We start from the raw sequence: 60,948 nt of genomic DNA on the forward strand, positions 1-60,948 counted from the left end.
TAAAGCCAATCCACAAAAAAGTTCAGATTTTCTTCAATCTACTGAGAGTATAACCATATCATACAACCATGTCATTCAAATAAGCTGTAATATGCAAATGTGGACAAAACAAAAGTAAATTGTTCCACTTGTACATAGTTTTTCTTCAATTTGTTATGTTGATTGAGTTCATGACAACATATTTTACTCTTTACTCAAATCCAAACTGTAACTTTGTTCTACTATTAGCAGTGATTTTTCTAGGCTTAGTCATTTTAGTCATTGACTAATCACATTCTCAAGTGATTAAAGCTTTTTCCTGGATTTTGACCCATCTTAGTCAAAATGTTTATGTGTTTGTACAAAATCCGCAAAAGTGACTAAAGGTTTTGAAATCCTGGCAAAAACACTGTATTAGTCTAATAGTCTTGAAGAACTACTAAGACGAACAGCTAATAAATGGTCTAATATTACTAGTATATTCTTGAAGGGCAGTGAGGATATAATAACATACAATCCATATATACAGACATAGATATAATGGTCATTATTCAAACCACATTTAGAAATAGCCAATACAACTTTAAGATTATGAAGAATATTAACAGATTAAGGGGAATCTTCAAATATACCAGCAATCACGTGAGGGTCAAATTCCAACAAGGAATTGATGTTATCTTAGAAAATAGTGTCATGTCTGCATGATAAAATCTATAATTTATAAACTATAATCATTGTCAAGTGCAACACGTTTCACATGACTGATGAACGAGATTAATAAGAACTAAAAGTTCGAGTGCATTTTTCATCGAAGTATGTTGAAATGACAAAGATTACCTTGGCATTCTTCATGTAAGACTTTGTTGAAAATGCGACACTATCTTTCATTGTAACACTCGCCAGCTTCCCGTGTCCCATGGATTTTTTGTTATCGGCAGGCCGCATTTCAATAACTGTTTTTGACATTTTCCTTTTTCACTTTTTTGACGCCGTCTGGCGCTTCTAGTGCACTCTGTGAAATGAAAACAAACAGGTGAACGGTAATATGGTGGTTTCGACAACGTCGTAGTCAGGCAACTATAAACACAGCCCGGATGAATAGGTTTGTGGAGTGGTTGTCAAGGTGAATAAGGTACTTCCGTTTCCTTTTTGGTTGCGCAAGCGTATTGATAACTTCTGGTACCTCCAAATAAAAATCAACCGAAAATGCTCTCAGCTAGAGCAATTTCAAGTCTTTGCAGGCATATTAAAGGACTTGAACTCCGTTCAATTTCAAATATGATAAATCCTAAAACAGCTGACACAGGTATCCCTATTTGTTCCCAAAGTTTTACATGTTATCTATGCAATGATATTGAGAATGTACATCATCACTACATATACAAATGTGTATGTATGTTATTGACAGTACCACAGGGACTTGAGCCTAGTGGAGATCATGAGTAAGATACATTACACAGAAAAAAATTGAACAAAAATGTTGTTTTAACTATTTTATACACTGAATATATTTAACTACCCATGGCCATACACTTAATGATATAGTTCTATAACAAAACCACATATTTTATGTTTATCTTTCATGTTTTCATTGGATATTTTCAATTTTTGTTTATAGTCAAAATGCGAGGTTTTATCATTGGACGCTATTTTGTGGAAGTAACGTTCCGGCAAATTGACCTGCAAGATGTTTTTGTCTAGATATAACGTAATATCAAATAAAAATATTTAAGAATGATTGAAGTACAAAGTTAAAAGACGTGGCTGTAAAATAAATTTCTTACCAGATGCAGAAATTCCATTAAAAACATCCAAATTTGCTTTTAAATCAACACATGTAAGATTCCATAAACACCAGAATCGATAAATCCCGAGAAGCACATTTACAAATAGTGATCAGCAAATATTTAGGATTTTTAATGGCGCAACGAAATTTATTCACACATCATTTTGTCAAAGATAAAATATATTTGAAAATCATGTGGTGAGTATGAAAGTAGTATAATAAAATTAAAAAATGAAGGTTTTCATAATTTTTTGTGATCATTGCCTTTGGAATGAAAAAAAAACTTTTAACCTTTAAATGATAAAAATTCGTTCCACCATATGAATCTGCAAGTGCAGTCAACCGTAACATAACAAGATGTCAGCTTCTAGGCCAGATGACTTTGTGTTTTAATTCGGGAATATTATCTTCAAAACAAGGTTTGTTGGGATAAATTTGACTTCTTTTTCTTATAATTATATAGTTTTGTTGAAAGATATTCTTAATGTGTCTGAATTTAAGGTTGATTTTTACACCTTGAAATTAAGGTCCAATGATAAAACCTCGCATTTTGACTATAAACAAAAAATGAAAATATCCAATGAAAACATGAAAGATAAACATAAAATGTGTGGTTTTTTTTGTTATAGAACTACATTTAACCAAATGTAGGAATATGGAAACTTTATTTATAGTTGGTACAGATGATAAAAGACAACATAAGCTTAGAGATTATAATGATATGACATTTCATTTATTTGTAAAATTGTCGAACCATTTGGGGTTTGTCGTAGAATGCAGAGTTGTATCACTATCTCTACAACAGAAGTAGCTTTTTTTTTTTTTTTAAATCTCTGAGTAGTTCCAATTAAATAAAATTATTTCAGATACAGTTTTTTCCCACAGTCAGTTGTTCAACAAAATTCACTCCAACTAACTTTCTGTTAGTTCATTTTATAAATTTAAAAAGCTGATCCAAAGTCAGAACATAAAAATCTATTTTCTAGTTGTCTTGTTAATACTTAAGTATTACTAGTAATGTTTCATCATTTTTCTTGAAACACGTGTACAACATACCAAAGTTTGCTGTATTTATATGATTGGTAATTTTGAACTGGAAACTTTTTTATCATGCACAATTTTAGCGAAATCTAATGGCAAGTGGAATTTTCCTGACTTGTAGCCACCAGTAATGTAGTGGATCTTAATATTTTGATGTAGATAAACAAATTGTTATGGCTATAAAACAATTACATATGTTTCAACCTTTAAACAGTGTTAGAAGCTTAAAAAAAATGTTTTGTTTATATTTTAGATCTAAAATGGATTAAAATTTTACATTACTTTTTATACACCAAGCTCCTCAGAATAAGCTAGAAATTTATCTAGACATTGTGCAAGTTGTAAAATGTTTTAATTACCTTCAAAGACTTATGTGAAATTCACAAGTCTTGTTTTTAGTTCTCATAATATAATCTTGATATTTGTTTTAATTAATTTATTACTGATACTTTATTCTTGTTATTAACACCATTTAATTAACAATTAAATGAAAATTGAAATTAAATCATGAACTGATTTAATTAGAAATCAATTAATTATATAACTGTCATATTTGTTAAAGTTATTTTTCATAAATTTTTCATATTGGAATATTTGAATGATAATACATGTAATTGGAATAAAGACCAAGTGATTTCTCAGTCTTCTATTGGATTAGTGTTAAGACTGACAAACAAAAACTTGATTTTTGAAATACATGTATTTAAGATCAAGATTAGTGTCATACTTCTCAAAACTCTTAGTTGGTAAAGACAATGAACCAGCTGTTATATTCAAATATTTGTTGATTCAAGAAATAACCTTTAGATCACTCTGGTTGAATATGACCAAAAATATTTAAGATAATTGTAGTCTTTCATATTTATGGTAGTATCAAATCACAACAGATACCATTTAGAATGTGAGTAAACAAATATGAGAAGACCAATTTAAGCAGACCTGGTCAAAAATTATTTTAATGTACTGCCAAAGAAAGACTAGAAAGACTTGTGAGTAAACAAATATGAGAAGACCAATTTAAGCAGACCTTAAGTTCAAAAATTATTTTAATGTACTGCCAAAGAAAGACTTGATTACCCTGGATATATTGAGAACAATAAACTACAAACTCCCGATCTTAATTGCAGATTGAATAATATACCAAGATAACATAGATTATATCCATTATGTAGAATTGGTGACAAAAACCACTAACCGGTAAAGAATGGAATGCACCTACAGACAGAAATAAATATTTTGTTTAGAATTTCATTTCAAAGTGCAGTATAAAATTCAAGGCATAATCAATCCTACAAAACATTTGAACAGTGTATGCGAAATTGGTTGAGAGATTACCGGACCAGGCAACTGAAAAACCTAATATTTTTTACAAAAATGAAGGCATTTTTACTAGACATGTTCATTGGTCCTGTTGTATTTAATTTTCTCTGTCTCAGTAAAGTAGGATTGTAAATGAGGCCAAGTAGACTTAAATAGTAGATTCTCATCCAACCATCACAAAAATTATTGAGCGGTTGGGAGGATTTTTATTTTTTATCAGATATTTACTAGTCTAATATTAACAATTTGAAGAACAGATATGTTCAAAATCCATAGAAACTAGAATACTAGAAACTGATGCGAAAAAAATCCTGATTTTGAAATGCCTTCCTCAATTTTTAAAATTTTTGTCAATTTGTTTATTTTGATTGATCAGCTGGATTTTTTCTAATATTCATGCCCCGTGCAGGTCCGGGTGTTAGAAGAATAGGCCTGCAGCAGCGCTAAGCTTGTCGTATAAGGCGACTAAATAGTGCTCAGAAACCTAGCCACAGAGCAACTGGGATGTGTGCCCCAGGTGATGGAATGGGGTACCCCTGGCGTGTTACATGCTGGGGTTGTCAGGCTATAATACGGAAAACCTGACCGCAAACCATAGTGGTGCACTGTGTTGGGAAAGATGCCACGTTCCTCGCACGTTAAAGAACCCTGCTGTGGTATTCGATAGGAGTAGGAATCTGTGCGCTCCGCCACAGGAGGCTAAATTGCCCGACCTTACCCATCCCCCCTTTTTCCAGTGGCAATCAAAATTTGTCGACCCTATTATCCTTGTGACCCATCCTTTTTTTTTCATTTCATGTTCATTTTATCATCCATTTCATGTTCATTGTCTGAATATAGCTGAAATATTGCTGCTCGGACGTTAATTCCCAACAAACAAACAAACATCATTCTCTTTTTAATATTGCTTAATTGTTGTAACTTGTGGCATAGTGTGTTTTCCTGAACAATCTTTCAAATATGTTAATATGTTGAATAATATGTTTTTTCTGTATACATTTTGAATGTTTGCCAAAATATATGATACATATAGTAAATCTCATAGTTGAAATGCAACACATTACCAACAACCCCATGTGTTTGTAACTGTGTTTTTGTGAAGTCCATAGAAATTCATACACAACTTTTCGACCACAGTGTTTTGATTTTGATGAAAAACAAGAGGCTCCCAGGAGCCTGAACTGCTCACCTTGTTGAATTTTGCCTTTCAAAGGCAATAAATTAAACAAGAAGTTGTCCAACAATTTTGACTCAAGAAGTCTTTGGTAGGACTATCACAAGATCTTTTCAACAATTGAAAGTTTCTTTTAATTTATCATAGTTGTCAAGATATTGACTGAAAACTATTTAAAAAAAAGTCATTTTTCCCCTTTCAAAAGCAATAACTCTTACAAGGAGTCTGAAGACTTTTGTAGTCCTAATAATACGGATCATTTCAGCTATTGAAAGAATTTGAAGAACGGTTTTGGAGGTATCTTTAAAAAAACTACTGTCTGACCCTATGTTCTGATTTTAGTAATGGCAGCCATGTTTTTTTGACGAATCAAAAATCCCCACATCAATTCTATGCAGGATACCCCAAGGAACATTCATAACAAGTTTGGTTTCAATTGGTCAAGTAGTGTCAGAGAAGATTTTTGAAAGAAATAACATTAAAAATAGCAAAAATCGTTGAAAAAGGGCAATAACTCTAACATGGCTTAACAGATTAAAACCAAATTTTTGACCAGAGATAGATCTCATCATGCAGAACACTTTTACCCATGTCAGAATTCAGCTAAACCTAATGGTTTAGGAGATATATGTGAAAAACTACTTTCTGACCCCTATGTTTTATTTTTAGTAATGGTGGCCATGTTTTTTGGCGAATCAAAAATTCCCACATCAATTCTATGCAGGATACCCCAAGGAACATTCATACCAAGTTTGGTTCTAATTAGTCAAGTAGTTTTAGAGGAGAAGAGTTTTGTATAATTGTTAACGACGATGGACGCCAATTGATGGCAATAGTTCACATGGCCTTTGGGCAGGTGAGCAAAAAAATACATTCCTCAATTAAATTTGTTAATGAAGTGCATAGCTAATCTTCTAAAGAAATTATTTGGGAGTAGATGTTCTACAAATGTACCCAATAATATGTCACATTACCACAAAGGTCGACTTCATTGTTGTGATAATTAATCTACAAGTAAACAATATCAGGTGTTCAGACAGGCAATGGAATCTATTGTTCATGACGAAGGTACAAAGTTTAGTGATGCCAGGAACATTCCATCATCTTTATATTTATCTTGCATTTTCAAGACTTGACACTACTGGACCAAATAGTGACTGATATGACCACCCGCAGTCGTTTTTTTGACTGATACAGACACAAAATGTCTCATTCAACACTTTTTCTGTTTATGAAAATAACATTTTGTCTACCAAAACAGTAAAAAGTGTTACATTAGTCATTTTTTGTTAATCTAAACATAATAAAATGTTATGGTAGAAATTTTTTGACTATGTCAACAGTTTTTTTGTTGAGTTGGTTTAAAAAATGTCTACGTCAATGCTTTTTTGGTTGATTTAGACATAAAATGTCTACATTAACAATTTTTGCATTGAGGTAGACAAAACGTGTCAACCTCAACACAACAAAACGTTGTATTAGACATTTTGTGTCCTACTCAACACTACATTTCCTTTGATGTTTTAAGATTGTCTACTACAACACATATTTTGTGTTGAGTTCGACAAATTGTGTTTTAAATGGACATTTTAAGTGTTGGTATGGTCAAAATATGACATATAAAACAAAATGAGGGTTTAAGTAGACACAGTTTGTTTGCTTCAGTTTTGACTGTGCATGGACATTACAGTCATTATTTTAGCCAGCATTGTGAATTGGCGTCACAAGATTATCGGACATGTTTGTGAAATGGGACACCTTTGTAGAACCAGACATGCATCTGATAATTTCAAATATACTAATTATTATTCATACTGGTAATTGCTACTTGATTACATGGTGACTAATATTTCCACTTATAGAAAAGAACCAGGTTATTAACTGAATCAACAGTGTCAGTATTCAGTTGATTTTGTCTTTTTTTCCTGTCTGATTTCTGCTTCTACTACAATTGCAGTTCTCACAATATCTGAAACAGTAATGCAATAATATTTGTAAATATATGTGTTCTTCTGAATTTAAGGAGGTAGACTTTGGGTAAGGGACATAACTCTTAAAATCAGTGATATGTTTGTATTATATTCAGTGTCACCAAAGCCTATCAAGCTTTCATTTGATACAGAATAAAACCAGTCCAAGTTACTTTGATGCTTATATAAGATTGACGTAAAATACTGAATACAAACGTTCCATTGAGTTGTGTCCCTTATCCTAGGTCTACCTTCTTAAGGTCTGTTTAGCATTGTGCTTTGCTTTTTTTTTTTTTTTCAATTTAACACTTTGCCATATGCTAATGCACCGTGAGCTGTGCTATGCCTGTTAGTTATGTGCTATCTGAAAGTATTTGGATTCATCCAACTTTATATCCAGTTAGATCTATTTAAAATAGCAATTTGATAAGTAGTTACAAATATTAGTTATGGTTACCATTTTGTAGTATGTGTAACACTTATTTCATTTGACTTTTCAGGGTTTCTTAGTTTACCACTTGTGAGATATTATGGAAGACCTAAACAAACAATTAATTTTGACTTCTCAGGTATATAATTAAAGAGTAAGCCAATAGATACAGCATGTGATACAGAAGTGTTTGTTTTTACATGCAAATTATTTTATTTGATTATTTACACCACATGTTCTACACTATTTCCCAAACCATCTAAGGATATTATGTATCAATCATTTGCACACATTTAATGTGACATAGGTAATATAGTCTCTAATTTAGATTTTCCTGTTGGAATTTAGGCTTATAACTCAAAGCTTATACATGTATTATCAAGGTGTGTCCCAAAAAGCCAAGTTTCTACATTTGGCTTCAAATTTAAGTTGTGTTTGAGAGAATGTTAAAAGTTGATACACTTCAGTGCCAATGATCTGCATGGTTTTTGACGGACACATGTAGACTGGGCAATATTATGAAAATCTTTTCCTATTGCTTTACTGTGTTAAACAAATTTTAGTATCCCTTATTTATTATTTTAATTTTCCAAACTAAAAAAAATATAAGCTTTCTAAGAAAATGTGACGTTTTTCAGCAAGTCTATGATTTCTTTACAGGTGATTTGATACCTAAACCAAAGATAGATGGAAAGGAGTTGTTTTTTCCATTCAAAGATGTTGATGGAGTCCAAGAGTATGTTTGTTCTTACTTAAATAATGACTTTTTTTAAAAGAAATAAATGTACATGTTTTACGCATTTCACTTAGGAATTTCTGTGTGTGTGTGTGTGTGTTTTTTTTGGGGAGGGGATGGTTATCAATGTAATTAAAATTAGACCTATCAGTTGTTCCATTCAGTCAGTGCATGTACATGTAGGATCTAATAACACTTCATTCTACTTTCTGCTCTGATGCCATTTTCAGAATCCTTGGTTTTCCCCTTTGCATAATGCTTCAAAAAACCCTGAAAGATGAATTCTGATTGGCTAATCAAAGAGATCATCTGAACAGAAAGAAGAATAGAGTGTTGTTAGATCTTACATGCAGTGAATGAATGGAACAATTGATAGCTCTAATTTTAATTAAATTTGGGTGGGGGGGTTATATTCTTAAAGTACAATTTAAAATCTACCCACCCATTGTCACATAAAATAAATTTATATTTTTTTTTATTCCTATTGTCAATGATTATATTTTGATACCAGATAGTAGACATGTTCGTAATGATGAACAAAATATCATCTTATTTGTTAACTTGGCCAACATATGGAAACTAGATGTGACTTGCATAATTGATAGGATAAGAAGCACATTTTATTGTTTTCTTCCTTTCATCACTACAGAAGTTCTATGGTCGTGATCATGAACTCGTGGATCATTATGGTGTATCCATCTGCACCATGAAAACTGATTTATTCAACTGGTCATAGTTTTCCTTTCCTCGTTTGTCTACCCCGGACTTGACTTTTTATGAGCAACTTGGCGGGTGTTTCTAGAAAAGCAGAGGACGCTTACCTTACTGGTGCACCTGGTCCATGCTCCCAGTTTTTAGTGGAGTCTGAGTTGCTCATTTGCTTTTGTTACTTTGTATGTATGATTTTAGTTACTGTATGTTCTTTGTTGTGTATGTCTGTTTTCCATGTCGGGTTTTTGTCCCTGGATTACATTCTTTTTTTTACCGCTATAACCTTGGTTCCCTTGATTACTCTTTCATAACCCCATGCAGGTCTGGGTGTCAAAAGAATAGGCCTGCAGCAGCGCCAACCTTGTAGTAAAAGGCGACTAAATAGTGCTCTGCCTACAGAGCAACTGGGTCGTTGCCCCAGATGGTAGAATGGGGTATCCCTGGCATGCTACATGCTGAGGTTGTCAGGCCATAATATGGAAAACCTGACCGCAAACCATAACCATAATGATTTATATCACATGATTTACATTAAAATATATCTGGTATTTGTTGAACCATATACATATATAAAAGAATATTATTCATTAAAAAGTTTTTTCCTTATAAAAACCTATAATAACCACTCAACCCATATAAATAATGCTTGATAGTACTGACTTTTTTTTATTTTTAGTGCTGATGAAGTTGTGAAAAAGCTTTGTAGTTTGGAGTATTGTGATGGGGTAAGTTTTGATACCTTTAGGGTAGCTTGTTGAGTTTCTTCTGAATTCAAGACTTAAAATCATTGTAAATCTTTTCAGGTAAGCCCAAAATGTTATAAAAGATCATGACAAACTGTAAACTCGAAATGGGAAATAAGATTACTTGAAATGAGATTTAAAAGAAAAAAAAAGAAATACTATTTTTTTTATAATGAAACCCAAGCTAATTGAAAAACAAATCAAATTTAAAGTGAGTGGCTTTTAAAACTGGCATGTTATGATATACATATTTAAAAAAAAAAAGTAATAAATATACACAAGCATTACAATGTCAAATGTCTTTAGCATAACACATTATTAAATGTATAACATACAGGGGCTGCTCTGGCTTTCAAAATTATGTCGCCAAAAAAAATCGCCAGCTGCCAATTTTTTTCGCCAATTTTCAGAAATTAGAGCCAAAATGGGTGCCAAAATTTTTTTTTCTAATTTTTTAAAATATGACAGCATTATGTCCAGTGACGAGTTGTCTTCAAAATAGCCCCTTCATTCATGACATATATGTACACAAGATTCACTCCTGATGCATGTATAAAGCAGGTTTTTAGCTCTAGTCTAGCAAAATAAAGTACTACTCCAGATGCAGGTGTTTTATTTCTATCAAGGACTTTATATATTACTATGCTCTTATAGTTCCTGATTTTAAAACATGTTGACCTGTCCTTTATGGTCTAATTAAGTTTATTTTTTATTTTATAAATTTTCAACAAACTTTTTTTTTCAAGTGATAAAATTTCTAGCAAACTACCATGGACCATCAATTGTGTCCCTTTTCAATTACCTCTAATTCTCTTTATCTGAATATTATGACTTGAAGCTGCATTAACTGCCAAATTTGTTCAGTTTTGATTCTGCTGAATTTTGCTGATTCAATGAAATAAGTTTGTAGTAATGCAATTGAAGCAATGAATGTCGATATTTACAAAATATTGTGAAAACAATGTTTTTATTTAATGGAAAATTGATAGCTCTAATCATTTTTTCGCCATTACTTCTGAAGATTGCCAACAGGACATACACCTATGTTAAAAATACTTTAACCTTTTTTGTAAAAAATAACAATAACGGAAACACAAGTAAGCACATATCTTGTTTTCATTTCATTTCATCTACTTATTGATTAGTTTTCAAATAAATAATAATAAGTGGAGAATGATAATATTCTAAGAATCACAAATTTTATCAGCAAGTCAATATTTTCCTAAGTTCCTTGACATTATGTGTAGACAGTAGTTGCACAAGTTTAAAACATGATGTTTTTTTCCAATAATAAACTTCAATATATTTTTTCCTAATATCCTAATATTTTTCACACTCTAGTATAAAGTGGTATTCATCCTCAATAGTTTGTTTTTCACACATATTACAATATCTATATTGTCGATCTACATTATGAAATCTACCAGTTTCTATATTTAAATTATTTGCAGATATTCTGAGAATAGTCTTAAGTTCCATGGTAACTCTAATCAAAGTCCTTGAAACTGATGAAATCACAAGCATTTTAGAAATTTCTCAGACTCCAGTAATTTTCAAAGTTTTGTGGGGCTGATGCCTGATTTCTTGTATTTTAGAAAATACAGTATATTATAAAAAAAAAAAACTACTACAAATCAATTTTTGGGTTAATTTTTACAGTACATAAGGCAAGCAAGTCATAGAGAATGCTAATCTGAATTTTAATGTTACTTGGGATTGACGAGTTGGTGAGATAGTAAAGCTTTGAGTTGTCTCCTCTTAAGCATAAAACATTATGATTTTAGAATGTCAGAACATCCTTGTATCAGTACATATAAGTTGTATTCAAGATCAGTGTTTTGCACTATTTATTAGAAATCATAAATCATAACATGAGTCCTAAATTTCTATGCATTTTGAATCTATATGAATTAATTACCCACCTATATAAAATAGATGAATGTACTGTCATGCAGTCATTTGGCCTAAGATAAAAGAGGTATGGAGTGAATGTTCATTTGACAAAACACCCCATTATAATCAGATGTAATCATGATCATCATAATCATTAATTTTATTTAATCTTACAAAGTAATCAATTACATTGAAAGTAATCAGACCCATCTCTGTGTTCAATTAATGTAGAAACAAAGAACTTTCCATAAAGAGTATGAAATGATGAGGACAGTTGAAGAACTTTTAGGACCAGATGCCTACTTAGAAAAGAAAAGTAAGTTTGTTTTGGAATATCTAGAGATCAGTAAATCATAGACATTTTTTTTTTACAAATGCAGGATACATACAAAGTGAATGGGACAAAATGATCAGGTATGTTCACAGGCACTTGTCTCAGAAAAAATATATGGTATAGGGGTTGATTTTTTTCTGCTGGCCATACATATATGAACATGCCAGATGTGTACAATAGTTTATGTCAGATTATAACATATATCTCTGTAACTCATAATGGTTGGTACATGTATGCAGCTTCATTGATGGGTTGTAACATGTGTAATGTTTTTGGCTAGGTTGAACTTCAACTTCCAGTTTGTCAAAATATTTTGATAGATTTTTAATAAACTTATAACCATTTAAAGTTATTGCTTGATGGGTCTTACAACCTTCCCTCTTAAAAGTTAAATGGCTAAATCATGTGTGAACTTCCTGTGACTTGTAATGTTTTGTCTCTATTTCTAGGGTTAGTAAATTTATGTCACATAAAATTAGTTGACCCTTCATTGAAGCCAATGTAATAATTGTTATGCAGTTTCAGTTTGATGGGTTTTCCATGCTTATATAAGAAATTCCAAGTGAATTAGTTTTGTCATTTAGAAAAGGCACATTTAAATAAGAGAATAACTGTTGTATTTATAAACTAAAAGGTTGCATGTTAAGTTTACTCTGAACTGTGATGCATTAGTTGAGCCTGTGAATATTGAAGCATTGATGTCAAAGTTTCAATCAGCACAGATATAGCCGTTGTAATGAATTTCGGGAAAAAATTTGAAAATGACTATGAAAAATCTGTAGAATAATGTCTGCACTTGCATAAAAAAATCATGGGTTGAATTGCAACTTACGTACCCTGAAATTTATGTTGTCATCCAATGTGATTCGACCTTAAAATAAATGTTCCACCAGAAATAGATTTCATTAAGAAAAGGAAGTTTTATTAAATTTGGTAATATGATTACATTATCTTGACTAAGCTAAGCAGGTAGATGTATATATAATTTTTTTTTCTTTTGCAGTTGTGAGATTTACTTTGCATATAAGAAACATGGTCCCATACTGTCTGAGTCGACCGAGAGTAAGTATAGTAACTGTCACTATAACTTTGATAGACATTATATTTTGTAAAAGTACTTCGATTCATGAATATCAGTTTTTGTGGATTAGGGAAGATACACAAGTTGGTGGATTCTTGAATTCTTGGTTTTCAGGTTTTCAGTATACACATCGATTGGAATCGCTTCTTCATTTGGAACCAAATTTTGTGTTTTACTATTAAATTCTAACACATGCAGGGACACCATTTTGGAATAGAGGAAAACGTTCTGTTTTTGAGTCTAGTCTTAGACAATCAATGGTACATTTTTGAAATGTAGTTATTTGATATTTAACATTCCATTGTGGGGCTTGATTATTCTAGTTCTCTTAAAGTATAAACAAAATAAAATTTACAGCCTCAGTCTAACCTGCAAATTCAGATTTTATAAGTAGAGGACTTGGGCCAACTTTACTAGTATTTTGTTCATAGAAAAGTACTAATGAGGTAATGTTATAATTCAGCCCTTTAAATATGTCAGTAATTAATTAAATTATATTTGGTTGAAGGTGAAACACCCAATAATACGGTGTTCTCCCTAGGAAATTTCTATAGTATTCTGGTAAACAAGAAATTTTGATAGCATCACATTTCTAACATTATTTACAGGAAAATCAGTTCAGAGAGCATCACATTATCATGATGCTAAAAGGCTCGGTTGAAAACACTGTTATATTATAAGATGAAATTTAAAACAATATAAATTGTCCTTTGACAAAATAAAAGTTATAAATTATTAAAACAAAGAAATGGCATTATAATTATATTTTAACCACAAACTCAAAAGAAAAAATATGCCAGGGTCTAGCTCAAATAAAAACCTTTCTGTTATAATTAATGCAGGGTGCAACTGTCAAATCAGTTGGGTCACATTATATGTCAAAATTATCCTGATAAGCTACATAAGGTTAACAGTGGGTATTTCTTTGTTTTGTGGTTTTAACCAAAAAGTTACTTTTTCACCTAAAAGAACCATACCTAAATTCTTTTGCTTTTAAAAGATGTGCTTTCTTTAATCACAAAGTGTGAAAAAACATACATTGTAATGGTTGTAATGCTGCTTCGTTGAAAATTCTGTCTAGTATTCAATTAAGAGGGAATATAGCAAAAATTTCCTTTTGTAATTACACCAGTTTCTTTCTGATTTATGTACTTTCCTCTTTTTTTCTAGAGGTTCTAATGAAAATTGGCTCTACTTGTGGTCAGAATCTTGGGGATAATGGCTCTAAAATTTGTTAAAAGTTTGGGCATATTAATTTAAATTTTTAAATTCTTGATGGGATAAGTTTTATAACAGAGTTATGGTCCTTGGACTTTTTAAAATTAAATTATTTTTGGTGTGGTAGAGGACATTGTATTTCTATGGGAGATTTTCTTAGAATGGTTATTCTGTTAAGACTTACATGTGTATATGATTAGATCATATTCCTTACAGGACAAAAGAATGAAGTCTCTACTTGTGGAAAGAATTGCCAAGAGAAAGAGGTATCTTAAAGAGCTCAGGATCAAGGACTATGAGACATTTATTTGGTTATTAAAGGAATTGAAAATAAGATATATTCCAGCAAAAAAGACACTGTACATTTCAAAGCATCAGAAGAAAATAAATGAAAACCAAGTTATTGCAGATGAAATGAGAAAGAAAAAAGAGGAGGAAATTGAACTGGCTCTGGAAAGTGAGAAAGAGGAATACCTTAAATATAAACAGGAGGTTTTGGCTGAGATAGACAGAGAAATTGAAGAACATGGTTTAAATAAGGAAGACATTTTAGAAAATGTAGAACAAATACGGTATAAGAGAGAGAGTCCTCCAGACCGTGTCCGAACTAAATTTGCAAGTCTCAAAGATTGGACCTTACCGAAAATGCCTCCAGTTTATCATAAGTTAAAATAAAAGTATAAAAAAAAATACTGAAAATTTTGTTTTTAGTTCTTTCTTTTGGATAATAGATAGCCACCTTCTGCAAGTCAATGTTACGGTTTATCACTGGTCTTTCATCATGTTTATTTTTTTTAGTCTTCAACTTTGCCAATAGCCAGGGCTTTGGTGCAACAAATTTTGTTAATTCAGTTGGAAAATATTCTTTCACCTTAGTTGTGGACATTTTAAGATATTCTTTTCAAGTTTTGTAGCAACAGGATCAGGCTAAGTTAAAATTGCACAAGATATGGTCAAGTTGGTAAAGATATGGTAAAGTTAGTAAAGTTTTGTTTATTTATTTGAACAAAAATGGAAAAAAAAACTTTTTGTTTGTTCTTTTTTTGTAAGTCATCTCAATCTATATTTAAACCAGTATAACTCAACCATGTTTATTTAATGAATGTATTCAATTTCTGATTAGGTTATAGTGTATAAACTAATCAGAAATTGAATACATTCATTATATTTTAATTAAAAATAAAAAAAAAATGATATATCCATCACTATTATTAACACTGAGTAAACAGCACTTTAATTTTCCCGCCATGTAGAAATTCTAGTAAACAAATTGGCCGCCATTTTAAAATCAGCAGCAAGACGCTGTCATTTCATCACTGGGAAATGTTTAGTTATTTTCCAAAATTGAAGACACAATTATTAAAGCAGGAATTTGACATAAACCCGGCGGACATAAAGTTAGTTAATAATTTATTGTCACAAAAACTTTCCAACGTTACAATATGACTGAAAATGTTTCCGATGTTGACAAACAAAAAGTAGTTCTGTAAAAGGTGGGCGTGGCCTAAATTGCAAGTTAATTGAAACAATGTTGATTTTGTCAACAAACCAATCAAATGGCAGGATTCTCATCAAATTAAAATGTTTTTTTTATCCATTGTCTCAGAGTCAAATCAATTTTGGTGAGTCATTTGGTTTAGGATATTCATAGGATGTTCATATTTTTTCTTCCTTTTGTCAGCAGTATACATTTAATTTGACCCTTAATACATTTCTGTGCCTGTCCAAAGTCAGCAATTTCTGGCTTCTGTATGTTTTGTTTATTTTTCACTTTCATTTTTATTGGAAGTTGCTGGAGTCAATAAGGGCAAATATTTTGCTGTATCTGTGTATAATGATATTTTGGGGCTAGCTGCAGCCGCCCTGTGTTGTGAGGGTTTCCTTATTGTTCGACCCATTGGTTTTCCTTACCTGACATTTTTCATCAAGATGGAGTTGTTGTCTATCTGACATATTCACCATATCGATTATCCTTATACATTTACTATTTTACGAAAGTCTTTGTAAGAACATGGAAAAAATTAATCTAATCTGAAACATGTAAAAGCAGTGATATTGCATTAGTTCAATTACCTCGGTAATAATGCTGTTTCCCCAGGTAAAAGTTTCCAAATTCATCAAAAAACGTTTAAATTTATTCCAAATACAAAATAATTATTTTCAGTTTGGTTCACTAAGTGCTGAAAATAGTGTTTCTGATCAAAACTTAACTGTTTATATGACTTGCCCTTTTCTTGTTATCTGCTTTAATGACATATGTTATAAGCTTGTAGTCATTTACTTCATCATTTCAAATTTCCCAAATTAAAACAAAATTAAGCACAGTGTGACGTGATGGTTGGTACAGACGCATAGACCAGGGACTTTATATTATACTCCTTGTAAAGACGGGGCAACAATGGTCACTTTAGTTTACATCCAAAAATGAAAACACAGTTTGTATTTATAATACATTCCTTCATACAGTCATAGATAATAATTTCATAGCTTTTAGCCATAAAATCTATCAAAAACCAAGTAATTCCAGAATCGCCCAAAATTTACGATTCAAAAATGTGAAACATCCTCGTAGTTTCATCGCTAACATTCAACTCTCTTAAACCATATTTGAACTCGTTCAAAAAGACAGTTTAACCCTTATCAGTAAAAGTAACTAGCATACTGTAACCGCAGTGAAAAAATCAGGCGATGGTGTAAACTTATGATGCCATTGACCACAGACTTAATCAGCTGTCTTAATAACATCTGTCAGTAGACAGCTGGGAAAGCAATCATTAACTAGATTAGCCTTGCGCCATTAAACTTATATGTATAGAATACACAAATTAAACTGGTCAAAGTAAATTGTTTACAAAAAATATTACTACAGTTTACCAATAGAAGAGGATATGGTAGCTTAGGAAAATTCCACTATAAATTTCAAAGCCTGCTGAATATATTCTTCCTCAATACGGTTTTCCCTATTATAATTTGTACTTCAAGATACCTTCATTTGAACTGTTATCACGAAATATTTTGCAACAATTTTAACTAGAAGTTTTTAAAAGTCTAACATTTTTTTCTCAGTTCTGATGACACATGTGGCAAACCATTCTGTTAAAGTGGTGTTGTTCACAGGGGGGTTTGAGGAAGTAAGTCCAACCCATTAAATGACCAAAAATTGTTTTAATGATTTTCTGCACTTTCCCACCCATTACCATTAACTAAAAACAACTGGTCATGGATGCTAAAATGCAAAAAAATCGTTAAAACATTTCAGTTAAATTTTTGGCCGTTTAATGAATCTAAGTCGTGCCCTCAAGTCCCTATGGTGTTTTTATATCTCTTCTAGTCCTGCTGTGGACACGTATTGATAATGGTATTACGGTAAACCACCCTGTAACCTTTTGCTTTGGTGACTGCTAACTTAAGTTTATTTACGATAATTTATCGATCTTTTTTGAAATTTTAATGCATTCTTTCTATGGACACGCAGAGGTTTCTATAGTTTTTTGGCGGATTTTGCCCCACCCCTTTGAAAATGAGGGACTTAAATTTAGGTTACAGACCACCAATTCAACCAATGAGCATTTGGAACGTAGGCAAAAATAGTCCTACGCAGAAATTACCCCTGTTCCTCATAGTGCTGTGAAAAAAGTTCTCATATTTAAAAAATTGAAACAGTTTCTGAAAGGAAAAACATTTCTGTACATTTTATAGGTGCATTTTGCTTCTTGTGATGTGAAGCCTAATCTCCATAATGATTTTTAAATATACCCCTATCTTGTGAAAACACTTGGATTTCCCATGCTATTTATAGACCCTTCACTTCCGGTGACCAGTACTGCACTGCAAGTCTGCTAACCCCACATGCCATTCTGAAGATTGTGAGCTGACATATGTAGAATCATGCTGATATATAGTCATCTGCAGGTTAAAGTTAAGGTAAAGTCCAGAGAAGCCATTGAATATTGTGAAATTAGCATAGAAGCCTATGGGAAGTGGAATTAGTGGTTTTTAGCCTAAAGGGGGAAAATAAGTGTTACATGTATCATTAGTATCGACAGAAAAAGTTAATTGTTAATTCGATTTTGATGATTTAACTGTCATTTGTTCCTTTCCAAATCCTGTTATAGAATATTTTATGGGATGGACTTATCTTTAACCCTTTTGGAGTTACAAGGGTACAAATTGGGCAATACAAAACAAAAAAAAAACAAACAATCAAAAAATATGAAAAAAAATCATTGAATTCCTCATGAAAACCCCTGCCTGTATTTTCCAAACAGATTTAAGATATCTCTCACCGTTTTCGAGTTATACTAGTAATGGGCCACGTCTCCCAAAAAACGGAGTGTTTTTTATTTATTATTTTTCTTGTCCGATTAAAACATTTTTATTGAGTTCCTCGTGATATACTCCTGCCTTTATTTTTCAATCAGATTTCATACATCTTTTACGGTTTTCGAGTTACAAGACACACACACACACACACACACAATCAACTTTTTTTTTTATTTTAGGTCCGATTTAACTTTTTATTGGACTTCTTATGAAAATCCTTGCCTGCATTTTCAATCAGATTTAAGATATCTCTTATTTAGTTATAGGGATCGAATGCAAAGGTCTTTAATTAGCACCATGAAAAGCCGATGTTTTTTTACCTTTAATTAAATTTCAAATTTTGTGCTTTATTGTCTCCAAACTAGTTGAACTGTAAGTCCCTATGTCTGAGTATGTCAAAAACAATTATTGTATCCACACTCGCCCTAAGTGAACATAGCTCAACATTCTGTGGTATTGTCATGCTGCGCTCCGCGAAGCTCTATTTTTATTTTGACATTAATATCGATCCAAACGACATATCAATTTAGGGTTGTAGGGTCAGAGAAAATTTGTACTACTCCACTTCTTATTTTGAACAGAGATACTGTCACTTACTGTAAGTTAAATATAGTATTAGCTTCATACTTGATTGTTTAAGAAGGGGATACATTTCACATCAGAAGACATTTTTAATTACTTTTACTATCATAACACAATTGTTTTCTGTTGTTCAGCGTAAGCTGCAGGTATATACCCATACTGTTCAGTCCTTGGTATATACACCCAAATCCATTCAGAACTTTTCTGGTTCTTTAAGTCAGCATAAATTGCTTCTCCTTTCTGAATATACACATTGTGTTGGCCGTGAGATTGACCCTTATATTCATATTTCATTATATACTCTACCAGGTCATTTATGGCGAATTTGTTGTGATTGTAAATATGTTCAGTGGTTTTCGATTGGTGTGTATGATTCTGTTTTGAAAGGCCATTGACGCACTGATTATGCCGATTCATTACAGCAGTTTCGTAGTCTGGTGGCGCGACTGCAAGCCTCCTAGTTGACTGCACCATCACTTCACCTGTAGAATTAAACGATATATCTGATTCGACTTCATTTTCCCTTTTGTCATCGCTTGAAGCTATCCCTTCAACCATTTGCTTACGCTTTTTGAGAATTGTTGCTAGTTCTTCTGTTACATCCTTAAAAGGGTCTGTTTTTGTTACAGGTTGTGATTTCTCCCATATAATGTCTGTGTGTTGTAAAGTTTCGTCTGAACACCTGTTCTGGTCATGCGTTCTAAAGTCATGGTTATGCGCACTGTCAATAGTTTTCAGTTTTTCGCTGCACGACTGTTGGTCGGATTTTGTTTTCACTTTCACATCTGTTAAAGATTTTTCCAACGACTGGTTGCTTTCATCACTATACTTGAAAGACTCTGTAAATATTGAAGGATGCCCACTTGCTTGCGGTGTACTTAAAGTAGAACATGAAGGTGACTTAATGGGAGCTTTACTTAGATAATAATCCAGTGTGGTATCATTTAACGTTGAAGTTGACGCTTTATACCGTTCGTCTATAGTCGGTGTTAAATACATTGCTTCAGCACGGGTTTCTATTATTTCATTTTCCCAAGTATCTTTCTCATGACTGAAACGATTTGTCTGATGCTGAAAGTTACGGTTTGTGTTTTCGAAATTGTCTTTGTGTTTTATCGATGAAGGTTGAAACTGTTCATTTTCTGAAAACATACTGTCATGGTTTTCTGTATGGCTGTTTAATGGATAACGAGTTGTTTTCTCCAAGAATGACGAGCTAGGCTCCGAACTTGAGCTTACTGTAGCCGATGTGTCGGAGACGAAAGAGGAGTCGAACTGGTCATATCCATGACCATAATTGTAATGTTTGGTGTTCTGCTTCCGTTGTATGGAACCTCCATTTACTGAGGACAAAAAACATAAGAATATTTTTTTAAATGCACAATTTCTTACTCAAAACGAGTTTCAATTAGACTTCATTAAATACCTTAAAGAACACAAAATAAGGGAGTTGTCGAATAATTCTATAACTCGATTTAAGTACAACCACGGAAATATACAGAGTGTGATACTTTCAAAAAGACATTCAAAATTATCACTTAATTCCTGCCCACTTTGTGTATAAGGTATGATAAGTATGTAAAAAAGGGTCCTCAAACCCATATCTGCAACATGGGACAACATATCTAAACTGCAAGTGAGATAGGACAGTCTTATCCATACTAAAATACATCAACAAAGGGTAAAATATTGCATGAAGACCGTGTTGCATGTCGCAAATACTCTAATTAGAAATACACCTATACATACCTAGTTTACGTAGTGGTTCCACTGGACAAATATACGTCTTCGGCACAAAACCTTCAAGTCCATCGTATTTACGGACCCATGACCAGTCGGGGTCTTCTATGTTCAATACTTCCACAAGTTCTGCTCTTTCTACATCAACATCATTTTCATTTGATCCGTCAAAGTCAAAAAGCACAATGTACTGACCATGTGACGTCTTGTAGAATTGCTTTACTTCCATATTTGGGTATTGAATCGTCTTTTCTCCTGCGCGTCTCGGTTTGAACAAGGGTGACATGTTCCTGCTAATTTCCGAATCGATTTCACTGTTAGCTTCGGACAGGTCAGCGCTGTATTCGGAAAATCTACTACTTGAGATTGAATTGGTCCTAGACAAATCAGTGACACTGTTAGTAAACGTTTCCGGTTTAGGTTTTTTGTTTCCTATAAACTCGATAAAATTATTATTTTTATTCCTGTGTTTGGATGTCAGTCTGGTATCCTTATTCTCATCTTTACAACTTTCATTTTGTTTTTGTCTCCTGTTTTGATTGATAAGAGCTTCCAATCCAGCTAAGTCTACTGTGTCAATGCTATCACTCCCAGTAATACGTCCTCGACGAGCTGGTTCCCTACCTATAACGAATATTGTTGGAGAAAATCAAAGTTATGCATACTTTCGATTTAACAGTATCATACTTCTAAGCTAGTATTCAAAATAGAAAAAAATGTAACATTTCGAAACTAATCCAACTCAGTTTGTGCTCGAAAAAGTCCCTGTAATACTAAGTAAAAACCGCTTTCTATGGTTAGAAATGTTTAATATTTCTTCCGCTGTCTTGAAGTCATTCAACTTGATTTAAAATACATAACACGTGTACTTTTATTCTTAACTTTATCTTTTAATAGACAACAGTTGTATGAAATACATTAATCAAATTGCCATTACAAAGTAATACTCAATCTTCTATACACCTTTACAAATAAAAATTAAATGTAATCATAGTTAACTTTCAATACAATACCTTTGCTTCGCGCTCTGCTAGCATTCCCCAGTCTACTGGGACACAGAAAAGCCATTCAAGTTTACTGCAAGTGCAAACTAATTTTTCTCAATTTTAAAATGATTACGGATATCAATATAGGGACAACAAATCGCTCTTAACAGATGGACGGGTAGCTATAAAGAAATAATAAATACCGTACGGTATGAATTCCATTAAGTACTTCTCCTTTTACTGATCGGGCATGCAAATCCAGAGTCAATGTCTTTTCCATTTATTTTTTTGTCAGGTTGATGACTCAGTGGATCAAAGGCCGACCCATAAAGACTGAATTTTACCAAATGTAGAAAATCGATCATTATAACTTCGATTTTTTTTTATTTTAGGAGTGTGGTCGGTAAAGATTGGTTGCATAAAAAGTGAAATCCAGAGTTTATAGTATGGACAAGAGAAAGGGGTGCAGCAAAGAGAATGGGAACAGAAAAAATACATTGTATAAAAACCAGAAGCCATGTGCACCGAATGGGTTTGTTTTTAGAATTCGTTGCATAAACTATTTCGGGTAATTTTACTTGGTCTTCAAATGACAACTTGTCGTACTGCCTATGACAGCAATCTCCTTGTACATTTTATTTTTGGTGTTAGAGTAGTCTCCTCATTGTGTCTGTTGTAGTCTAGTGCCATAATGATCCTATATCCAAATATAGACTAGTTGCTTCTTTTTTAAAACATATCTGAACAATACCAATAACCTGCCAGATATTTAACGAGAGTATTCCTCTAACTTGAGGTATATCTGATTAACGGATGTTTCAAATCTTATTGATCATTATACCCCTTGAAATTCCGATTAAATAAGTTAAGATGCTTTACAAAAGCCATTTAAATTTGAAATAGGTTTTGTATTTTACGGTGTGACTTACAAAATGTAAACATTTATGACACTGATTTAAGTGGTTTAAAAGTCTGGTTATGAACCTTTTGTTTTTGGGACTTTAATAAGTTATAGGGTTCCATATATGTGTCACCTGGTTGAATTTAGGAGTGTGAACTATGCTACTTTGGCTTGACAGAACTATATATGTAAAAGAAAATGTTCAATTTACTGTACTAGCAAACGCTTAATCATCTGAGCCAGATTTCATAAAACATCGCAAATTGAGATTTTCCGCTAAAGCCTTCCTCAACTCAAATTTCGACCAATCAAATGACTTGAAATTGAAGATTTAAAGAAAAACATAGGACGAAATTCTCAAGTTGAGATTTTTATGAAACCCAGACCAGAAGCTATGACTACCATACAGAAGCCGAATTTTGTTGTAGATACTTGGATTTTTCGCCAATAAGACTTTAGGACTGGAGCTAATCCTACAAAAATCTTCCCTTAACGTTCATTTAGATATTTTTACTTGTAATAGTATTAAAAAAAAAACAACGTGCGACCAAATATCGGCCCTAACGTTGACATCGCCACAGTTGTCAGTCCTATCATCCACTGTACTCTACATCTAATTATGACGTCTGTCGTCGTAGCAACCACTTCAGAAATGGAGCCCGCGCAGGGTAGTCGATCGAAAGACTCTTTGTACGATTTTTTCGATGATGACGACACTGTCACCGATAAAAAGCAGAAAGCAGACGAAGTATCAAAAGAGCGAGAATCTCAATTTAATACAGACACGAACTATTCACAAGACACTAATACAAACTATGAATTAAAGAAGCAGAACCAAGAATCCATTGAAGGTAAAATGGCTGGTTATAAGGTTGACATGTGCTATCCAAGTCCTGAATTACAAACTAACTCAACAGTTGAACTGCAAGTGAATCCAGAAAGCAAAAAATCAAATCTAAAATCGTCTTCAGGGAATACAAGTTTTAGTAATACCCCAAGAGACCCGATTAACATCCACAATGAAGAATGTCGATTAAGTTCAGCGTCTCCAAGAACTTTAACGCCTGACTTGTTCCAAGCTACCAATATTGAAGAACATCGCATTCGCAGTGCAGCTTCTCACAATGATGGAACGTCCGAACAGGGAATAAAAATGACAAACAGCCATGTTTCGGGAAACCTTTCGCCAATTATAAGGACTAGCCCTAGAAATGCTAAAAGTGTATCACCATCAAGTGATATCGAAAAGCATCGCATTCCGAGTTCAGTTTCTTCCAGATCACAAACACCGAAATTGAATGGACAGGAAATGAGTCGCACAGGAATTCGATCACTAACCTCAGACAGTAGTTCTAGAAGCAGCCCCAGAGTACCGACACCACTTGAAAGTAAGAGCCACCACCCTTTAAGCTCTGCCCAGTCGATCACAAGAGAGATAAGAATAAATGAAAAGAACAGCAATACACATTGCCAGTCGTCCATCGGAAGTGCCAGTTCGGGCAGCATCAACAGCGTGTCTACAGGTAGAGCGTATTCCTCGTGCAGCAATTATAGTTTGCCTGATGGACAAGTTTGCAATCTTGATGACCAAAGCTACGAAGACGTTAAACCAAAAAATGAATTTGGTGAGAGGCTAAGGAACAAAGAAACAGACATTTCGGAAGAAAGATTTGTTGTTGAAGAATGCAGCAAAATCGAAAACTCAAGTGCCAGTGAAAACCAAGATAGATTGATTTCACCAAATAAATACAATGGCAAAGAATCAGACACAAAGTGTAATGTAAGTAAAGAGTTAATAAAATCAGACCGTGCAATCAACTCTCCTGAAATGAGAAAAAAAGTGTCTGGTTCTAGTCTAACACCAGAACCAGATAAAGAAGTAAAATTTAAAGGCGAAACGCTGAAACACTCTCAAGGGGACAAAAAGGGTGCTGTTTCTAACAAAGAACGGAAATGTAAGCACGAAGCTAATTATAAAAGAGACAAATTAAATCTAAAGACGAAAAACGAAGGAGTGGCAACAGGAGGAAGGAAGGCTGATAAAGCGAATAAAGGTATGGATCACGCATATCCAAAGAAGGTAGCACAAAATAAAACAGTAAGAAATAGACCGAGTTTGAAGAGAGTAAATATACAGAAAAACAAATATGTTCATGCTGCAAACAACAACTCAAATTATCATAGAAGGAGGAACAAGAGAGACAAATCTGAAGAGACACCAAGCGTCCAATCTTCGTCAGAAAAAGTGGTTAATGTCTTGAAAATAAACAGTGATTCTTTTTCAAACAGATCTACCAGTTACACGGATTCCCTGCTTAAAACAAGTAGTTCAGTTGGGAGCTATACAGCAAGTAGCCTTATGCAGAGTCCCTACGGAAGATATACTCCACAGAGAGCTGGGCGAACTTCGTTACCTTACATAGATAAAACTATTCCGGGTCAACTAGTTCGTGGAGGCAGAGAGGAAAAGCAACCGAATAGGACAAAGGTCAGGAATACAGTCAAGGTCAACAGACGTGAGGACAAGGAGGTGGCGACTGGTAACCAGGGATATTTCAAGAATCCATCGGTCCCATGTCAGCTTAAAGCTGATGCTATGATGAGAAATGGACAATTAGAAGTATCAATTACAGACTCTGATAACTGTAAAATTGACCAGAACAATTTAAACGTTAAGATAACTGTAGTTCATAGGGTCCCAAAGAAAAACGCTGTCCAAAAGCGATGCCCAGATATTAAACTTAAAAAAATCAACTGTGCTCCAAACAGAGATGTCGTACACCAGCGAGCACAATTTCCAGCATTCAACACTCATACCAATCAAGAAGCCAGTGACAGATATTACAAATATTTCAGATAAAAAATAAAAATATTAAAAATATGTTTTCTCTTTTTTTCCAAAGGTGTGATAGGTTGCAAGGAAACTTTGTTTCAGTTTATTTTTTGTAGAATCTGAAAAATATCTTTCCGAAAAATGTATCGAAGGCAATTACATAGTGTTCTAGTGTTCATGCAACAGAAACATTTACTAGGCGAAATAAAGGGAGCTGTTTCTGACAAAGAACGGAAATGTAAGCGAAATGTAAATGTTCCATCAATTTTTGATGGAAACAATTACTACAAGAACTACTAGTGTCAAAATCCCTTGTGTGAAATTACAAATAAACAGCTACGTTAAAGAACATCAATTCACGGTTCGTACACCTTTTTCCAACCTCCTTTTTATGCAAAGTAATCAGGAAACAATGGAAATCTAAAACCAAGGGAGCTTCTGTTCATAAAGACAAATATTCTACCAAAACCCTTGACCTATCCATCACATTTTTAAAAATCGTACGACGAATGCATGTATGAAAAATTTATAGACCTGTAATCTAATTACAGGTCAATGGTAACATTCACTTTATAATCTTTATTGTCATAAACTCTTACCAAAATGAGTCTCAACTATTTCAAAATCAAGTTTAAAGACTCAGTCTGTTTTTTTTTCAATCAGAATATTTAAATTACATGTCAGTTTATCAAATTTTAGGAAAATATATAGACGAAAAATATCAGGTATGAGCTGCATGTACCATAGATCAATGTCAAAAACTTGTAAAAGAAGACACAGATATGAGTCATTCTCAAAATAGGTCCCTTTTTATGTCTTTCAGGTTTTTTCTATAAGAAAACCCATAATACCCTGAAGTACCTTGTGATCCAGTTTCAGAGATCCAATAATTTTAACACAAGTCATTATTGTGACATAAGAAAACAATGACTGTTTCTGGTCCCTTCTGTATGGAATACATGATAAGTTGAAAACTTAGATATAATAAAATAATATCATTTATTTCTTAAATAGCAAAATGACATTAACCTGCAATAATAATTATCAACAATACCATAATAATTCAATAACAAATCCTATTTGTATATATTGAATTAGATTCAAATGTATGCCCCAAGGAAAGACTTTAAAAACATTTAATAGCAATCCATCTAAGAATCATGCAAAATGTAATTCATAAGTAAAAAGCCTACATGTTTTTATTTTTGATATTTTGTTTGAATTGGCATAGTAAACAGAAATTAATAGTAAGTTTTTCATATAACCTGTGTTCTTGGGGGACAAAAATTATATAGAATGTACTGTAGATTTCAAAATTAAGGTAGATAACTCTGTAGATGACACTCAAATACAACAGAATCTATTGGATTTTCAATGTTGTATCTCCTATGAGCAGGCACATTTGAATGAATAATTATACATTTCATAATATAGACCCATAAAACAACTTAATTACAAAAATAAAAATATGTAGCCTTTTTTGGTGTGTATCACATTTTTCAGATTTTGCATGATTCTTACAAAGACAGCTACTTAAGTCATAAAGTACAGTACAAAACCCAACTATATGCATTAGAGAACTAACTACACAGCTAATTACAGTAGCTGAATGCAATGCAATGTATCCATATATAAATTCAGGAGAAGTGTTTGATAAGCATTTGATAAATAAGTTTTATAGAAACAATAAAAAAATGATACAAAACATTATACATGTATAAAAATTAAGGGAATCCAGTGCCTACATATTTTTGTTCATGTAAAGAGTTTTGATAAACAAAATAAGCAGTAAATAATCTATCCATCCCAAGGTTCATATAAACCTACAATTTTTCTGGGTTTTCATGTAGATATAATAACTGCAAATAATCATTTTTTTAATAATTATTTTTATAAATTTCTTATTTATAAGATCAATATCTTGTTAGCAAAAAGGTATAAAGAGCTTATGTTTGTAAGGTGATATTAAGTGTTGTATATACAATTAAAGTACATGCTGGTAAAGGCAGTAAGTAACTAATACAATATACCAATTACATTCTTTAATAATAGAAAAAATGTTATTTTCATTGGCTCATACAGAAATAAAAATGGCCAACCAAAGTTTATTTCTTGATTCTCAGGCCTTCCATCATCTCTTACAAATTTCATTGTAATTCTAATTAAAAAAAAACAAAAACAGCACCTTATCCTTTAATCTGGCTATGTACAATGTATGAACAGAAATTATTTTATGAAACCAACAAAGAAGCAGAAATTGCAGAATTCAGAAGTAAATAAACATGTATGGTAAAAGGAGAAACACAATGATAAAATCTGGATTTGAAAAAGCAGATTTCTGTTTTATAGCCTAAGAAATTATGTCTGTATAAAGTATCCTGATCAGCTATTTTGTGGGGCATTAAAAAGTAAATAGAAATGCCTCATTGGTGTTCATTAAAAATGACCAGAGAACCAACTATTTAAGTATTAGTCTTTATAAAAATCAGACAGGAGGTGATTCATGCATGTCAAAAACCCACCAAATTCAGTTTTATTTCTTGTTCAGAAACAGCTATAGACCACATAACCTGTCTTAGTTTTTTATTTGGGTGTTGCGCTTTTGAGATAAAATTCATATAGATTGTACATTAAATTAGGTCTCACTAACCACTTCTAACATTTCCATTACTTTACATGTTAAACAAGTAATTTTCAAAGTTTCACTGTGAATTCCCAGGACAAATAACACCTTAAAGTTGCATACCATTGCAAAGCTCGGAAAATCATTAAGCTAATGGTACAATGATTGCAGAGATTCTTCACAAAATTTACTTGAATAAATAATACTGAAAATTCATATTTTTACCTCTTCTGCTAACTGACAGCATAGAGGCAAATTACTCACACATGTTAACAATATTTATACACTATTGTAGTAAATTACAAATATGATTTTTAAATACACATTCTCAGCTTTATTTTGACTTCTTTTGATCAGAATACACACAAATTATGCACTTAAAATGCATATTTCTAGGTTCAGTGTGTTTTTGGTACTACATAGGGGGAGTGGCCATTTGACCTGGAAGTAGTTAGTGAGACCTTAGCACTTTGCAAGAGTTACCGTTCTTGATTTGGTTGATTTTAGTGGGAGATTGAAGTGCAGTTTTCTCAAAAGTACAGATCTAACTACAGAAAGGATTATTGTCACATAAAAATATAGCATACCCAGACTGAAAAAGCACCTTTTGTTCCATGGGTTTTTCTACAGCATGAATCACTTTACCACAAGCAATGTCTGAATTGTATATGGACTGGTACTTAAGAATTTACAGTACTATTTTCCAGGTAATTTGCTTTAGCTATAAACATTCCTGAACTAAACACATTTATAAAGAACTGGATAAAGGATATCTGATGATCAAACTTGATCTGTAAAATTAACATGGAGATACCTGAATATAATATACTACTATACATCCACTGCATCATATATAATAGTGACAGTCCAGTATTTTTGAAAGAAGTATCACAAGATAAACAAACACACACACTATGAACTAACAATTGTCATTTTCACATCTTTAAACACAATTTTGTGGAGAACACATTAACAGCTAAAATTTAAGGCATATCTTGTTAAAATATATACAAAAATTCCAGACAAATAAATTTTGATTTTTCTTATTAAATTCTCAGTTTCATTTTATTGGTAAACTGTATTGAATATATGTTATTTAAGATGGTAAAGAAAAGGAGGTTTTTTTTATTAGTTAATGATAATGATGAAAAGAGGTAGATGTATATTCTATAATCAACATTATATCATATATTAAACCTCCTTATACCCTATATATAATGAACTCATGATTGAAATTATTTTTTCCTGTGACTTTTGACCTGAAAAAAATTAATAAGGCAACATATTTGCCCAAGGAATGTACCAAACTTTGTCCAAATCCAGTAAAAGATGTTGATTCTGATATTAAATTAAAATGATGTACAGACAATAGGTTTACTAAATAAATACATTGTATATTAATTATTGATTAATCAAACAGGTTTATGCCTCATATAATATACAAAGCTCCATGCAGCAGCAGATGTTCATTTCCTTTCTTACTAAACGCTACAGAAAAGCCTTTCAAAATTCTCTGATATTATTCAAATCAAATGTGGTTTGACAATTGAATAACGTCACATAAAATAATTCTCATTTCCCAACTTGCATCTTCTTGCATTTTCTGAGAGAGCTGGCTGCAGAGTCTAGAGTGAATTTTGAACGCTGTTTGGAGCTTGGTAATACACATTACATTACACTCCCAACTTTTTATATTCAACTTTAAAGAATACTTTACGATTCTCCATACACCACTTAATGCAGTAATTATGCTTTCACATTAAAAAGTAGCAATACATATATAAAAGCTCTATAAATTGAAAAAGCACCTCATAAAATATACATTTTTTATAATGTAAAAGGAAGTACTTTTAATTACCATGTATATAAATATCAATTTATAAGAAAAAATGTATCTACATTATTTTCACTGTTGTAACTAGGAGAAAAAAATTTTTGAAATGTGCTAAAAATATTATGTTCATTCTGTAGATTTTCAATCTACCAAAGAACTTTTTAATATCTCCTAAAACAGTAGTAGTGTAGATCTATTGTCTGATTGACATAAGGTCTACAAGGGGGTTTAGGTCTATTATCCTTGTGTCTGATTGACATAGGGTCTACAAGGGGGTTTAGGTCTATTATCCTTGTGTCTGATTGACATAAGGTCTACAAGGGGGTTTAGGTCTATTATCCTTGTGTCTGATTGACATGGGGTCTACAAGGGGGTTTAGGTCTATTATCCTTGTGTCTGATTGACATGGGGTCTACAAGGGGGTTTAGGTCTATTATCCTTGTGTCTGATTGACATGGGGTCTACAATGGGGTTTAGGTCTATTATCCTTGTGTCTGATTGACATGGGGTCTACAATGGGGTTTAGGTCTATTATCCTTGTGTCTGATTGACATGGGGTCTACAAGGGGGTTTAGGTCTATTATCCTTGTGTCTGATTGACATGGGGTCTACAAGGGGGTTTAGGTCTATTATCCTTGTGTCTGATTGACATGGGGTCTACAAGGGGGTTTAGGTCTATTATCCTTGTGTCTGATTGACATAGGGTCTACAAGGGGGTTTAGGTCTATTATCCTTGTGTCTGATTGACATAGGGTCTACAAGGGGGTTTAGGTCTATTATCCTTGTGTCTGATTGACATAGGGTCTACAATGGGGTTTAGGTTTCAGAAATTAACATTTTATACCCAAACAAGTTTTATGAAAAGTAACCAGTTATTTTTGGGAGCAAACTTACATAAAAGTATCAACACATATTATGACTAATGTGAATGTCATCCAAGAATGGTATCACCAGGCAAATAAGGCAACCAATATTTTAACAATCAAAAGACCCAATCAATTTTAAGAATTTCCTTCCTACAAATAAACCATTTTCCAACAGCAGAAAGGTCTTGAATCTGATTGTATCATGTTTTCAACTAAGACAGATAAATGTCATAATCATAAAAAGTCAGTATTAAATCAGTGTTACGCAATCATATCATGAAGGGAAGATTTTTGACATAAAAATGACCAATTACTTTACAATTATGAACATTGTAAATATGTCTTTGAATATTTAGAAAAAAAACTTAAATAACAATATTGAATGAGATCTTATAGATTAACAAACTATATAAAACTTGATTAATGAATATCAGCTTTGACTGTATTAGGCAGTTTGATTGAGGAGAGTCCACCGAACACTAGAAGTCCTGCCACTATAATCATAGGTATAGCACAATGTACATCTACTAATTCACCAAATGTCAAATTACCTAAAATAGCTGCTATTCTGCCAACACCTGACATTATTCCAAATGCTGTGGACCTGGAAAACATATTTATATAACATGATTATTTACCTATAGATTCCATAACGTTGAATATTGCAAAACTGTTACACACTTGATTTAATTTCTCAACATTATAACAAGTGAGCAAAGTTTGAGCAGAAACATGTATGTTATGATGTTTAAATTAAATAACTTGAGTTGATATTTTGTTAATTCAAATTTCAGAATTAAAAATGCTTTTTCTCTATAATTCCTTTGGAATATTTGGCTGCTTGACATTCAATATCTGCCAAGTAGAAATTCTGGTGATAGTTTGTCTATAAAATTACCAATTACTTCAGAAGAACATGAGAAATCACACAAAGTTACTTTTAACCAATCAGATTTTTTTTTAGAAAATGTGTCACAATCACACAACCAATTTCAATGGAAAATTTCTGATATCACTTGTTTGCATCACATTCTCTATGGCATGATATCTCAAATATCTACCCCTCCAAGAAGAAAATAAAACGACTATTTCAAAGAGAATATAATTTACAATATATATTAATTTACATGACTGTAAGTACATGTATGTGATGGATACCATCAATGAAATCCAATGCTAATTTACCCTGTAAACTAAAATCATAAAATAGTGTATTATGGTGATGCTCAAAATCAAAAGTTTCTTATACATTTTCAAGTAACATTAAAAAGTAATGACCTATCATAGAAATTCTAAACATCCTTTTTGTAAAAAATATTCAAAAACTAAAGCTTCCAATTCAGGAAGATTGATTTTTTTCTGTCAGTCCAAATTATGTGTAATGCTTTTCATTAAGTGTTTTTTTAAGTGTATATTCAACGTAAATTAAACAGGCAGTTTCATCTTGCTACTTTTACAGTGGGAAGTAAAATGTGAAAATATTTATATCAAAAACACTTATAATGCCATTTGACAAATGATCATGAATTAAAAGCTGCATAAATAAATTAACACAAAATGCAAAAAAATCAATATCTGTTTTAACAGTACATGTATATTGGATGGTTCAATAGAATTCTTCTTTTAATTATTTCAACAATTTATATAATCCTACCATACATACCTCAGTGGAGTTGGAAATAGTTCTGCAGAGAGAACATCTAAAGAATTCCATCCTATCGTAGATACTGCACCAAATACACAGGAGATTCCTAAATTCTCATATTTATTGTGGATAAGAGGAATAAAGAATACACTAACTCCTGATAACACCATACTTAAAGCTACAAAGGAAATGGAAAATAAACTAACTGAAAGAAAACTCTTACATCTTAAGCATGATTTGCTCAAGATGTCATCGTTTTCTTTTCCTCTTTTGTTAACCCCTGACTTGACATTTTATGAGCAACTCTGTGGGTGTTTCTAGAAAAGCAGAGGACACTTACCCTACTGGTGCACCTGTTCCCAGTTTTTACTGGAGTCTGAGTTGCTCATTTGCTTTTGTTACTTTGTATGTATTATTTTTAGTTACATAATGTTCTTTGTTGTGTTTATCTATTTTCCATGTCTGGCTTTAGTCCCTGGATTACATTCTTTTGATTTCCGCTAGAATCTTAGTTCCATGATTACTCTTTAAATATTGCTAAAGTAATGAGTGCATTTCTGATATTAGAATATAGCCCATTCAGGTTAAAAAATTTCTAATAAGTATTCAGATTTTTGTAATGAAAAAATATTTTTAGAAATCACTAGAGGTAAAACATTAAATGGCCTTATAGCAAAATAAAGCAATTATTTACAATTATTTAGTAATTACATTGTGGCCATAAAAACTGAAAAATCTTCCATAATGCAAAGTCCTTGACTAAGTATTCTCCCTCTTACCTAATAACTGTCTCCTTCCTATTCTATCCATTAGAAATATTGTTAACAGATTTCCTGGGAGATTAGACAGTGCTGTTAAGAACCCTGAGAAGTATACCCAAGTATCTGTGGTTTCACATAATGTACTATTAGTACTTGTTTGATTTACAATGGAGGAATGATCACACGGGGAACCTCCATCCTTCATTCTACTAAATAGTTCTGGAAACCACATCCACAAACCATAGTATCTAGATGGATAAACATATATAAGTATGTGAGAATGTGACTCCTGTCTTGGGGAACATTTCATTTTTAAATAGGCTTGGATAATTTTTAATGGTTTGGTATTTTCTTGTACTTTCTCAACTTACCTTGTGCTGGTTTAATAAAAATTATCAATTTGAGGATGTATTTTTCAATTGATCCTACAACTCAAATTTTAACCAAACAAATTTGAAATTTGAGGAGAAAATCTATAGTTTGAGGCATATCTAAATTTTGCTAAAAGTTCATGCTAAAAATTCAATGCCTCACATTATAAACAAGGGTTCTGTACTCTTTTAAAAAAGTTATTGGGGCTGGATCATAAATAAATAAAAATTATAGACCTGTAAAAAAATGTATTAAAAAGTTCATTGAACTTCTCACTTCATATTTCATTTAATGTTTCAATGCTCCATGTGCATTTAACTTTAGACTACAATGTATATCATTCATTTATATACCAGGAATTTACATGTAACTGGTAAAAGAAAGAAAACATTTTGGTTTCATACCCAATTATCACAAATACAGTATACACAAAAATCAACTTACCCAAAACTTAAAACAAAGTTAACAATTATCATTAGAATGGTATTCTTCAGTAGTGGAGGGTGGAATAACTGCAATGTAGATTCTTTTAACTGAAAATTAAAGTTATCAACATAAAAGTCGATGGAGTTAACCTGATGACTATTCGTATTTTTTGCCTTCAAATTTTTCAGCAAAAAATGCCCAGAACTTAAGAATCATAAGTGTAAATACAACAAAATGAAGCATGACTTGCATTTACTATCCTTAACATTCTTTTTCTACAGTATGAAAAGTTTCGGTATTAAGGTTCTTTAATTACTATCAAGAAACAAAAAGGTGATAGAAGCACTAATTGATGGATAGACCTGAGGGTGAATAAAATGAAACCTGTCTAAACTGAATCCTGAATAATCTAACAACCTAAAGTAAACATTTTTTAAGGTTCATTTACTTCATTTAAAATGTATTTTGAATCTTGGTAGAACCCAGCAGAATCTGAAAACCTGTCTGAAGTTCTAAACTAAACATTAGTAAAGATTCATTAATATCAATTGGTGAACCAAGTATCTGTCTTGAGTGAACAAAGTCCATCAGCCGTTTAGGTTGACCTGTACCAAATATTGTGACGTCCCACCCTTTATTGCACCCAAGTATCACCATATGGCTAATCTATCATACCCCTTTGTCATAAACCTACTTGGAATTCTCTAAAGTTTCATTGCTGTGTCTCTCTGACAGTTTGTATACTACAATACTCTCCTACTTAAATGCAAGATAAAGTATATAATATTGGCAAAATTTGTATTGCATACCATATCACCCTCGACCAATATCAGACCTCAGGATGATACAGAATATGATACAGATGTTACCATGTATTATTCTCATTTATACATTTTGATATGACATGAGATCTAAATAATATCTTTAAAAATGTAACTGGGTTGTGTTTACATAGACTGGAAGTCATAATATGAAATTTTTATCAATATTACCTGTTTAACTAAATTTCTTTTTGACAACTTGGACATTGTGTCAACAATACTACATATCTTTATGAACATGGAGCATAAATCTACAATGACGATGATTAAAAAAAATATAATTTCAACTTCTACAACCTCCTACAAATTCTTTGTTACTTTCTCAACAGATATTTACTTTAGAAAGGAATGTGGTACCCCCAATGATGGATTCCCCATCCTTGCATGGAAAAAGTCCTTAACTTACCACTGTACAACCCGTTCCAAGTTTGTTGATACATCCTACATTATCTGTACTGTGGTGAGCTGTGTTCTGTGTATAACCTGCACCAAGTGTTATAGATTTAACCTAGCAACAGAAGACCATGATTTTACTTACATATTGCATAATAGTGCAGCAAGAAAGATCTCCTTGCTGAATTTGAACATTTTAAAATTTATCAATTTTGCATTTTACTACAGTTAGAAAGAGTAATAGATTTACTATCTAATACTAGAAACATGACTGTAACAAAAAATCTGACTGATTGATATATAATGGTTAAATATACTATGGCAGATATTTCATGCATTTCAGGTTGATAACGATTTACCAATTGAACAAATTCTGCTTTGTACTAGCTTGACTTGCTGAACCAGATTAAAAAAAATTATGCAAAGCCAAAGTAATTTACAGATGGATGAAAGACAAGACTCAGACACTTAAATGTACATGTAATTGTTTGAGCAGTGTATATAGTTGAAAATTCAAAGAAATAAGTAACTGTCAGATGATTTTCACAGAATTTTTGGTCTACCTTAAATTCATCAGACCTTCTGTTCCCACAGTTTCCATAATAGACCTTCCTCAGTACTTGAACGGCTTCCCTCTCTCTATTCATCTAAAATGATAATAAACATGTATGGAATACAAGGAAACTTGATTACACTGTGTTCATTCAAATATGCACACACAAGGATCTTACTGAAGTCACTCATAACCATAATTTATTTGCAGAAGAAATCTTCAATACATCATCTACTTGGAATTGAGACAGTTTTAGAGGTTAGAAAAGCATTATCACAAGCATTACAACAAGCTTGATTAGGAATGAAAGGATGCTGGTGATATCTTTTATCAAGACCTCAAATATATATATTTTTTGTCTATAGAATAAACTATATGACATACTAAGAATGCCGCTGACACTTGTCGGTATTTTTCCAGAAACAGCGAATCTTTAGTTACAAAATATCAGGAATAGAGTAAAAAGTTCAATAACTACAAATTTAACAGAAAAGTTACAAGTCACTCTTTTGATAGTGAAGATTTTTTTTTCAAATTTGACTGAAGGAAAAATGATTTCTGAATCTTAAAATGTAAAGATATAGGAAATATGAAATGGTAAAAAAATATTGGTGGAAAATAAATCACCTCCAAGTGATTGTTTTAAAAACTTACTGTAAGTAGATACTTTGGACTTTCTGGCATGGGGTATGAAACAACTTACTGTAAGTAGATACTTTGGACTTTCTGGCATGGGACATGAAACAAGTTACTGTAAGTAGATACTTTGGACTTTCTGGCATGGGATATGAAACAACTTACTGTAAGTAGATACTTTGGACTTTCTGGCATGAATATGAAACACAAGGCTGAGGTTAAACTAGGTATAGCACACAAAGCTACAAATATCCTCCAACTGTGGTATTTAAAGTTTGATGATTTGTAACCAATATCTTGTGGAATGACAATCCAAGCTAAACCTGTAAATATAAAAGTGAATATATATCTAAAGTAAACAAGATGTTGCATTCCATGTCATGCTAAGAATACTTCCACTCAACCGTTTCAGTTAGAAAAGGGAGAAACAGTACGATTCCTAATGCAGAAGACATACCAAATATGTAAGCATTCCCTGTACTTCCACACAACCGTTTCAGTTAGGAAAGGGAGAAACAGTAGGATTCCTCATGCAGAAGACATACCAAATACATAAACATTCCCTGCAAAAGAAGCTTAATAATCTGTTACGAAAATGTCCTTTATTTGACTTCTACTTCCTGTTTCCTGAAAAAGTAGGGGTATCACAAGTGAGCCTTTGGTCTGAGGTTTCTCTGCTCACTTGTGATACCCCCACTTTTCAGCAAACAGGAAGTAGAAGTCAAATGAGTATGAAAAAGCATTCCATGATTCAGTATACCCATATGAAGCTTTGAATAAGATATTAACAGCATGTGATTTACACAAGCTAAGAAATCTGTTACGAAAATTTTACTATACACCCCCTAAAAATGAAACTCCTTAAACAAATGATTACAGACTTACCAGCAGCAATGATGTTGCCACACATCCAAAATGTGGCTAGAGCACTGATCATCATCCCTCTTCTGTCTTTGGGTTGAAACTCAGTAAAGTAAGAAAATATCACAGGTATGCTTCCTCCAACACTGAAATAATAATGGCATGGGAAAAATATGAAATATTTGTTCTTAAGCAAGATGTCTTTGTGTAATATCATTATCATGTAATTACAGGGTATGTCTGCTTTTAAAATAATGAATAAAAATTTTCTGGTTTTTGGAGCCTTAAATGTTCTAAAAAGTGGAAATCATATCACATTAGAAAGAGAAACTAGTTTAAACACTACGCTTTTACACAAGTTTGTTGAGTCTTAAGATCATGAATTTCATTACAGAGTCTCAATTTCTAACTGCAGTTTTGTATAACATATGGATAATTTGTTAAGTACATAGTTTGACAGAACCACAAGGACTGTGAAAATGGTTACCCTGTAAACAATAATACCATACAAAGGTAATTTTCTGGGGTGCTAGTTTTGGAATATTTTCGAAGTCTGTCTTAAAAATGCCCAAAAAAAATGAAATATTAACTCTGGGCTATAGTACTTTGAGCATCACTATGCATCCACAAAAATAAGAAATGCCATAATTTTTGTACACCATTTTGACAAAAAATTGCCACATTTTACACTGACCAAAATAACCCAAAATACGGTATTTCAAAAGTTTTTTACACTGTAGCACTTACCCTATTCCACTGCAGAATCTACATAATAAGAAAGCCCAAAAAGATTGCACTACACTGGAGAGCAGAACGCCAACACCATTCACTGTTAATGACCACATCAATACTGTTCTTCTACCTTGATGGTCAGCTAAAGATCCCCAGAAATATCCCCCTAAAAGCATGCCTGAAAAATAAACATAAACAATTTACTTAGAGGACTGGTAAATAATAAAAAAAAAAATGTTAAAAGTGTAATATCCATTACAAGGAAAGATGTCACAATGTTACTTCCTATAATTCTATTATGACATCATAAAGTAGGATGCTTCCCTTGCTCAATACCAAATCCCTTACAAAATTTGAAAATCCACATTTAAAGTTTCCCACCATTTAATTTCTTAATTTTTTTTCTGTGGAAATTGTAGGACATATTTCAGCAAAATATATTTAAAATATCTTCTGGTGCAATTACTTCGAAGTTGTGGTCAGTAATTTGCTAGACTGACTACACTTCAATCATTCTCTACAACTAGACTCGTGTCAGTCTGTGTAAGAATCTGACAAGGGAATGTTCATACCAAGGTTATAGCGGTAATCAAAAGAATGTAATCCAGGGACGAAGACCAGACATGGAAAACAGACATACACAACAAAGAACATAAAGTAACTAAAATCATACATACAAAGTAACAAAAGTAAATGAGTAACTCGGACTCCACCAAAAACTGGGAGCATGGACCAGGTGCACCGGTAGGGTAAGCGTCCTCTGCTTTTCTAGAAACACCCGCTGAGTTGCTCATAAAAAGTCAAGTCCGGGGTAGACAAACGAGGAAAGGAAAACTACGACCCATTGAACACTTACACCTTGAGTTTAGGCAATTACCTATAAAAACAATGGCATTCAGCCATCCTTTGTCCCCAGATGACAGACTTAGATCACATGTAGCTGCCGGTAACAGGAACGACACCGAGAGAACCTCTATTGCATCGCTAGATACAGCCCATCCACACAGAGCCAGTACTTTCCAATGAAATTTTCCATAACCTAATACGAAAAAAAAAAATAAAAATAATGGTATTTCATTAGGAATGGGCAAGGATTGTAGTGGTATGGGTGGTAGTTTGGATTAAGCTTAATCAGCCTCTTTGACTGAAACAGAAAATTACAATCAAATGCACAAATACATGTACATGTAACTGTCATGAGTTATTCAAGATTTTGAATGTTCTAGGCTGGGTGTCACAAAAAATACTAAAATCTGAAAATAATCTTAACTCCCTTGAAAACTCAAACCAAAGTCTTGGGATTTGAAAGATGTCACAAACAGCTAAGAATATTTTCAGACCTAAGTAAGCTTTAAAGTTGTGTGGCACTGATGCAAGTATTCATTTTGGACAAATTGAGAGTTTTTTTTAAATATGTAATTGGTTTGAATAATAATGTTCACAATGTTCCCAGGGTCTTTTAGATATTTAATTAACATATGATCAATGTAGAACTTCACTATAAGTAGGACAAAGTGGATTTGAAGTGATCATTAAATATCATTCAAATTTTCAAATTGATTACAGGACATGACTTAATGTTATGCATGAGCCACTAGATTTTTATGTTTTGATGCCCTTTTTTGGTGAATTTCAGAATTTTAAGGATTAGCATATACCTGTTTGTTTCAAAGCATCTTCATAAGTCACATACTCTTGGTCTGCTTCATTCTGGCCATCTGAAAATTAGAAATTTAGCATGGTACATGTCCATGTAGCTTTGACACTTTTCACACAATTGTCACTAATGACTATTAGACATTAAGAGATTTGCAGAACCAAGGAATAAACTTATGTCTACATATAATGTTTATGTTCCTTAAAAGTTTGAAAAAAAAAACACTGATCCATATTACAGGAGATAGCTTACTAACAGTAATTCTAATGCCAAACTCATCAAAATCTATATAGTCAGATATACAAATGATTCCCACCTGGACCAAACCATGCTGGAGTGTAGAGGGAATATAAGCAGATCACTCATCAACTAACTCACTCACATATAATTTTCAAGTCAATAATTATTACTATGCTGAAAAAAATCCATTTAGGTTAAACTAAATAACAAGAATAAAGTTGATATTTATTTACTTTTTCAATGGAAACAAAATAACGTTTTATCACTAACCAGAATTATCACAACCAAATGATGCCTCTATAGATCCATAGTCGTCACTTAAAATGTCAAGTTTTTCCATCAGCAAATAACTTCACTGACACTTAAAGTTGTAAATAAACATTACAACATGTTGCACATGAATAGATTTATAGAAGAAGTTATCTATCCATATCATAATATGCCTTACTTTACTGGAACACATATGTGACCCAATGTTAACAAAAAATTAAATGACATCATTATATATAATTAGTGTATATTACAGAAACATATAGAAAGTATTTGTATGAGGCTAAGGAAGGGGAAGTAACTGCGAGGCTCTGTCGAGCAGTTATTCCCTTCCGAGCCTCATACAAATAGTTTCTATATATTTTCTGTAATACATCGATATTGTGTTTATTCTGCAATAAGTCAATTTTGATGGTTTTGTGTTGTTAAGAGTATTTAATTCAAAAGTAGGAACCTGTCGTGGGCCCCAAGCATTTGCCTTTCATTGAAAAAGTAATCAAGGGAACCAAGGTTTTAGCGGTAATCAAAACAATGTAATCCAGGGACAAAGACCAGACATGGAAAACAGACATACACAACAAAGAACATAAAGTAACCAAAATATACATACAAAGTAACAAATGCAAATAAACAACTCGGACTCCACTAAAAACTGGGAGCATGGACCAGGTGCACCGGTAGGGTAAGCGTCCTCTGCTTTTCTAGAAACACCCCGAGTTGCTCATAAAAAGTCAAGTCCGGGGTAGACAAACGAGGAAAGGAAAACTATAACCCATTGAATAAAAAATCAGTTTTCATGGTGCAGATGGATACACCATAACCCAGCGTCAAAAAGTAGTTCTGATAGATGGACATTTTTTGACAAAATATTGTAAATTGTAACTTTTACTTTTAAATGAGTCATAAACATAAGATATATATTCAAAATTAAACAACAATTTCCGTCATTTAACATGTTTTTCGATGTGAAATAAATTCTTCCGTTACCTACTTTCACTTTTGACAAAATTATTGATTTGTTGGATTGTGTGTGTACACATTCAAAGTGGCAATGTTCAAAGTTGCGCCGTAAAACATTGAATTGACATGGCTAGAAATGTTTTTTTGGGAGAAGGATGGTACAATGTCTTCGGAACGCTGTGACTGACAGATTGACAGAGGAGATTTGACGGGACGCTTGATTGTGATGGTGGGCGCAGCTTAATTGCTTTATTTAAGAATTGGCTATTAAAAAATTTTTGTCTATTGAAAAATAAAAATTCCATGTGCATATTGTTTATTGCGAAAAGACAAATTTTTTTATCATAGCCAATTCTTAGAAATTAATTTTAAAACATATCTTTATCTTAAAACCTGAAAAAGTAGCTCTGAATTTAACTGAACAGGGGTGTGTCAATAATTTTTTATCCATTGAGATATAACAAAATTATTTTAACCAATCAGATTACAGTATTTATCTCAAATTAATTTATTAGCTACTATACAAACAAAGCAAAAAATTTTTGACACCCGATATTTGCCCTTTAATGAACTCATTGTAGAATAAAAGCGTGCCATACATATACATGTACACACCGTCACATGTACTGAAAAACGTATAGATGTATTTTCATTGGACATTGATTCTACTGGACTAATTACACTGTATCAACAAATAAAAAAATTAGTTCTTTTTAAAGAAACCATAAAAAACCATAATAAAGAAATTGTTTGATAACATATTAAATTCAACAAATCTTTTCAGTTTGGATATGTTATATTTGACCAAAATGCATTAATAGAGTATATTTCCCCCCTATAACATTCCCAAACCCGCACACGAAACATACACACGATTCCAAAAGACTTACTGCTTCTATATAACCCCTACCTCCTTGTTTTCAAGAAATTAACACTTGAGTGACTAAAGAGGCAAGTGGTATATGATTTCATGAATTATTTTGCTTGGCCTGGAGAAGTGGGAAGATGAAGGGTTTCCAACAATAAACCAATATCCAAACTGAGATATTTTTTTCCATGGGCAGGTTTACATTTATCATAGGCGATTGGGAAGAACAGGGGCCAGCTGGAGCCTGCCTATGGTATGAAGGGTTTCCCTGTCGTTCATTGAAGACCAAAAGGTAGCCTTTGGCTGATATTTTCATCTGTGTGGGGTTGTTGTCTCTTTGACACATACACCATATCTATTCTCATTACAGTATATTGTATGTCATGTTCAAATGTATTGATACACTAACACTGCATAAAGCAGGTACATATGTACCTTCTTGGTTAGAAATCAGTGGATCATATTCATCAGATCTCTGCATGTCGATATGGCCTTCCATTACAATTACCTAAAATAAATGAAATAGAAATGATTTTTATATGCAGTTACATGTATCATGTCTCATATAACTGTTTACACAAATACAATTATTATAACACAACTTTACTATGTACAAACAGACTACATTTGGATACATGTATTAGTTCTATACATTAACCTAAGAGTCATGCTAAATGTGATTTCATTTTAGTCAACTCTATCAGTAATGTGAATGAATCCAGTATATCCCATTAGTAATTTGAGAACTATGATAATAAAATAAATGACGGAGGAAGGAAAGTTGAGAATAATAAACTGGCTGTATAGTAAAAAGTAATGATGATGAAGGAATATATTTTTCAATAGAATTTAACTAAACTGTTTTGAAAGACTCCATTCCATTTGAGGATGTTAAGTAAACTAACTTTTCACCTATATATCACTTTTTAGCTCACCTGTGTTCTTCAAACATTTTCTCCTCTGAAACTACTAAATGGATTTGGATTAAATTTAACATGATTTTTCCTTAGAGTATCCTGCACAAATCAGTCAAAAAACATGGCTGCTGTTACTAAAAATAGAACATAGGGATCAGACAGCAGATTTTTGCATATACCTCCAAAACCGTTAGGGTTAACCAAATTCTGACATGAGGTACAAGTATTCAGCATGATGAGATATATCTGTGGTCAAATTTTGGTCAAAATCTGTTAACTTATGTTGGATTTATTGCCCTTTTTGGAAGTTTTTTTTATGTTTTTAATTTCAAAACTCTTCTCCTCAGAAACACTATACAGAATTCAGTGAAATTTGGTATTTTTGTTTTTTTTTTAAAATCCTGCACAAAATGACCGTATGGATCTGATTGTTAAAAAACATGGGCGCCATTACTAAAAATAGTATATAGGGGTCAGACATTAGTTTTTTTTTGCATAAATCTCCAAAACTGTAAGGTTTAGCCAATTTCTTTCAATTGCTGATATGATCCTTATCATAAGGCCTACAAAAGTCTGCAAAGGATCAAAGTTGTCAGTCGACTCCATGTAAAAGTTATTGCCCTTGAGAGGTGAAAAATGACTTTTTTTTTTACTATGAGAGATAGAATGAAACTTTAAGTTGTTGAAATGATTCTTATTATGAGGCCTACAAAAGTTTCAAGGGAGCAAAGTTGTCTGACGACTCCATGCATGAGTTGTTGCCCTTGAAAGGTAAAAAAAATTACGTTTTTAGCAGTTTTCTGTCAATATCTTGAAAACTATAGTTGATAAAATGAAACTTTCAGTTGATGAAATGATCCTAAAGATAAGTCCTACTAAAGTCTTCATGAAGTCAAAATTGTTGGACAACTCCTTGTTAGAGTTATTGTCCTTGAAAATGAAAGGCAAACATTTTACCAGGTGAGCGATTAAGACTCCTGGGAGATTCTTGTTTATCTTATTTGCGTGAACCTTAAGTGAACTTGTATTTAAACAGGTTTCTGACTGTGAATGCGCACGATCATTTAACTCATCTATTAACTACATTTCATTAAGATTTTGAGATACACAAGGTACATGTACATGCAAAAAAATAAAAATGTAAAAATAGGACAATACAGTACAGGTAGTCTTATAATGATAATTGTCCGAATCCGTCATTATGTCCGTCCTGTCGGTCAATTAAGGGTAATAAATATCTGTAATTTTCATTGCCCTGTTTCCTGCCGTGGGGAGGTCGTAGATATGTACTTGGCTGATCACTAGTGGTAAATAAATCTTACCTGTTTACTTCTGATTTTGGTTAATTTAATCCAGTTGTGAATAGTTTTTAAATCAATAAATCTTAACATAAATGTTTACATAAAGCATATGTATGCATTTTGGGTTTTTTCTTGGCTCAAAATACATAATGTCTATCTAATTATTATTTTTTTTAAATAAATACATGTAGAACATCCGATGATATAATGAAACTACGATGTATTGTTTGTAAACTTTAAATTACTTCCCCATTGCTATAAATAGACTGAAATGCACACGAGAAGTATATCATTACGTTTTTTATTCTATCTATTAGGGTATACTTACAGACTTAGGCACAGTCGTCACTGGCGAATTATAGGATATTATTATGTAAGAAAATAATATTGTATAATTGCCGTGACAAAGGAGGAAGAATACAGAAACAAATGTTGTATAATCAAAATAAAATGTTTAAGAATTGTGTTTGTTAAATGAATAGCTAGACCTCTGCAGACGACGGACAGTTTACATACAGTAGCCACCTTTTTTTCAAGGGTATTACTAAAATACTAAAATGCAGTTATTTCAAAAATAAATGAGGAAAAATATCGATTTTTTTTATACTATGAGCATGTAAATCTACTAGTACAAGTTATTAAATATTATATGTTCAACCTGCAAGTGTTTCAATAGATATTTTAAAGACAAGGTGATGAGAATGAAACTAAAAACATGTTCTATTAAATTTTGGTAAAGCTACCCAATAGAGTGATAGAGACTGCCAGGAAGAAATACGGGCCCCGCATATGAATAGGAGCTGAATTATCTTTAATGTACACAAATTAAGAATCTTTTTGAAAAATATAATTAAAAGGGCTGTTTTGTTGCTTCATTTGGTCAGCTTTAGATTGGCAACTTGGAGTTGGTATTCCGGAGTTTTCAGCTTATTGTTGAAATACAGAAGGGACTTGCAGCTGGATCGTTCGGGAAAAATCTATTAGGGTAGATCGCCGGTAGCTCGTCCGTTTACAAGCGCTGCTATTGGTAAGACTTTGTAAATATGGTCTATGAAATTGTTGCACAGGGCTATGGTCATGTCTTCTTTCCAAAAGGACTCGATGCCGTTGATCAGATCTTCTTTCGTCTTTGGCTCTTTTTTGGATAGTCTTGACTTCATCATTGCCCAAACCATTTCAATCGGGTTGAAATCCGGATTTTCTGCGGGCCAAACTTTCCACCAGTTGATGTTCTGTTGTTCCATGAAGTCCTCGGTTGCGTTTGCAGTATGCTTAGGATCATTATCCTGTAGCAGGCAATGACTGTCAGGGTACACGCAGTTGAACGGTATCAACCCAGGTTTCAGAACTGAATCTATGTAAAAGGCTGCTTTTTTTTGCTAATATTTTCAAAGGTGAAAATTCTTGTGGTTCCACGTCGGCTTATACCGGCCCAAACAAGCACTTTTAACGGGTGTTTTGGTTTTGATAGAACAGGAGCAACCGAATCTTTCTCTCAGTAGATGATGATCTTGTTGTCATGTAGCTGTACGGAGCATTCGTCAGTGAATATGACTTTATTGAAATTGTCGTTGTCGGATATTACTGTTTTGGCAAACTGGACGCGTTTGAGTTTATTTGGTTCCCAAACCATATCTATGTGATGAAGCTGTATAACCAGCTGCGCTAATTGCCTTATTAACGGTTGATTTGCTGGTATGTGAACCTTTGTCTGATAGCAAACGCTAAATATCGGATGATGTTTGTGTTGGGTTTTCTTTCAATGTATTCTTTACAATTGATGTCGTAGTCGGTCCAGTGTGTGCAAGTTTGCAACTTTTTTCTCTTGCAAGTTTTCGTAGCCTATCTTGCCGGTCTGGTACCTTTTGAAGACATGCTTAACTGTACTCCATGTTACGTCAACACCACGGCAGCTTATAATTAACTTATTGACGACAGAATGAACTGGCCAACTCTGTCTGTACAACGCGATTATTTCTAGGTTGTCTTGATGCGAAAGCTTAAACTTCGGCATGGTTGTAATATAACGATATCGAACTATACTGATGAATAAAATCTAAACCCCGTTTATATTCAAACCTAAGTAATGGCATGTATATTATAAAATGTGACGTGTGTTATACTTAAAAGCGATTGTTGCCGCCCTGTCGGGACAACACCTGTGGTCCATAGATTGATAATACCAATATACGTATAGTACTGAAATGTACATTTTTGTATACTGTCAAATACATTATTTGTTTATTCACAAAGAAATAAAATCGAAATACAAGACTTATTTTATTTCTTTTAAAGTACGTTAAATACTTAACTGTAACATGTTATTGTGGTTGAAAGACAAATGCTCTTTTTTAAAATTTATTGCTTAATTTTAAAAAAATGTACATGTATTTCTTAAATTAATTATTTATGATTACTAAGCTATGTTAAATTGTCGATATTGCTAATTTTAAAAGTTGCATATAATATCAGGTAATTTCTCCGGTGAGATTATATTAATTAATTACTAAATTATGGACGCTCTCGTTCAGAGGTTAAAAGATATAATTTACTTTGTTGTTCTTTGATTTACGTCATTAGACCTGTGATGTTTCTGGCTTGTTGTTTTTACCGTAGATAATTTAATTAATAATATTTCTAAGCTTGTTGAAGATAATATGATAAAAACATCTACAATTACATCAATGATATCTTCAAAAGATTTTTAATTATATTGAACTGTTTTTAATTACTGGTCACGTTCGTATAAAAAAGCCCCAAATTTCATACATAGTATTAACAATGGCATCCTGAGGAGCAACACGAGAATACAGTCACTTCCTTGTGAAGTACGACGATGCATATGGTACCTTATATACCTGTCCAAGAGCAAAGATATTAGCAGAAGGTCGAATTCGTGTAGGGGAAAAATACATCGTACAATATGGAAACACCACATCAGCACCAGAGACAGCAACCATCCTGGACACAGGTGACTACATGACAATGAAGAAGAAGCAGGGTGAGCTTGAAGAGTTCTACTCAACTCCAGACACATCACCAGTCCCATCACCCGAGTACAAAATTCGTAAAAGAAAACGCAATCTAGATAAACCAACAACTCAAAAGAAACCAAGACAAGAGGCAAAGAAGCTTCGCATCGGGGAAGGCAACAGCGACCCGTTCATCCTTAGATCAACAACACCGTCACCAGAACTCTCTCCACATCTACTTCCACCATCACCAGAAGATTTATCAGACACCTCACCAGATACCAGGTTACCAACTTCCACCAACACTACTGAGACACAAACAACCCCTACCCATAAGGAACCAACTGCCTTCAGCTTATAACAGGCATTTTAGTGTATATACACTCAACTACAGATCAGCAACACAAGACTCAGTGAGATGGAGAGAATTATAGCTACACAACAGTCACAAATCAACTGGTTGGTTTCAAATCAGAAAATCGCCCTGACACAGCCATCGACTCCTACAAGACTAAAAAGAGACCTGAAGAAATTCATAATCTGAATACAGAAAGGTTTTATTCTTGCCTACTTTTATACAACCTGTGCCTGCTACTACCAGTATCTAACTTTTGAACTTATTTCTCATTAAATACGGTTATTCAAACTAAGATTCATCTAAGAATAAAATGGTTCCTTAAGAAATGCAGACCCTAAAGTTACACTAAATACACGTGATTGAGGTGCACTGAATCATACCGAAGTGTAAAATGCTTGCAGAAATTTACACCAACATTAAAAATTGAAACCATAAACAGATGTTCTTTTTTCATGTCACAACTCACAAATTTTTATTCTCATTACTCTATATGAATGTGTATTTAAGACCAACTCCCTACAATGCTTAAGCTTAGCACTCAAAATGCAACTGAGGCATTGCCTTGCTTTCATAGGAAGATAAACCCAACTGATTGGTTTTACATGTATCATCAACAATTCAATTATCTGTGGGGCAATGATAAGGTCACTCATTGTTTAGTTGGTGTAGTTGTTGAAAGATAACTATAAAAAGAAGAAAACTACCCCGGTTAACACGATATCGTTAACACGGTACTTATCGCTAATACGGTTGAACAAAAACAAAACAAACCCGAACATGTTGTAAGAAAATGGTAAGTTTCTGCTATTTATCACTTTTCAGGATAATTAATACGCCTTGGAACTTGCATAGTAATGCTTATTTGACTGTACATGTAGCAACAGGATCGATTCAGTAACTTGTTAAAATCGACGTGTCAAACTAGGTACACCCCAAAAAAGATGTATTGTTCATTAAACCACGTTAAAAAAGAGTACCATTACTGTCCTTATCCGTGAAATCTAGATGCTGACATTATAAGCGAATATTGTAAAATGGTTGTTAAAGATATTAAAGGTTTTGATATGTCAAAACCTTCCTCTTCCCTTCTACACTCGATAGAAATATATGAAAACAATACGTCATTTTTTGGGGTGTACCTAGTTTGACACATTGTTTTTCGCAAGTTACTGAATCGATCCCGTTGCTACATGTACGGTCAAATAAGCATTCCTATGTGAGTTCAAAGGCGTATTAATTATCCTGAAAAGTGATGAAAAAATAGCACAAACTTACCACGTTCAGGTTTGTTTTGTTTATGTTCAACCGTATTAGCGATATGTACTGTGTTAACGATATTGTGTTAACCCGGGTAAAAAAAATCATGGTTGGAATCGCTCCAAGATGGGCAGAGTTAGGAAAAAATCCCAGTTCCAGGTGGGGTTTTGGATATTCAAGGGCCTGGGAGTAGGCCACAGGGTCAACAAAGCATCTCAGCCACTAGTACTGAGTAAAAAATACTCTTTTCTGGGATTTTTCACTGGGAATATTTTTGTGTTTTGAGCACCATGCATCGATCAAAACAAGGTTACACCATTAAATGCTTCCCTTGGCACAGCTTGATTCACATGTACAACTTCAAAGATCAAACCCTAAACAGTTTTGGTAAGTATGGACAAACCATTCAAGCCTGATATAGCTCTGAATTTTGATTAAATATTTGATAAGATAAGAATTTGACCAGAATCAAAAGTCTTGTTTTGGAGGTATTGTTGTTCAATTTCATAGAGATTCATTCCCTAACATGTACAAAGTACAAAATGTACAATTACAGGTACATCAAGTTATTATCCAGATTTCATGAAAATGCTTGTTTCTGGTCCTTTTTTGGCCCCCAATTCCTAAATTGTTCAAGTGACAAACCCCAAAAAGCAATACCAGATAGCCTTCCTTGTATGGTATACCTTGTGGTATAATTTCATAAAGATTCATACACTTACATGTACATTGTAGTGATCAAATTTACAGGGAAATATTTGCTAAATGCAAGTTGAAGTTCAATTTTGCTAGTAAAAATTATTTCCACTTGCTAAAATTTTCTAGTGGAATTTTATATGTCACGTAAGTAAAGTCCAGAAATAACTCAAAAAACTTAAATTTAGAGATTGTAAATTTTCAGTATTTACTCAATTTAGCTAGTTGAAAAAATTCTGAAATTCAATCCCTGCATTGTTGTACATTGTATATTCAAGTTATTGATGGAAACCAAATTTTCTATAGACCTAATGATAGACATCAATGACAGCATAACATAATAAGACCATTTTTGCCATTATTTTTGTTGTCGTATAAAATTATATCTCCAGCGTAATCCCTTTCAGCGCTGGAGATATTTTTTGTTTTTGACCACCAAAAGGGATTAATCCCCAGTGTTGAAAGATTAACCCCTGAACAAGTTCTTCAGAAAGATATTCAGAAGGCTGGGCTTCGCCATTAACATATGTTGATTCGCTTACACTTTCAAACGTACACAACGTATTTAAGGTTATTCAAGCCTTGTTTTCCGAAACAATGTCAATGGGTTGAGGGGTCGAAATTAGGAACAAGATATATGTACAATAAAGTCAATATATCATAAATTATAAAGATAGGTCAAGTATAATGCTATGTCAAAAAATTATCTTTCGTAAACTAGAAGTTAAATAATGAGTTCCACTTTGATACATACAAGGAAAAAATACCACGTTGACAACTATCACACATTTGACAGTTCCATTTTCATTTCCTAAACAAACATCTAAACACCGTATCGGACACGGAAAAGCTACGGACTCATTCCCGCCTTTTACAAAAATGGCTGACATTGGAGCAAAATCTGTTTCTCAAAAGATAAACAAATTACGTTGGAAAAATTTCGTGAACAATACTTTAGATGGTCCAGATACATTTGTGACAGGAAGTTGGGACGATGAGGTTTTTTTGTTTTGATAAACTGAAATCACCGCAGGCCTAAATATAAAAAAAAACCGTACCGTTTTTCTATGAATAATCTGATTTTTATACATGATTTATTTAGTTCACTTTTAGTTTAGAGACAGGCATTCAAGGTTCCCATAAGTATGTTTATACTCAGTACATGTTACACGGTTATATTTAGTTTCCAGTAACTTGAAGTGATAGACTTTGTCTTAGATAGTGTTACTATTCGCCATGCATTCAATTTTTTGTATCATTTGATGTATGAGACTGAAAGTACAAAAATGTACATGCACACTAGGTGTAATGCAGAATGTGGGAAAGTCACATAAAAATGTAACTGTCAATATAATATTTTTGGTTTTTAAGAAAAATAACCACATTGACATAGTCTTTTTAAATTTAGGGTAAATATTTAAAATATCACACAAGAGCTCACAAAATTACACTGTCCCTACAGAGGATCAGACCCTAGACCACTCGTTGACAGGCCAGTGACAGTTCAGCTAAAGAACTAATTTTTTAGCTAACTGACGATAATAGCTATTACCTACATGTACAGCAACATAGTTTGATCAGCCTGCCCCACTAACCCATTACACAACTACACTACTGTCAACGCCTATTTTAATTTCTCCACTCTCAATAGTGAAGCAATGGAGAACATGAGTGACTGCACTGTGAAGAGACGAGAAATCAAAATTTTGGTTGTTGGTAGTGTAGTTCAAACAGCTATCCACACCCCATGGTTTTAGTTTAGGGCACCCAATTTAATGGAAGAGCATAATTTAATCACAAAGTTACATATATACCGTTCAAACTCGATGATTGGCCAGAACCATTCAGTTATTTTAAAGTTTTTTTTTAACTTTTTAGCTGAATTTTATCACTGGACTGTCACCCAGCAGTCAAGGGTTCAATTCTTATGGTGATGGTATTGCTTTGTTACGTAAAATATGCTCTCCTGTTACAAAATCTTGACATATATGTCACACTGGGTTTGCAGGCATATTTGGTGTCATACCTATGGAAAATTTATGCACTATTTTTAAGAGTTTGTTAGTGCTGTTAAAGTATACATACCATTTAATCATAAATGCCAATTTTGTAAATATGAAAAGTGAGCATAAAAATTAAAGTGTTAAAAAGTTTCTTTCAACATGTGGTGAAATATCAAATTTATCTTAGAATTTTTTTAATCACTAGCATCCATGGCTCAGTTCAAAACTTTACTCAGGAAAACTTTTATAGGTTGCTCTAGGCTTACCCAGTGGATAACTTGTATAGATCGCAGTTAAGACTTATCCACTGGATAACTTACATAGATGACACTAAACTTATCCAGTGGGTCCATTTTATCCAGCAGATATTCTTTGGAACTTGTTTGATAAGTGCAACTACTTAGACAACAATAATAATGTTTAATAAATGTATATATGGTTTCTTATTCTAGATGAACAAAGTGTCTCTGTGGAGATTTGATCAGACACAGATTTTAGAAGGACCTGAAAAAGAAGGACTTAGAGAACCTGTTCTGGTTTGTGATGCTCCACATTCTGGCAACGTTACTGGTTTAGAAGTAAGTTTATAAAATATCAGACTTCATGAATTTTATCATTGTTTGCATTTCTTCTTAATCACTTTTATTTTGCCTTTTCTAGTAAGAGTATGAAAATGATTAAATGAAGCTGTGCCATGTGTGAATGCGGGACATCTCGGCCCACAGACATCTCAAATCTTGATCACTCGGCCTATTGTCCAGACTACTTGACCTGTGAATAAAATTTTCTAGAACTTGTTTTAACTCACTTATTAGTCAAATTCTCAATCCTATCATTAATATTTTACCTTTTATAAACAGGAAATGAAGATCAGTGATTGTCCCCCGCCACAACGCGGAGCAGGGACATAGAAATGCTGGTGTCCGTCAGTGCGTCCGAAGCTTGTGGACGCAACTCCTCAGAAACTGCTGAACAAAATTTGACCGAATTTTGTAGGATTGTTTGTCACCATATGTAGTTGATCATATTTAACCGCTTAATCGTCAATTTTTATGGGAGATACGGGACTGCGTTCATTTTTCATGTTCTTTTTTTTGCAGATTTTTTTTTTGTTGTATGAAGAATTCTTACCTAACTTAATTTGATTCATTAAGATACATTAACCTTGAATTGCCACATGGACTTATGAAAGCACATAAGTTTTGAATCTGCTATTTATACAAGTGTCAAACATTTGTAATTCAACTCTTTATACAGCGGCGGGGGACATATGGCTACACGTAGCATTCTTGTTTTAACCAAGTAATATTGGTGGTAAAATTCAAATTGATTTTATTTTCTTAAGCTGATGTTGGTTTTATTTAAGTATTATTATAATGTATGATAAATACTCTGTTAATATAGTTTTTTAAATTTAAATGCACATTAACTTTTGGATAGATTTAAAATTGGATAAAAAGGTGAAATTGAACAAAATTTGTAAATGTGTGTTAGATGGATCAGTAGTATTGATTGACTTTCAGTTTATCCATATTAAAAAATGAAGTTCTTAATAGTATTTAAAATGTAATGTATGATCATAGTTTTAATTAACATCATATAATCTTTGAAATTTTGTTCATACTACAATTTTCACAAGAATAAAAACCACCAGTGCTATCAGCACTTTGATCATAAATATCTTTGCAATCAGTTTAAGTGATGAAATGGGAATCTTAGGATATCACAGACAGTCATTGTAGATTTTGTAAAAAAAACCTTTAGGGTAAGCACAGACAATTTGGGTTCAGTGTTCTTGTATTTGATTTTGCTGCATATTTCTGTCCAGTGATGCTGTGCATCCATTGGTTTTATCCTTTTGTGACATTGTTGTAATTGTATACTTTTAAACTTTTTTTTGCAGTTTGTTTCTGGAGAACATATTGTAGCATCTTCATCATCAGGAACGGTCACATTGTATAAACATCATACAAATTCACAGGTATGTAACATTTGAGATAAAAATACCATACAATTACAGGGTGTCAAATTAACTACTACTGTATTTATACAGTAGTTTAATATTGTCTTCTGTTTATACCTTTTTCATTTTGAGTAATCAGGTGCCAAGTTATAGAATACTTCCTACTATATCCACATTCAAGAGAAGACATAAAATGATACAATTTATCATCTTTTTCCTGTTATATTTGAGATTTTTCAGTATGAAATACAGTTGCTGGATGAAAACGTTGTATGAGTGTTGCTTGAAAATATTCAATTCATTTATACTTCAATTTTGCAAAAAAGTCAGAATTGCTGGGGGCACCCTCTGATCTGTCCCGTTTGTGTACAAATAAATTTGATATTTTCCAGCAATGTATATGTATTGTATATAAAATGTATCTCTTGTGATATTTATTGGATTGGAATTTCACAGCACAAAGTTATTCAGTATGATATAAAGAAGTGAAAATTTAGATTTTGATTAATCTAAATAATAAAATTTCAGGTTTTTACCATTTAAATTGAGGGAGACATATGGTTTAACAAGCTCTAATTCATCATAATTTTATCTTCTCCATTTAACATGTATAATGGGTTATGAATGTTTAACCCAGAGACGTATTTTGTAGACATTAGGTTATATACATCAATGGGAGAGATTGCATCATCATTTTCACCAGCCATGTCCTTGTACTTGCCTTGCAGTAAGAGATGACATCATAGTTACTGCCGGAGAGGATGGCAGGATAAATGCCCTCAATGCTTTACATAAAGATCCCATTAGAACGTTAGGTTTGTTCAGTTAAAAAAGGCTTTTCTTGTGATTCTATGGATTTCTTTTATTATAATATGTATTACTGAGTAGTGGGAAATTTGTCGTTAGATCCTCATTTTGGTTTTATTTGTGAGGAGCAGGGAGTCACAGAAATAAAAGCTTGCAAAATATAAGACCTTATCTATGGATGTGAAAAAATGAAGACTGTGAACCAATTTAATACCCTATTCAATTTCATAGAGCAAATTGGGAAATTTGGCACCAGTGAAAATTACCTGCTGTACAGAAATATGTTTATACAGTCGACTCCACTTAATCGCATATCGCTTTATTGCATATTTCGGTTATTAGCATAATTTTCTCCTGCACAAAACCATTTCCTATTATTCTATTAGGGAAAAAAATCGCTTATTTGCATAGGCCTTGCAGGTGCATTTTGGTGTATTGCATAGAGAATTTTGCCTCATCCAGGTAAAGACAGGTTTTCCCAAATTCTATTTTAAGCCTTCGGGTCATAAATATGTCAATCATATTTATTGTTGTAAAAACTATATTATCATCAATCAGGAGGTGTTATTAATGGATTAAAAACATAATGGACATAGAAGACAATTTAAATGATTTCTAATTACATTAAAATAAACAAGCATATAGGTGAACAATGACTTTCGACAACATGCCAAACATCACCTTATGATGCAGCTTGGGGTTCGGCTTGGGATATTTTTTGTCCCTATTTAAATTCTTCCGACTACAAATGATTATCAATGTAAATTTAATTTTCTTTTATGAGCTGAACAGTTTTTAGTGAGCTTGGGTTACTAGGTATAAATATCAACTGAAAATTTAAAGTCATCATTCATTCAGTACAATGTCTAATGAAATTCAACTACCCTAAGGTGCCCCATACTATCCACACTTCATAGGAATATATCGAGGTCAATGACACGTATAATACACAACTATCAGTGTACAATGGTGATGAACAGAGGAATAAAAACACACAGACCATTTCAAAAGCCCACAAACTGCAAACATTGATGAATATTACACTGAATCCTGGCTGAAATATGAAATATTGGATTTTCTTTCATAGAAAGGTCAGGAAATTACTTGACTATTTATAGATGAGAAACATGTGGTTTTACTTATAAATACACACAATGTAAAGAAGGTCAATAAACAAGACAAACACAATATATATTATTATTTATTGATGAAAGAACAATACAATGAGAAGGTCTATAACAATTAAATACCAGATCAGAAATGTTGAACAGTGATATCCCTGGTTGATCCACAGTGTCGTCGTCTTACCTGAACTCACACTTCCGGTAAAATCGTAATTTTGGTTATAAGAATAGCCCGGTTATTTGCATAATTTTTACTGGCAAATAGGCTATGCAATTAAGCGGAATCCACTGTAATTGTATTATATTTCCTTAAATTTTTTCATGCCAGAGTTTTCATGTGAAGCCCATTACTATTCTGAATGTTATTAGCTAGGGTCATATATAGCCTTATTGGTCAAAGGTTGACGTCTACACACTATGACGTATGTAAAGCTAGGTCATATTGAATATCTGTTAAGGTCCTTTTCAAGTTAGGCCAAACAAACATATTTGTTTTAAGGTAACCCAATCTACCGTAGCACATTTTTTGGTACTTTTTTCATAAAGTGCTGCTTAGATATCATTTTTTAGCACTATTTAAGGAAAAAATCCTCCCATAATTGGCATATAAATTTATCTAAAAAATTTAAAAAATACCTACTAACCTACATGTACCCTATTTTTTTCATCCAATGCAACCTAAAACAAAAATTTTGTTTTGGCCTTATAAATTTGACCAGTCAAAGTTTTTGAAATCTTGAAATGAGGTTCATGAAACTGTACCATGGCATTAGGCATATGTGTACATGTACATGTTTCTTGTAGTACAATTATTATACATATATGCTGATGTCATGAATACTACGCATAATATTAATATTGTAGCAAGTAAAGAATTAGAAAATTTTCATGTCAAAAGTATCCAGTTGTCCATACATGCAAAATTAAATTTTTTTTTTCTTTATCACTTCACAAACCAAATATATGATATGAATTGTAATTGTAGATAAAGCTGATAGCTGTACTATAACAGGCATTACCTTCCTAAAACAGTTTGAATTCATCACAGTAAATAACACCGGCCAGCTAAAGACCTATGACATGAGGAGTAAGGCTGATGAGCCAGCTCAGACATTGTCTGTGTGAGTTTTCAGTTCTTGATTTTGAATTGTTTTCTTTCCAGATTCTGAATACTAGTTCATGTTATTATTTTGAAGGGAGAATATTTGTTTGATCAGTTTTGCCTCGGTGGTCTTTGGTAGCATGCTCGTCTTGATTGCCAGAGGTCATGGGTTCAATCCAATTCAATCACTCCAAAAACTCTAATATTTTTTGTCACTGTGTTATTTCCACTAAGCAAACTACATATAGGCAATGGAGTAATGGCTGGTTGGCTTGGAGTCTGAATAATGTGTCCTGTTTGAGGGAAATGCCTACCTGCTTGCTGTTGCTTCTTAGAGCTAGTACTAAAAGATTTTAGGCCTTCTTGTCCAACTAGTAATAAGCATTGTCTGTTGGATCTTGTCCTTAAATGCATTAGGTATCTGCCATTGTGAAAAACAATCAGTCTGTTTTTGTGTTACTTTTGTATGGAGTACTTACATTTTGCAGGTAGGGAACAATGTATTATAAAGTGTAATACTGAAATAGTCTTGTAGCTGCATGCATAAAATAGGGGGGGTGTTAATTGTATGATCAATTATTTTTTAAGGTACCATTATTTACACTCTTTTATTCTCTTAGAATAGAAAAAAATGCACTACAATATACAATATTATTTCAAAAATAACTTTTTGTTTACAGGACTGGAGACCTGACACCCTTACAGTGTGTAGATAAACATCCTAGTCAGGCACATATAGTAGCAACAGGGGGAGATGATGGCACACTTGGTCTGTGGGATTTACGACAAGAGAAATGTCCTGTCTCTCTACTTGAGGCTCACTCTAGTACAAGTAAGATATAAATTCAAAGTATTTTATAATGCCAGTCATGGGCCCATGTGGCAATAACAACATTTAGGATTCAATACCCATGTACACACACCAACACATTACACACATGCACACACAAACACATTACACATGTACGCACATCAACACATTACACACTAACTCACACCGTCACACATTAATAGTTGTTACACAGAGGTATACAACTAATACTTATTAAAGCATTCAAGTAAGTGGTTATAAACTGAACATACTGAATAAATAATTTATTCATGTGGTAGTACATTTACTCAAACTGTTAGACCAGTGGAGCATAGAGACTATCCAAATTGTGATCTAACAGAGGGTGGTGTTTATAATATAACAATATTGAGATCTATGTGATTTACAAAAGAAGTTGACAAAAGAATTACATACATGACATAGACACAGATCCACTTATAACTTTTAGAAACAAACTACATTAAAGCTGCATTGGCTGTCATTTTCATAAATTTTTGATTCTGTTGAAATATGCTTTAAATATGAATTATATCTACGAATTGTACTTTTCATGTATAATTTCATTTCATATCCACAAATAAAATGCATTAAATACATGAAATAGGTGTCTATATATTTATTGTCTTGCAAGACAAAAAAATCGACCTAGATAAATTCGTATGCATGTGACATCTGGTGACCTTAATCCATGCATGTGCTGTAAGGGTCACCTTTTTAATAACAAAGCAAAAGTGGTTATTCAACGGCAAGGTAGAACGAAGGATTCAAGCTGTGAAAGAAAAATAATCGAATATAACACAAGGATCCTTTTGAAATTTACGTATTGTGATATAATGTGGCACACATATAGTCATTGTCTGTTTGAAAACTAATCAAGAAATAGTTGAAATGAAATGAAAACAAGACACGTGCTTACCTGTGTATCTGTTATTGTTATTTTTTTACCAAGGTTAAAGTATTTTTAACCCAGGTTAATGTCCTATCGCAAACTTTTGAAGTAATGGCGAAAAATAATTAGATCAGAGCCATCAGTTTTCTCTGATTAGAAAAAACGTGGTTTTCACAATATTCTGTAGGTATTATTGACATTTATTGCTTCAATTGTGTTACTACAATCTTATTTCATTGAATCAGCAAAATTCAGTAGAATCAACACTGAACAAATTTGGCAGCTAATGCAGCTTTAAGAGACATTAACAAAAACTTTCATGTTCATATTTTTTTTCAGTGTGGGAGTTGAAATTTCACAGGACTAACCCAGAGCATTTATTTTCCTGTTCCGATGATGGGACAGTCTGGCATTGGGATGCTACACAAATTAATTCATTAGCCATGGGAACAGATAATCCTTATGCAATATCTGGTGAGTTCATTTTAGCTAGAGCTATGTCAATTTGAAAACCAGTTCTGTAGAAGAACATGATTATTGGTGCTGCTTTCATTGTTTGCAAACACAAAAAAAAGTCCTAAAGGTTGGTCTCACTCATGAAGCAATGAAAAGAAAAAAATGATATAAACAGATATAGTACTAAGGTCCATTTACAAGCTTTGCCATTTTGTAAATCATGTTATTTGAGATTTGGTGAAAGTCCTAATCAAGTTTATATATGGTGTCAAAAGGTCTGTTTTTTGTATATATGTACTGTTTGCTAAATTTTGATGAATATGATGATTATCTTGCCTGGGTTCCATAAACAGTCTTAAATTGAGAATCTTCTCAAATTCTGAATTTTTTACCCTGATCTTCATTTTCAAGCCATGTGATTGTTCAAAATTTATTTGAGTTCAGAAAATAACTAAGGAAAATCTCCGTTTGATTTTTTTTTTATAGAACATTGAGTGGGTTTTTAAATGGCAAATTCCCACGCTTGTATAATATATATATTTTTTTTATATTTGGTAAGCATTTTAGAGCTCTATACATTGTGTAACTTTCTGAGACATTAACAACTTTTTTTTTATCATTTTGCATTATACTTATGTCATGAAATTACTCCAAGTAAAGTTTGTCCATATGTCTGTCTAAATATCTTGTGAGACTAACTTTTCCTAAACTGTTCAAGGATTTTGATAAATTTTGTTAGACTTTTAATTTTGATCAGATGAAGTTGAGGGGGAGATAATCCAACTTAAAGTTTCAATATTATTTTCATCCACTTGTAAGGGTATTCTTTTTGGGCTTGCTCGAAGTATTTCCTACTCATTCTTTTGATAAGAACTTATGCTGTTATGCTATTTTAAATTTCAGATGCAGATTCAAGATATCCGAAGATGCCAAGAAACCCATGGCTGGCTACAGACATTGCCAAAAGTAAAATGGAAATCACATCACTATTGTCAGAACCATCTCTCCCTATCAACACATTGGACATAGTTAACCAAACATTATTATGTGGTAGTGATGCTGAGACTATATACACTGTCAATTTACAAGCACTCAGATGATAAATATGCTAATTTAAGCTGGAAATATTGAAATTATGGAATAAGTCTACATTTATTTCTACAATAGTCTGAATATACTGTTAAATAGTGAAAATAGGATATCTTAAGGGGTTGTTTTTTTTTTTTTTAATGAATAAAAGACAGCTCTGGGTTCCAAAATTTACTAATTCACAAATGTTGATCATTGTTATCTTGTGTACTGCTTTTGTTTGCAGTTACAAATAGACATCAGAATATGTTAAAACAATCACCAGCAGCTATAGGACTGAGAAAATACACATTTATTTCTTGTATTGTACAGGATTTTCTATTGTTGTAAACAATTAAGAATATGAATCTGAATAAAAATATTAGAGATGACTTTGTTTCTGTCAGATTGGTCAAAAATAAAAGTTGACATAGGAATAAGTTGTTTTGAGTAAAGATAAGGTGTTCATTTCATTTTGTGTTTGTGTTTCACACACATTTTTTGTTACTTTTACCTTAGAAAGCACAATTTAGATTATTTAAGTACCAGTCCGTATAAAATTCAGATACTACCAATGGTAAAGTGATTCATGGTCAAGAAAAACCCACCAAACAAACAATGCTTTTTTAGTCTACATATTCTATGCTTTCACTAAGTAACAATCTTTTCTGCATTCAGATTTGCACGTTTTAGAAAATCATGCATTAGTCTCCCACTAAAAGCAACCAAATGAAGCCAAATCAAGAACAATAACTCTTGCAGAGTGCAAATTTCATGTACAATTTATATAATTTTTATCTCAAAAGCGCAACAACTAAATGAAAAACTAAGACTGGTTACATGATCAGTTACAGTGTCTGAACAAGAAATAAAACTGAATTTTGGTGTGTTTTTGATATGCACA

At 32.7% G+C, this 60,948-nt stretch overlaps 5 protein-coding genes across 9 annotated transcripts in view; 2 read left to right on the forward strand and 3 right to left on the reverse strand.

Moving 5' to 3' along the window:
* The window catches only part of LOC148614213 (parkin coregulated gene protein homolog), a 3,702-nt gene extending 2,609 nt beyond the window's left edge, over positions 1 to 1,093 (reverse strand). The window contains exon 1 of the mRNA XM_088588135.1: positions 817 to 1,093. Coding sequence (XP_088444261.1) covers positions 817 to 945 — 129 coding nt within the window. The 5' untranslated portion in view covers positions 946 to 1,093. The remainder of the gene's footprint in view (positions 1 to 816) is intronic.
* A 39-nt stretch (positions 1,094 to 1,132) lies between these two features.
* Positions 1,133 to 15,115, forward strand: LOC148614214 (small ribosomal subunit protein uS15m-like). The gene is made up of 7 exons (XM_088588134.1): positions 1,133 to 1,285; positions 7,771 to 7,839; positions 8,361 to 8,436; positions 9,824 to 9,872; positions 12,015 to 12,099; positions 13,121 to 13,179; positions 14,633 to 15,115. The coding sequence occupies exons 1-7, from the start codon at positions 1,186 to 1,188 to the stop codon at positions 15,089 to 15,091; spliced, it is 897 nt and encodes a 298-aa protein (XP_088444260.1). The 5' UTR covers positions 1,133 to 1,185; the 3' UTR covers positions 15,092 to 15,115.
* A 4,282-nt stretch (positions 15,116 to 19,397) lies between these two features.
* On the reverse strand, positions 19,398 to 22,229 carry LOC148614215 (uncharacterized). The gene is made up of 3 exons (XM_088588136.1): positions 22,075 to 22,229; positions 21,071 to 21,685; positions 19,398 to 20,664 (listed from the first exon to the last, which is right to left on the reverse strand). The coding sequence occupies exons 1-3, from the start codon at positions 22,127 to 22,129 to the stop codon at positions 19,427 to 19,429; spliced, it is 1,908 nt and encodes a 635-aa protein (XP_088444262.1). The 5' UTR covers positions 22,130 to 22,229; the 3' UTR covers positions 19,398 to 19,426.
* Positions 22,230 to 26,761: 4,532 nt separating this feature from the next.
* On the reverse strand, positions 26,762 to 50,641 carry LOC148614216 (synaptic vesicle glycoprotein 2C-like). 5 transcript variants are annotated; one of them, XM_088588141.1, is made up of 14 exons: positions 50,555 to 50,631; positions 43,235 to 43,350; positions 42,735 to 42,807; positions 39,963 to 40,022; positions 39,182 to 39,343; positions 38,320 to 38,482; positions 37,597 to 37,718; positions 36,877 to 37,034; positions 36,086 to 36,169; positions 35,536 to 35,637; positions 34,327 to 34,415; positions 33,529 to 33,758; positions 32,768 to 32,927; positions 26,762 to 31,708 (listed from the first exon to the last, which is right to left on the reverse strand). In XM_088588141.1, the coding sequence occupies exons 3-14, from the start codon at positions 42,796 to 42,798 to the stop codon at positions 31,525 to 31,527; spliced, it is 1,578 nt and encodes a 525-aa protein (XP_088444267.1). In that variant the 5' UTR covers positions 42,799 to 42,807; positions 43,235 to 43,350; positions 50,555 to 50,631; the 3' UTR covers positions 26,762 to 31,524. The 5 variants fall into 5 exon arrangements, with proteins under 5 accessions (XP_088444267.1, XP_088444268.1, XP_088444265.1 ...); XM_088588142.1 differs by lacking the exon at positions 50,555 to 50,631 and adding an exon at positions 44,539 to 44,770; XM_088588139.1 differs by lacking the exon at positions 43,235 to 43,350 and having other exon boundaries at positions 50,555 to 50,641.
* Positions 50,642 to 50,645: 4 nt separating this feature from the next.
* LOC148614217 (nucleoporin Nup43-like) lies at positions 50,646 to 60,436 on the forward strand. Its single transcript, XM_088588143.1, has 8 exons — positions 50,646 to 50,799; positions 52,256 to 52,381; positions 53,707 to 53,784; positions 54,419 to 54,581; positions 56,683 to 56,818; positions 57,480 to 57,631; positions 58,860 to 58,994; positions 59,880 to 60,436. Exons 1-8 carry the CDS (start codon positions 50,680 to 50,682, stop codon positions 60,074 to 60,076), a joined length of 1,107 nt encoding a protein of 368 aa, XP_088444269.1. The 5' UTR covers positions 50,646 to 50,679; the 3' UTR covers positions 60,077 to 60,436.
* Positions 60,437 to 60,948: the final 512 nt, after the last annotated feature.

The sequence above is a fragment of the Perna viridis genome, chromosome 6 (genome assembly GCF_037379345.1).
Source record: "Perna viridis isolate PV_CMFRI_1.1 ecotype Kerala chromosome 6, ASM3737934v1, whole genome shotgun sequence".
Classification (NCBI taxonomy): Eukaryota; Metazoa; Mollusca; class Bivalvia; order Mytilida; family Mytilidae; genus Perna; species Perna viridis.

What these genes read in the sequence shown, in the direction of transcription:
- LOC148614214 (XM_088588134.1), top strand. Translation starts at nt 1,186, where the DNA reads ATGCTCTCAGCTAGAGCAATTTCAAGTCTTTGCAGGCATATTAAAGGA. An exon ending in GTTTGGAGTATTGTGATGGG is followed by an intron (nt 9,873 to 12,014) that starts GTAAGTTTTGAT and finishes CAATTAATGTAG; the next exon opens with AAACAAAGAACTTTCCATAA. An exon ending in TGCCTACTTAGAAAAGAAAA is followed by an intron (nt 12,100 to 13,120) that starts GTAAGTTTGTTT and finishes TTTCTTTTGCAG; the next exon opens with TTGTGAGATTTACTTTGCAT.
- LOC148614215 (XM_088588136.1), bottom strand. Translation starts at nt 22,129, where the DNA reads ATGGCTTTTCTGTGTCCCAGTAGACTGGGGAATGCTAGCAGAGCGCGA. An exon ending in TAGCAGAGCGCGAAGCAAAG is followed by an intron (nt 21,686 to 22,074) that starts GTATTGTATTGA and finishes TATTCGTTATAG; the next exon opens with GTAGGGAACCAGCTCGTCGA. An exon ending in GGAACCACTACGTAAACTAG is followed by an intron (nt 20,665 to 21,070) that starts GTATGTATAGGT and finishes TTTTGTCCTCAG; the next exon opens with TAAATGGAGGTTCCATACAA.
- LOC148614216 (XM_088588137.1), bottom strand. Translation starts at nt 44,607, where the DNA reads ATGTTAAGATTTATTGATTTAAAAACTATTCACAACTGGATTAAATTA. An exon ending in TTGGAACGGGTTGTACAGTG is followed by an intron (nt 34,416 to 35,535) that starts GTAAGTTAAGGA and finishes TTTAATTTTCAG; the next exon opens with TTAAAAGAATCTACATTGCA. An exon ending in AACTTTGTTTTAAGTTTTGG is followed by an intron (nt 33,759 to 34,326) that starts GTAAGTTGATTT and finishes TTATCCATCTAG; the next exon opens with ATACTATGGTTTGTGGATGT.
- LOC148614217 (XM_088588143.1), top strand. Translation starts at nt 50,680, where the DNA reads ATGGCTGACATTGGAGCAAAATCTGTTTCTCAAAAGATAAACAAATTA. An exon ending in AACATCATACAAATTCACAG is followed by an intron (nt 53,785 to 54,418) that starts GTATGTAACATT and finishes CGTATTTTGTAG; the next exon opens with ACATTAGGTTATATACATCA. An exon ending in TGAGGCTCACTCTAGTACAA is followed by an intron (nt 57,632 to 58,859) that starts GTAAGATATAAA and finishes ATTTTTTTTCAG; the next exon opens with TGTGGGAGTTGAAATTTCAC.